The sequence below is a fragment of the Diospyros lotus genome, chromosome 3 (assembly GCF_014633365.1).
Source record: "Diospyros lotus cultivar Yz01 chromosome 3, ASM1463336v1, whole genome shotgun sequence".
NCBI lineage: Eukaryota > Viridiplantae > Streptophyta > Magnoliopsida > Ericales > Ebenaceae > Diospyros > Diospyros lotus.
The window spans coordinates 21,059,169-21,131,257 of record NC_068340.1 but is presented as its reverse complement, the minus strand read 5'-3'; the positions used below and the strand labels follow the sequence as shown (position 1 = coordinate 21,131,257).

At 36.6% G+C, this 72,089-nt stretch overlaps 2 protein-coding genes across 2 annotated transcripts in view; both read left to right on the top strand.

Annotated features, from left to right (window-relative positions):
• Nucleotides 1-4,026, top strand: part of LOC127797714 (protein SPIRAL1-like 1) — a 15,465-nt gene extending 11,439 nt beyond the window's left edge. The window contains exon 3 of the mRNA XM_052330836.1: nucleotides 3,703-4,026. Within this exon, the coding sequence (XP_052186796.1) occupies nucleotides 3,703-3,780 (78 nt within the window). The 3' untranslated portion in view covers nucleotides 3,781-4,026. The remainder of the gene's footprint in view (nucleotides 1-3,702) is intronic.
• Nucleotides 4,027-35,258: 31,232 nt separating this feature from the next.
• On the top strand, nucleotides 35,259-66,612 carry LOC127797700 (uncharacterized). Its single transcript, XM_052330808.1, has 5 exons — nucleotides 35,259-35,696; nucleotides 63,993-64,057; nucleotides 64,155-64,330; nucleotides 65,934-66,042; nucleotides 66,212-66,612. The coding sequence occupies exons 1-5, from the start codon at nucleotides 35,417-35,419 to the stop codon at nucleotides 66,509-66,511; spliced, it is 930 nt and encodes a 309-aa protein (XP_052186768.1). The 5' UTR covers nucleotides 35,259-35,416; the 3' UTR covers nucleotides 66,512-66,612.
• The last annotated feature ends 5,477 nt before the right edge of the window (nucleotides 66,613-72,089 follow it).

Below are 72,089 nucleotides of genomic sequence, written 5' to 3'. Positions count from 1 at the left end.
TAACAAACGCCTCCAATGATAACTCATGCAAATGGGCCTTCTCTGCTTCTTGTCTTATTGAAGTAGGTTACAACATTTTGGCCATTGGCCTTAGCTCATCACTCAATCCACTGAGGAAGCTAGACACATGTTGAGTTTTGCATTGAGTAATTTTTCTAGAAGGATAGAAGGAATCAGAAGAACTCGTGGTTGAAAGTGACAAAATAAACTAAGTTAGGGAGAGGCTATCTTATGTTGTACTTATGAGGGGTAGTTTAGACTTTGTGTAGTATATATTTAACCCTTTGTAATATCTGCCCAAATCCTCTATAAATAAAGGTTTAGGCGGGCAGTTGCACCCAATAGATTCATTCATTCACTGTAAACGAGTTCTATAAAGGAGAGGAAAGTCCAAATTATATAACATTTGTAATCTCGCAATTAAAGTGCTCATGTGAGAGGGAGTTCTTGTATTGATTCTTACATTGGATTTCTAGTGAATTGCTCTCGGACCAAGGCTGGATGTAGGATTGCTCACTACAATCTAAACCAGGATAAACTTCTTGTCTCTTGTGTGATTCAGTTGTCTCTTTTCCTAATTTTTTTATTGCTTTCAATTATGTTTTATATTTATGTTGTTGTGATTGAATCAGGTGAGAGTGTGTGTGTGTGTGTGTGTGAATTGGCTGAGAATTGAGTGATCCTAAGAACTCCTAATCCCTAACAACACAAAATAATGTTCATCTAGAGTTGGGTGAGCTTGTCTTATTATAGACCTAAGAGCCCCAAACCTTACCTGATATTCTTCCACTGTTCCTTCTTGCTTCAGCTTATTAAATTCTTCCACCACATCAGTTAGGTTTTGCTCCTCGAATCGAGCGCATAATTCCTCTACGAATTCAGGCCACCTCCATTCCGTTTTCTACTCGCTCCACCCTTGAAACCATGAATTTGCCACATCATTCAAATAGGCAGTTGTCGTGTTAACCTTGCTCCCTTTAGCTATTCGATAATGGTAAAAGAAACGTCCACCACTGGGGTTTATCCCCTTCAAACATCGGAATTTCTAGTCGTAGCGTCGGTGTATTATTTTGGTTAGCCAGGGATCCCTAAAGAGAGCCTTTAGCAGCGTACTCTGTTTGTTCATCCACTTCCTATTGTACCTTTGTTCCAGCAAAGATGGGTGTAGCTGTGGCTCGCGACGGAAAGTCCACTAGTAGGCTTGCGTTAGGTTGTCGGGAAAACATGGCGAGGGCGGCATTCAGTTGCTGGCTTAACCTTGAGAATTCTCTCGGAGGTCCCTCTCCATCGTAGCCACGTCCACTCGAATGTGGCTGACCTCTTCTTGGGTGTGTCGGATTCTTACCTCGACCATGTTGACCCTCTTGTCTACTTGCTCATGGTTCTGTCGGAGGCCCAATTCCAAGGCATCCAACCTCATCTCCAACTATTTTATCCTTGTGCCCTCCCTCGTCTCCAACTGTTTTATCCTTGTGCCCTCCCCCATACCTCACCACAAATCCTTCTAGCCCAATGTTCCTTAGGTTTGGATTCGACTTGTGGCTTCACAACCATTAGTTAACAAATTTGCTTAGCCTCTCGTCTACTTTCTCTAATTTTGCTCCAATCATGATCGCTACCGGGCGCGAACCTCTTGCCAATGACAGCCCAACTAGTGATGCTGATGCATCAACGCTTCCTTCCCCTAGTTCTGCCCAATCACCGACCGTAATTTGACAACGATCATGACACCCACCTCCTCGTCTTGCGATTGCCAGAAACCACTGCAACAATCGCGTTCACTTCGAAACTCACCGCACTAGTCATCTGCTCTAAACCGAAACTCCTGGTTGTTCGTGTCACCCTCCAGTGTGCTCGCTTTCCGAGCAAGGTGTCCAGCCACAGCAGCTCATGGTCGAATGTCTCACCAGTCTAGTCAGAATCACCTTTCGATCAAAGTGAGCAGCACACCGTCGAGCCCTAATTAGATTCACCTTCAAATCAAAGCCGCAACAGAAAACATAGTCGAGGATAGTTCAGCTCTGATACCAATTGTCACACCCTTAGGGTTGAACTAGGGGATGAAAGGGGATTTGGAAATTAAGGGAGAAATTTGGGAAGAAATCTGATGAGAGGGAGAGAAGATAATTGAGAGAGAGAGAAACAGCAGCAAGAATATGACAATAGAAGAGAGACAGGAGATCACAGAAGATAAGAGGTAATTACAGAAGTTTCATTAATTCCATATATCCTCCAACGAAGGCTGTGGCTTAATATATAAGCTCACAGCTGTAGCTACAAGACAAGGCATTGTAATTGCCTAAGTTACAAGACAAAAAGGGAAAAAGACAAGGAAAAAATATCCTAACAACCTCTAAGACAAATACTAACAGAAATAGAAATTAAAAAATAAATTACAGAAAAACCAAAATTATAAATAATACCCTTGGAATGTGACTGATGAGATGACAGAACTCAAGATTTTGTTGTCCAACCAAGAAGGTTCTCTTCTTGGGATCCAAATCATCACTGAGGAAGGAAAAAAAGAAAAGGAGAGGAGAGAACCTTTTATCAATTGTAGCAATTGGAAGTAGGGGAGAGAGAGAGAGAGAGCGGATTGCTTTCATATGTCATATGCTACAATTTGGACGGAGAGGAGAGGGGAGTAATGTGGAAGAAAGAACGGATCAGGCCAAATGGATATATATATATATATATATTTAAAGACAGTAATGTATGATTTTTTTTTTTTAAAGAATGGATTAGGTACCTGTTACTCACAAACCAGATATGAACTCTGGCACGGTTGTGAATTGATTTGGACTGTATCTGTACCTTGCTGGATATCTAACCATATCAATTCTGGATCACATCTGGCCCAGATCTGGACCGTTGACAAGGGTACCTTGGTATTAGTATCACCTTGCAGTTTATGCCAAGCAAGTTCCCTTTTTTTTTTTTTTTTTGGAGTTATTAATTCTGAGAGGTTGAGCTTTCTGTGACTTCTTCTTTCTGTGGTAGTTCCTAGCTTTTAAGATTATAGTTTCAAAATGTTCAAAGGGCCTACCATGGGTAGAAATCTTGCTTGACTATGTTAAAGACAATTTGGTTTGACATTAGCGTCAACTAAACCTTCATTCACTTTGTTTTGGGTTTTAAATCCTTAATCGTCCTCTTATGAGGATCACATCTACTTGGCTTTATGGAAACTTTAGCCTTTAATTCATGGATGTGGTTTTCATGTTTATTATCTGTAGTTGGGCAAGGAGAGGAAGCATACAGGTAAACTCATTATCAGTTTGTCATGTGATGTGATGCTGACATTAGATTAGATGCACTTGCCACATGAAAGTGAATCTTCTGGCCTGCCATATTCTGGGCTAGAAGAAGTCATTAAAGTGTGAAACGGGAAGAAAATTGTTAATGGACCTGGGAGTTGCACGACAAAACCATACCATTTAGTTGTCTTATTTAATTGTTTACATTTTCCCTGGCAATTTGCAATCCTTCTTTAGTATTAGGTGCTGAACTTTATTTTTTCATTGTATGGATGTACTATACTACGCTTGTTTTTTGTTTTGTTTTTTTTAATTTCTTTTTCAGTTTTCTGGCTTCAACATTTGGTCAGAAAAATGATTCATCTTCTCTAAAAGCTGTTTATTGAGTGTCTTTCTTATGTTGATAAAAAAATGATCTCACTTTTACTTCCTTACCTGGGTGCAGGATCGGCCCTCAACCAAGGTCCACGCTGCCCCTGGCGGCGGATCGTCTCTGGGTTACCTCTTTGGCGATGGCAAATGACGACACAGTCATCATGCCTTGTAATGCATCATGTTCTTCTCTGTGGAACTTGTGTGGGATGGCTTGTTTTTAGCTTTGGTGAACAGTGTTAAAACCTGATCTTTGTCATGTTCTATAGCGGTTGGATGGTGGTTTAAAACTCAGTTTCAGATGCGAAGTCGTCTGGAAGAAGCTTAATTACTGTGATTGTTAAAAGACCCATGTAATGTTGTGTTCCTATCAATTGACTTTTGAGATTGGTGCCTACTACTTCTTTCTAGGGAAAATTAGACAGACCTTTGTTATTTGGGCTATTTTTACATTCATCTTTTATAGTTTTCTTTTAGTTACCTAATGGACGGGTTTTGACAAAAAATTATTAAAAATACTCAAAATAACTATAGGGAGTGTTTATGAGCCACGAAGGCTGAAATTTATTCATTTTCTATATTAACACGGCTTGGGGGGGGGGGGGGGGGCCGCTTGCTTTCACTCATCTTGTATGAAGGCCTTCAACATGCACACAAGTGACTCAACATCCTTAGGCCACCAGATTCACAATTTGTGTTGACAAAGTGCACGATTCTTTTTGACTGATACTTGGGATGACGTCTACGTCCCCGTCATTGCATTTTTTTTAATGACAAGAAAGTAAATTCGGATATTATCTATTAGCGACTATGTTAAGAGAGAATTCGAATTTAGAGATCAGACTACCTCCATCTCCTTGACCGCTGAGGTCACCCATGGAGTTTTTTGACTGATGCTTCTCCTTGACCGCTGAGGTCACCCATGGAGTTTTTTGACTGATGCTTTGTTTGACTTGTTTTTTTGACTGATACTTTATTTGACTTAAGACTGTGTCCAAATCGGGCATGACTGATACTTTATTTGACTTAAGACTGTGTCCAAATCGGACATGCCCGTAAATGCATGGACTCACAGAATGAAGGTTTTAGCCTATTCGGTTCATAATCTTTGGTTTAACTCGAATTAAGGATTTTTATTTTTTTTTATGTATTCAATTTGTAAATTATTTTTTATTTATTTTGTGCATTCGTTTAATTTATTCAGTATAGGTTGCAAATTTTGATTGCAATCCCAACTCTCATCAAGTCTGAAAGTGTATGCCGTAAATATAAAAAGTATGCAACACCACCAAGCTGGTTGGTCCCTTCTGAGTTGCGGAATTAAATTTTAAACACGAAATTTAATTACGAGAGACTAAATAACTAGGTTGTGAAATTTGAGATTTATTGTTATCTATGTTAGTATAAGTAATTGGTTAGGGTGACAGATTCATCCTTTCGGCGATAATTATAATTTAAATTAAATATTTTTCATCTAATATACTCACTTTATCTTTCTCCGTAGCCGACTCAACTTAGACGAAAAAATTTGTTAAGACCATTTTAAGAGTATTAATTTTTTTTATAAAAAAATAAATAATAAATCTTTTTATGAAAAAAATTCTATCATTTCGTTAAATTAAAAAAAAATAAAAATTCAATTAATTACAAAACATGATAATCTATTAACAATAATGAATTTTTAATTAAAAAATAATGTATAGGAGATCAAAAAAATTTAAGCAATCTACTGCAATAAATAAAGAAAAAATAAAACTAATTTTTCTTGAAACTCTAAAGTCGGTGCAAGTCGAGCAAAAAATTATACATTCCTGATTCTCCTATAGAATAAAATGAAACAAAATATTAAACTGATAACATTAAAAAAATAAAATTTACCAATAATGAGTAAATTTTAGTTCCACAAACATATATTGAACTATGTTCAACTTTATGTAAAATTAATTTTTCTTACTTTTTAAGATACAAAAATTATTTATTAAATCTCTATAATCAAGTTTATTTAATAAATCATGTTCAATAGATGATATAGCTAATCCATTCAATCTTTCTTGTGACATAGTTGACTTCAAATATAATTTTATCAACTTCAATTTCGAAAAACTTCTTTCTGCAAAAACTATTGAAACTAGAATTGTGAACAATATTCTATAAATAATATATGCATTCATAAAATAATCACTATTTTGATGTATTGAAAATTTTCCATTGGACTATTTTTTTCCCCTTGAAAAGTTTTTCTCAACACTCTTAATTCTAAAAATATATCTAAACCATCTATATCAAAAAGTTCATCAAATTTAAAAATATTTTCAAGATTCAAACAATACTCTTTTAAAACATCTTCATCCATTAATTTTAATTTCTTGAAATTGCATAGAAATATATTTTTTTATATATATTCCAAATTGCTCAAACCTATTTTGAAGTGAAGAAATGACTTGATCAATCATGTATATAAAATAATCAACTCTAAAGATTTTTCAACAGATTGTGTTTTATCATCATCGATGTTTCATCAAATTATTTTTTTCTATGAATCACATGTTTTTCATGAAATATGAATTCTACTTCCATTTCATTTGCAAGTTTTTTGGTAGAAACCATAGTAGATTGAAATCCGTTTTTCCTATATAAGTTTCAAAAAAAAAAAAAAAACAAGAAAGAAGACATTTTAATTGATCCATAGCAACATCAATACGCATATATTCACTTTGAAAACTCTTACTAATTGAATTTACTATGTACAAAATACCATACCAAATAGTCATGCCCAACAAAAATTCAAAATTCTCCAATTCATACATTGCAAGACAAATGCTTCAATCTTTATTTTAGGATCATCAGTACTTTCTACTAATTCAAACAAAGCATCTTGTATTTTTTGAGCTTGAAATCTATTTGTTTTGACACTTTTAATATGACTTTTTCAATAAATTTGTGACAATGATTTGACAATTAAATTAGATATGTTATCCTTTAATATTTTTCATCTTCTGGGTGAAGAAGAGAATAATGAATATATGCGTTGTAGAACTCCAAAAAAAGATACAACTCTAACACAAGAGGCGACAACATTAGAAATTACTAAATTAAGACTATGACAACCACATTGTGTATATAATGCTCTATAATTTATCTCCAATAGTCTTTTTTCTGCACACTTTGTTGATTTCCCTTCATGTTAGACCCGTTATCATATTCTTACCCTCTTATATTATTGATATCGAGATTCAAATTTTCAATTTCTCTTATAAGTTCACTAAAGAGGTCGTTTCCAAAAGTGTCATCCACTTTTAAAAATCCTACAAAATATTTTTCAATTATTATTGAATCAGTTAAAATATCTATGCACCTTAATATGAGAGATATTTGTTCTTAGTGACTTAAATCTGGAGTATAATCAAGTATAATGGAAAAATATTGTCTCTTTAATTTTCTTCAAAATCATACTCTTTGACTTCATGTGCTAACATACATAACAATTCATTTTGAATATGATGTCCTAAATAATAATTATGAATTTTACCATTTTGAACACGTCGGACATGTTCTTATAATACTAAATCAAATTCAACTATCATCTAAGACTTAAAAAAAATTCATTATTCACATAATAGATCTTTTCATTAATTCCACAAAATGTCAAATTATTTTTAACTAGAGCTTTTACCACAACAATAATTCTTTTTAAAACATTTATCCAATGTTTTTTTCTTTACTAATTTTTACTTACACATCCCTGTCAATTTTTTTACTCTTAGAAAATCTCAATTCTAAATCAAACCAAGCATTCATGTTAAGTAATTATTCATTACATATTTCATGACTTTTCAATTTAGCACTAAGATTTTTTCAATCTTTAGTTCCTTCATTGTCAAATTGGCTCCCATTAGATTTTGTACTAAACAATTTGCAACAAAAGCAATAAACTTTATCAAAATCCTTTGAATATACCAGTTATTTTCTATCACGACTTTTCTCATTTGATAGCCTCCTCATATAATAAAAAGTAGAGAAATTCCTAAAAGTTTCATCTTTCGAAAAATCTAGATCTCTTTCTCTAATTGGATTTTTTTCGACTAACAAATCTCTTAATTTAATATCAATATTTTTTCATCTTCCCGGATCATAAATATTAATAGAAACATTACTCGGGTTATTGTTAATATCCTTATTTTTCACGTTAATTTCCTCTTATTCTTCTGTATTTTCTTAACATTCTCCACCAACCATATTATTATTACAGTTTTCATCATTATAATTCTCTATAATTTGATCTACAATCATCTCATTATATCTTATTTCATTTAAAGTTGTGTGTTTAGTTGTTTCATTATTTTGGTTATTTTGATCTCTCTTATTACTCGTAATAAATTTTTCAAGAACGCCTTTTTGAGATTGAATCAAACTATATATTTTCCTATTTTTCTTAAGTTTCTTATACCCTGATGCATATTTTCTATTGGACATATTAATTTATCAATAAAAATTAAGCAATTGAGTAAAAAGAAATGTATCATCTGAAAAGTTTTATAAGCTCCAAGTATTAGCAATCCTAGATTTTTTCAAAATTCAAATTAGAATCTTCAAATGATTTTACTCAATGATGATCAAATCAATTGAATTCTAATATGAACCAAAATAAATATTTACTTGTTAATTGAATGAAAATCAATTGAATCATAGAATTCAATTTTATAAAAGAATATAAATACAAATTAGAATTCAAAAAAAAAAAAATTACAATAGACAAAAAGAGTTGATGATACCATTACACTCTTTCAAAGTTTCTAAATTTAAATCACAATAGTATAATAGCCACTTTTTAACAAATATCAAATCCTAGATTTAAACCATAATAAACAGTCTTTTAAAATTAAACTTAAATAAGCGATTTAAATTTTAAATTATTTGATTTACACATAATAGACAGATCTTACCTGTAAGCTTTATATATATATATATATATATTTGCACACACATTTATATATATGACTATTTTAATCATTTGTTTTAGGGATGATGAGTGTCACACGCGGAGGATATCCTTCTATTATTTATGTTTGAATTATTTAAAAAATAATTGATTAAATAGTTTGAACCATTAGTTAAAAAAAATTATAACATCCAGCATCAAGTGATAAGAAAGATCAAAACAACTTATCCTGATGGGCCTACGCAAACTTCCCAAGAGATCACCTATTCTTGAGCTTCCCCAACTCAAGCACGCTTAAATCGGGAGTTTTTTGCCTACATTTAGTTTAAAAAGTATTCAACTGGTATTGTTTCCTTTCTTACTTGTCCTCGATATATACTATCATTCTCTGGGCTTTTGGGATATTACATTCTCCCCCTTTGAGCACATGACGTCCTCGTCATGTGACCTTATAACTGGTCTCAGCTCTCCTTTTTGAGGGTTGTCATTCTAGAAGCCTGTCAGAAACCGTTCCTTATACAGGCCCTGAGGCTGCGGCACTACTCCCCGCCCTCATCGGACCGCCTTCACCAAGGGTCGACTCTGATACCACTTATGTAAGCACTCCCGATCGGTTAGTTCAAGTGATTGGAATATTCGAGCGGAAGTAATTACAAAAATAGTTTAAGCCACTATTATTTAAAGATACTTCATATAATAATAACTTGAAATAAAAAAAAAAATACCACTATTACATCACTTTTTGATGATATTTGTCTAAGCATTCTGCACAAAATATCAGTTTCCTACTCGGTAGGGGCAAAAAAACCACAAATGTCAATGACTAAATTGAGCAGCAGAATCCAGTGCAAGAAGTAGTTGATAAATGCACAATTAAGTCCAAACTTTAGTGTTTATTTAGCATATATACATTATATATATATATATTCTCATTATAATGTCCCTTTGTTCCACCTCATTTTTATTTGCTTAGAGCTTGCCTCATTGAAAAAATATGCATAATTAATTGAAAGAAATTACATTTTAACCCCCCTTAAAAATTATATATGAATGGTCTTGAGAATAAAAAATATACAACATTAATTATATTATATATGCTTCTTCTTTTTTTATCATCCATAAGCAAACTTATTCAACTCTAATATCATATATAATGCTATATATTTTTGCCTTTAAATGCTAGATAATAATTACTTCCCAAATTTGCTACATAAAATGGCAATAAGTATGTAAAAGTATAAAGCAAAAATACTTAAAATTGGATAGCATCTAATCTAAATAGTAAACACCCAAAAGTCATCCATCCAAAACTTCTCATTTTTTTCTCAAAGCAGTTCTCACAAACAAAGTATAAGCATACACTAATAACTCAGAATCAGTAAATCACATGGCCAAAATGAAATACTGTTAATCACAAGTTCACAACAAATCAAAGCAAAAAAAACACCCACACAAGAACCACCAAAAAAGTCTCAAACACAACAAACCTAAAAACAAAAGTTAAAGTAAAAAAAAATCAAAATGCATACCGAACAAGCAATACAGATGCTGATTGTTGTTGCTAAAGGCTAAAGTGGTGAAGCTTGAAGGCTGAAGCGAGCGAAAAGAACAGAAGTGATCATTGACAGCCGATCCAACATTTACAGTAAATAAGAGAGAGAACGACAAAGACAAAAGGGCTGAGAGCAAGAAGAATAGAAGTTATAGACACTACAAGAGTTTCGATTTTTTCTAGCGGTTAAAAAATTGTTGGAAAAAGTAAAAAAATCACAGTTAAAAATTTTATCAGCGGTAATTATAACCGTCGAAAATACCTCCTTCGAAAAAGCTTTCCGGCGGTTTTAAACCGTCGAAAAAGCTTTCCAGCGGTTTTAAACTGCCGAAAAAAACTATTTACCGGCGGTTTTTAAAAACCCTCAATAAAGTCAAATAATTGCCGGCGATTTGTTTAAATAAATAGTCAGCAAAGTTTTTACTTTTCCGATAATTTAAAAACTGCCAGAAAAAATTAAAAAATTGCCGATAACAATGATATGGCACGTAACTCATTTACCTCCATGCATATTGGAACATATTCCTTATGAACTTTGTGAACAATGGCCTTGTTGCTAGTCTCAATACAATAAATAAATTAAAAAAAAACCATCTTTTGGCATTTTAATTTCTAACAGGTCAGCGGGGGGTAAAAAGACAAAAAATAAAATAAACTAAAACCAACAAACTGAAAATGCTAAAACCTCCTGCTTAGCTTAGCTTAGCTTGGCTACTTGATGACAGAATCTTATTGCTTGAAGTTAATGCTAATCGGGAATGAGACTGCACCATCCCCAATCACGATTGTATGCCTCCCGACTGGCAAAAGATGGTAAGCGTTCACCACAAACTTCACAGCCTCACTTCCTCCTGTTGCCACAAAAACTCTCTGGAAGGCAATCAGCTCCTTCGTAGGGGCCCCGACAACGCCTTTAATTCTGCGGGGACTTTGTATGTTCTTCCCGGGTAGCCTAAGCTACAAGAATGACAGGGCCTCTGGAGACGCTGGCAACTTGTTCGATCAGCTGGGTTTGGTAGCCTGGAAGCAGCAGATCAACTCTGTCTGAGCCCTCAGCCTCTACTGACAAGTCCAGCCCCACTACAATTACAGTAGCATCAGCTTTTTTGCAGCTCTCATGGCCGGGAATATTAAGCTCTCATTCTTGCATGCAATATCGGCACAACCCCTTTCATACTCCACTTTTCCAAATGCAGAGAAGCCATCAATTGGGGAGACATATCGACAAGGGACACCTGTACATATTTTGATTAAATAGAATCACTAAAAAAGTTCCCGTGTTTTTCCTCTGAAACAACATACGTACCTGCATGTACCCGTACATTGTAGTTCTCAAAGTTCAGTGACTAAGAAAAGAGCATATAAGAATTGGAGTGACGAGAAACCATGTTCTATTGGAATAATAAGAGGTTTTGAGTGATTTATGGGAACAAAATGATATTAGAATAGTTAGGCCTCATTTGGTTGTGCATTCTGTATTTTTGTCTATGATGAAATTGTTGTACCTTATTTCTTTATCCATATTGGCGCTTTTTAAGTCTTCAATTTCTCTGTTTTTACTAATTTCAATTTTGAAACTTCTGAAAAATTTTAAAACAACTTTATTTTCATACAGTTCCATTTTTTGTTTGACAACAATTTTTGGAGCAGTGAAAATAACTTGATAATCAAACCAAGAGTAGCTTTCAAAACCATAAGTAGACCAATGTTATTTACAGTTTTTCTACAAAATATTCTTTTATGTAACATGTTTGCAGTGCTAATTAAGAATAACAGTGAATTCCAATTGTTACACTACTACTTGTTGGTAACTAAAACAAGGGGACCTGCCTACTATATTCACGTTGATAGATAGATGCAGGTCAAAACAATATGCAACCAATTTTCATCTATTCATCAACATGACATCACAAGCCCTAACCCAACTTGGGCAGGATTGGCTACATGAATTCTAGCTATTCACTCAGCTCTATCCATGGCATATCTTCTATAAGTCCCTTATATCCCCTATCATGCCTAACGGTTTTTCACCAACTTTCTTTTAGCAGCTATTCAAAAGATTCGAGATAGGATTTGTCATGGTACTGATCAAAATTTCATCATCACACATAATTCATGGAACCAGTTAAGTAAGGAGAGTGACTTTCGAAAAAGCATATATATGCGTTGATATGGTATACGTCTATCCAATGCTACGTATGAAGGAAAAGGAAGGAAAAAGTATGGTATCTTATCATTTGATCTTCTGAAGATACGACACCTGGCAGCAGAAAATGGCTCAAAGTCATTGGTCTCAAGAGTTGAGGAATCGGGAAGTTTCAGCTCTCTTAGACGAAATTTGTCTTGAACAGCCTCTGGTTTTGGAGCAAATTTCTGGTGGAGAATAGCCCTACTGGAGTCCACATAACCAACACATTATCTGGGTTTGGGGCCCTGCACCAGAAAACAAACTATGAAGAGACATAGTACAGCAAAACAAGAATGGTCCCTATTATTTATTTATTCTTTTATTTTTTTAGGTTTCTAGATTGGACGAAACTTAGTGGGCCAGCAAGGACCAACCAATAAAAATTCCAGATATCTGTCCAAAGCACTTTAGCTATTTTTATCTCAAAACAAAAACATGTACTTAAAGAAACATCAAATGCATACCACTTTGAGATCCCACAAACATTTTCAAACACTACAAGAGGTTTGATTCTTAGGTTACTGCAGTACTTAGCATTAGTTATCAGACTTTGTACTCTAGTTGAAAAGTAAACAGTATCACACTAATTTAATTCTCCTACATTAGAATATTAATTTTCTTATTTGGAATATGCATTCACATCTATGTGCTAGCCTTATGACTTGGAATCCTCTAAAGTGGCTTTGTATGGGAACATTAGTTGGGGGAGGGGGGAGAAGAATAAGAAATATAGAGCTTATAGAGAAAGACTGAGGCAACATAGAGAGTAGAGTAGAGTAGAGATGTTTGGTAGAGAAGAAGAAAAGGGAAAAATTAGGAGAGAGAGAAATCAGTGGCCATTCTCCATTAATTTGCATTCAGTAATTAACATACTGGATTTGAATAATTCTTACTTGGGACATATTTATAGACTCACAAAATTCTACCAAACTACGAATCCTAAATTAAAGTTGAAAACAGATAAACCTAATCTGAACTAAACTTGGAGTTCAAATTAATGCAAGAAGAGAACTTAAAAATACCTGCTTCTCTGAAGTTCATAAAATAACTAAAATACCTACACAACTAGACTCACGAAACTTCTAAAATAATTATAACTATTGATCTCCCATCATCGCCAAAGCAGGTTAAGCAAACCTGTGTGTTGAATGGTTTATGTCTATGGAGCATTGCACAATCAACTTTAGAGGATAAATAAATAAATAGAACCTAATGAATACCTGGTTGTGGCCATTGCCACAGTTAATTATATGAAAATTAGGATTTGATAATCTGTGACAAGTATCGTCACAGATTAACAACATTGCAACAAAGTACCAGTGTACTAATTACTGTAGTTGTAATTTGTTTCTGATTTGTTGTTACTCTCAATTCCTTTATGTTAATATTATGATGCTACTATAGTTTTGTTATGATTCAACACCAGTGCCTTTGCTATGTTTGACACTGAATCCTTGTCATTCCACCACCTTCACCTGTTCTTTTCGTTTCACTCAAGCTGCTACTGTTCCTTCTACCCTGCCACCTCCACTGAGAAACTACTATCACAAAGGCCCATCTTCCTGTTGTCACATCTGTGGTTAGACCCTACTGCTTCCTTTTATGGGTGCATGCAAACTTTCAAAATTTACAACTTTCTCTGCATTCAGTCTATTTACCATTCATGAATCTAAATATATAATAAGACACAGTCTACTGAGAAATAATAACAATAATAATAATGATAAATACCCATTGGCCAAATGGTATGTTTTTTTCCCATGATTCCAACTCAACTGTTGGTCAAAACTATTAATATACGATCCTTTGACATCAACAAGACAAGTTTTGACATTAAGAATTTGAGAAAATTAACTCAATCAATACTATGGATATGCTCTAATATCAATTGAGAAATTGCCAGTTGTTTTTGGTTTAGTAATTATTTATTAGTGTAATCTTAACTACAATCACCACACTGTAAATGCAGAGAAAATAAAAAAATGTGGTGATTTCTGTGAAAACTTGAGAATCAAGAGTAAAACCAAGGTGATTCACAATTAGATTAAATAAGCTCTAATACAATTTTTAGACACATAAGTAAAATCTAGATGCTAGGATCCCCAACCTAAGATTGAAGTCTTCCATTTGCTAGAACCCATGATGAACTGCTACCCATAAACGTTGATCTCATGTTACTATTTGCTAGTATCCCTAGAACAGAAGCTGATAAAACCTTTATATCACTGCTAATGAGATAAAACCTCAATTCTTTTTTACCCTCAGCAATGATGTTTTCTTTTTCTAGTGGAATCCTCTTCACTCACAATGTGTAACCTCTGAATTTTGCCAACCTAACAGCTATGATATAGTCTTTAGAATGAGTCTGAATTGGTAAGCATATATTTTCATGCAGAAAAGGACTCATTTCTTTCTGAATTTTTATCAACAGTTCAAATGATGTGTAAGGGTGCTCCACAACTTGTTATTAGCCAAAAAAATCAACTCTCAAAATCTTGATCTTGTTCAAATGACCTGTAATAGGGAATTTGAACTAAGTTCATTCAAACTATCTCCTAGTTTGTTTGACACATTTTCAAACCCCTTTGTGCTGACTTAACCTCACTGTAGTAGAATCAAAGTTGAACTTTTTATGTTCAAGCTGAAGTTATTCTTCACAAATCATGCATGCACAATTTTTACAAAACAATATATGGCACTACTAAAACAGAAGTGTTGTTCATAAATTTGCCAACACTACAAATTTATAATAATCTCTCTCTTTTTCAATTCCTAAACAGCCACCAATTCTGAAAAGTTCACAGTTCGTTTCGAATACCGCTCTTATATCCATTGAAATCGTAATCAATTGAAACGATGATTGTCGAACAATAATGTAAAAGCAAAACTTGCAAGCAATTGTTCAAAATGAATCGGATTTAAACTGATAAACAGAATACCACGGCATATCCAAAGAGCAGAATAGCCATTGAACAGAGAGAAAGAGAATGAGAGAGAGAAATCACACATTTCTGGAATCCGGATGGCCAGTTGGAGAATGGACCTTGGCTTTGTTTCATAGGAACGATCTTATCGTTTCGCAAAATCTTTCGGATATAGAAAAAGGTTCATGAGCGTGAGCGATGACGAGAGCGACTGAGAGTGCGCGAGCGAGGCCGAGAGCTACTGAGCGTGCACGAGCGAGGCTGAGAGCGACTGAGAGTGATTGAGCGAGGCCGAGAGCGACTGAGAGTGAGCGATGGTGAGGGAGGTAGCGAATCAGCAGCGAGAGCGAGCGAGAGAGGGTTAGGGTTTGCAGGGGGAGATTTTGGAAGAGAAAGGGGTGAGGGAAGATTAATTTGGGCGTGGGCGGGGGTAGGGGTATATAAATCATATATCTCCGGCGGTTTTAAAACTGTCGGGGATGGGCCAACATTACCTGCGGCTTGGAAAATCGTCGGTAATATATCAACATCACCGGCGGTTTCTAAACCGTCGGGGATTATAGTGTTTTTTCCGACGATTGTTCAAATCGTCAGAAAAAGTTTGCCGGCAATACTCATTTTCCTTGTAGTGAGAATAGAGAATAAGAGATGTTGCTGAAAGTGCACAAGAGGGAGAGAAAAGGAAAGTGAAAAGTGAGTTTAATGAGATTATGAAAATTGGGAACTGTGATCAGCAACAGTACAAAATTGGGCATAGAATGGGGAAGGGGATATAAAAGGTTTAGTGTTTTGCATTTAATTTTTTTAATAAAATATTTATTATTAAAAAATTAATAAATAAATATATATATATTATAAATTTTTGAAATTGAGGGCTTAGGCAGTCATTTATCTTGCTTTACTGAGCTCAGTCTTTATCAAAAATAAAAATAGCGAAGCCATTCTCCCTACGTATCAATCTACAGGACTTATTCATCAGTCTCGTCTTCTTTAACTAGGAAAATGAATATTTTGCATAAGGAAAAATCAACTGTATTTCACCTCTTGAGTCTTGATACATCTTATATTTCAACAATAATAAAAAAAAATAGTATAGGCCTATTATGTTTTTATTACTTTTTCAATATTAGGATTGAATTCTTAATTTGTTTCAAATTTACACACACTTTGTCTTTCGTTAAAATTGTTTATTAGAAAGTTAATATTGGATGTTACGTGAATATATTAAATTCTTGATTGGTATAGCTAAAATATCTAATTTAGTCTATATATTGTGCTTAGTGGGTAAAAGGTATTTGAGTGATGTGACATTTTAAGGCATTTTATTTGATTAATTTATATTTTTTAAATTCACATGACAGGTAAAAATTTATGATTTATTTAAATAATAAAATGATAATAATAAATATTTAATATAAATTAAAAATCTATACCTAATATAGAATTGAACTTATTTTTGACAATTAACCATTTTTTTAAATCCAATTTTATACACAACTTAAAATCCAAATCATGATTTGTTTAAGCAGAGTACTCACTGAATTTAATATTATTTATTTATGTCGACTTTATTACTTTTCGTTAAATTGTTATAGAAAGTAATAGGTACGCTTATTATTTTATATATTATTATAAATAAATAAATATAATATATGACTGCTCATTCTGATTTTACATATAATATTAATTACATCTAAAAATGCTTCCTTCTATTAGGTGTCACATTAAAATAAAAATCTGGATAATAACTTATTATATTTTGGATTTAAGACTAAATTATGTAACTCATTATGTTTTAAGAGTCGGTGTTAAATTTGTCATTACATTTTTAATAATATATTACATTTAATATGTCATAATAATTAAAGTAATATTAAATTTAAAATATAATAATTTAATTTAAATTTCTATAAAATATAATAATTAATTTAACTCAAAATATAAAAATAAAATAACTTATGTAATCATTCTTATGTAAAATATATTTATAGAATCTATTTATATCTATATATATTAAGTCTGAATCTAACATCTTATTTTATGAGTATTTTATTTTTCTAATTTTTTGATGATTTTTAGGTTTTTAAAATTTTAAATTATTTATTTTATTAATTAATTAACTATTAACTATATATACATGTACATACATTCTTTGAATGTAGTTAGGTGCATAGAATCTATCTAATTTAATCTAATAATAATATTATTAAGTCTAATAATTTTTTATTTCACTTGAACTTTACATATCCAAGTAATATTTTGTATTTATAAATATTTATATATTACTATTAAAGTAAGTTACACATATATAATTATTTGAAAAATTGATAAAAAATATACCATTTAATTAATTACAATTTGCACACAGGAAGAAAATGAAGAGTTGTTTGAGTAAATATATATACATTCTTTGAATGTAACTAAATGCATACATTGAATCTATCTAATCTAATAATAATATTATTAAGCCTAATAATTTTTTATTCCACTTGAACTTTATACATCCAAGTAACACTTATTATTCATAAATATTTATTACTATTAAAGTAAGTTATATTTCTAATTTTGTGGTGATTTTTAGATTTTTAAAATTTAAAATTATTTATTTTATTAATTAATTATACGTGCATTCTTTGAATATAACTAGGTGTATACATTAAATCTATCTTATCTAATCTAATAATATTATTAAGCTTAATATTTTTTTATTCCACTTGAACTTTACATATCCAAGTAACATTTCGTATTCATAAATATTATTACTATTAGGGTGTGTTTGATAGCATTTAGGTAGAAAGGAAAGTGTTTTCTAACTTACATAGAAAACAAAAATCATCTCCCCCTAAATGGAATTTTTCATGGAAAATAGCCAAAAATAAGCTTTAATGGTTGTACTATGGAATTCAATTCTATGAAAAATGTAATGTGTCAAATACCAAAAATGGAATTCAATTCCTTTGATGAGACATTTTCCATGCTATCAAACACACTCTTAAAATAAGTTGCACCTATAAAACCATTTAAAAGATTGATACAAAATATAGCCTAATAATTTTTTATTCTACTTGAATTTTACACATCTAAGTAACATTTCATATTCAAAAATATTTATTACTATCAAAGTAAGTTGCACTTATATAACCATTTGAAATATTTATACAAAATATAGCCTAATAATTTTTTATTCCACTTGAACTTTACACGTTCAATTAACACTTCGTATTCATAAATATTTATTTATTATTATAAAAGTAAGTTGCACTTATATAACCAATAAAATAGATTAGATTTAACCAATAAATAATTTTGAGTGTAAGTGTGAGTGTGTGTCTCACATTAGTTGTGCAAAGAGATGATAGTAGGTATTTATAATCTTCTTTCTCACTTGGGTTTAGGCTATAAGGGGCACCCAGATTTTGTGAGCGGGCAAACCTCTAGACCCTCGCAACTTGCCGCCGCCACTCCGTCCGTTCGGGTTGGGTTGGGTTGGGTTGAGTCGAGTGCCAACATATATATATTTTTATATATGTTAGAATTGCGGTTACATTGGGATAAGTTCCTTAGTGATAAAGATAAATGTTATGAATTTGAATTTGAATTTGTTTCAAATTCATTAACATTTGAATTTTAACAATATAATGGGATAAGTAATTAGAATTTGAATTAAATTCAAATTCCTATAAAGCTATATCAATATATATCTTTGCGATACCTATAAATAGACATAGAGCCTAATGAAAAAATAACAACAATCAAAATCAGTTTTTGATCGCTTATATACTGTCTTCGACATCACCATTCGAGACTTGGGCGAACAAGGGGTGGACGTATAAGAAAACTTTTATAGTTCTCTTCCACGGAGGTTATTAGGCAAATCAGTATCGATTATTCCGCTACAATCTAGGTATTTGACCTTCCGCTTGCTATTTATTTAAAAGTTCTACAGTGGTATCAGAGCCATTGTTTATTTGTCTACACCGTTATGATTGACCAATTGTATTTGCGAGTTATATGTAACTTGTGATATTTTACACGTGAAAATATTTTTGTGTGAAATAAGTAACGCGTCATACTTTCTGTGTGAAATAATTTGGTCTCTCTGATTGCTACGTTCAGTCATGATTTTGTATGGAACTCATGATTAATTTTTGCGAAAAATTTTCTGCCCGTTGCCTGCGATTCAAATGTGACCGAGGCAGTTGCTAGCAGCCATGTTCATCATGGCCGTTGGGCTTGAAGCTCCTCGGTTAGCCTCACGATGGTTGAGGCACCGTCGAAGGCGGTCGTGTTTGTCACGACCGGTGGCCGAGACCAACCCCAGCGATTGCGTAAGTTGCGGCCAGTGAAGAACCATCGCTGAAGGTTGAAATCGGCCATTGCCGCAACCTTTCTCCTTCTGGCATGAACGGTTCGAGCGCCTTCTCCTTCACCACGCATCGTCGCCAATCAACGCCTCTTTCACAGTGGCCAACCGCTTAAGGCGTTTCTTCTCGCCGTGCCCGCCTTAGCCATGGCCGACGATTTGCCATGGTTGCGGCCTTTTCTTGCTATCAATAAGCAGCCTCTGTGGTTGCCATTAGAGACGGCGATGACGGGAGAAGAATGAGAAGAGGCGGCTGACAGCGATGAGAGGCGAAGAGGAGGGAGAGGCGGCTAACGGCGAAGCATGGCAGAGGAGAAGCTGGCGACGGCGACGCTGGTTCATGCCCAGCAAACCCTAAATCTTTGGGGAAGAAGAAGACCCAGTAAGTGTTGGGTCAGATTCGAATTTTTGGCCCGCTCCATTTATAAATCTGGTTAGTGGATTTGTTTCCATTGGATTGGGGCCTGGGCATAGACTTGGGTTATTATTTTAAAATTGGGCTTTGGGCTTGGGCCATTTGTTTTAATTAAATTGGGTCTATTTTTAATTTAATATTAGTTGGGCTTAATTTTGTATTGGGCCATATTGTTGGGTTTTTATTTAATTATTTGGATTATACTTTTGGGTCATTAATTAATTAGTTTAATTTTGTGCCTAAAATTATAAATTAAATAATAATCCATTTTGAGATTAAAAAAAATTAGAATTATTTTAGAGATATTTTATTCTGGAATATTAATTTTTGTAATTAATAAAATTGTTTTTCATGACTTTTATTATGTGTTTTAATATTGTCATGATATTTGTTTGATTTATTCCTTTAGACCATAAATTAATGAGTTTAATTTTGAGTCTAAAATTATAAATAGATGTGATGTAGTATTTTTGCTAACTTAATTAATTATCTATTGCCTGCAAATATTTAGTTTTATTTGCTTATTGATAATTAATTTCAGTTTAGTATCAATCTTGGGCCTTGTGTGGGTCCTAATATATTGTTGGATATTATGGATTAGTTCTACTACATAAACAATTGAATTATAACATATTAGTTCTGCATTAAGGGTGATGACTTTGAAGCCTGGCAATTTGTTGATCCCAAAGTGCATAGCTAAATGTTTGATTTAATTGTTTGCTTTGAACATGTGCATTGAATGTCTTTTGTTATCCCTGATTCAGTGATCAATGGCCACCAATTCAGTTACTGGAAGCATGACCAGGATAGACAACTTGGATGGGTCCAACTACTCCACATGGGATAAGCAGATTCAGTATCTACTTCAGATGGAGAAAGTATGGGACGTTTTGGAGACTTCACATCTTGTGCCGCAAGGGAAAAATGTTTCATTGGCGACACAGTGAGCCTATGATAAATGGCTTGAGAGAGACCGTTATGCTCGTCTTGCGATGCTTGTTAGCATGCGGGCCGATCTCATGGGCCAGTTTGAGTCTTGCTGGACTGCCATAGAAATGTGGCAAAAGTTGAAGATCACTTTTGGTCAGACATCTGCAACAAAGCTTCGTGCTTTGCAATTAAAATTTCAACAGTATGTCAAAGACCCGAGGCACAGTATGGCTCAGCATTTGAGAGTGATGGGTTCACTTATCAGAGATCTTCAGAATGCGGGAGTAGCACTTACTGATGAGCAGCAACTCCTAGGGGTGATCAGATCCTTGCCTGACCCTGAGTGGTCTCAGATGAAGCTCCTTATGACACACAGCGAAAATATCAAAACTTTTGATGATATTTCACGTCACTTGGAGCTTGAGGCAGAGCGTGTTGAAGCGAACCGTGCAACGGCTTTTATAGCCAAGGTCGACAGACGTGAGGGCTTCGGGCCCAAACGCAAGAGACAAGGATCGAAGGCATCAGGGCATGCACCTAATATTGGCAAGAATAAGAAGGCCAAAAAAAGGACACATGGAAAGAAAGACTTGTCCAGATTGAAATGCTATAATTGTAAGAAGAAGGGTCACTTCGCTCGGGATTGTCCAGAGCCGAAGAAGGTATATTTCTCTTCTTATTCCCCTTTGATTCATGTTTGCTCGCATGCATTAGTTGCATACTCACGTCCTGAGTGGATTGTGGATACAGGAGCAACATGACACATAAGTGTTGAGAAAGAAGGGTTTGTGGATTACCACCGGGTGCCAGGAAGAACTCAGTACGTCACGCTTGGGAATGACACACAAGAAGAAGTTCTTGGAGTTGGTTTGTTCTAGCTCAAGATGAAGAATGGCAAGATTCTACTTCTGAAGGACGTTATGTATGCTCCTGGAGTCCGGTGTAATCTATTATCAGTAGCATATTTATTAGGACAGGGTTATTCTTTTCTTTTCCGTGATATTGGCATGAACATCTATTTGGATGATACATTCATTGGAGGTGGTTTCTTAGTAGATGGTTTTTTCAAATTTAATTTGGATCATGTTTTTAATAACCATTCTATTGCTTTAGTTTCTTCCACTTCTTCTAACATAAATGTTGATTGTGATTTATGGCACAAGAGACTTGGCCATGTGGGTCAAGAAAGGATGGCAAGGCTGGCGAGAGAAGGTCTATTGGGATCTCTCAGTAAAGTGAGACTCACTGTGTGTGAGCCTTGCTTAGCCGGTAAGGCCAAGAGGAAACCTTTTGGTAAGGCTTCCCGTGCATCTTGTCCTTTGGAGTTAGTTCACTCTGACATATGCGGTCCTATGAATGTGAGGGCACATCATGGTGCATCATACTTTATTACCTTCATAGACGATTATTCACGTTTCGGTTACATGTATCTGATTTCTCATAAGTCAGAAGCTTTAGATTGCTTCAGACGCTTTGTGCATGAGGTTGAAAATCAGATGGATAAGAGCTTAAAAACTCTTCGAACCGATAGAGGCCGTGAATATCTTTCTGATAAGTTTAGAAGTCTATGTGAGGAAAAAGGTATAGTTCGACACCTAACCATTCCTGGCACTCCGCAACAAAATGGTGTTGCAGAACGCCGGAATAGGACTTTGTTGGAAATGGTTAGATCGATGTTGGCGCAGGAGAATCTTCCGATTAGTTTCTGGGGAGATGCGTTGTTGACTGCAGCCTACATTCTTAACCGTGTTCCAAGTTAGTCCGTGCCTTCTACCCCTTATGAGTTATGGACTGGTAGAAGTTCACACTTGGATCACTTGCGGCCTTGGGGATCAGCTGGATATGTTCATAGCACGTCCCACAAGTATGGAAAACTTGGACCAAGGGCTAGCAAGAAGGTGTTCATCCGGTATCCTGCAGGTTCAAAAAGATACGTCATGTATGGTGAACATCCTAGTGGGGGTTTGACTGAGACAGAATCTCGGGATGTAGAGTTTCTTGAGGATGAGTTCCCAAGAACTGGTGAGGTTGATAAGGACTCCCAATTGTATGAGTTACAAGAGGAAGTGCCTTTTGTTAGTAGGAGAATTCCTATAGTTAGTAGGAGTGAACCCATAGACAATATTTCGGAGACTCAAGTAATTCGACGCAACCAGCGTGGGCTTATCCCTCGTCGTCATTTCGATGACATTGAGGGAAGGGTACTTATGTGTGCCATGTCGAATGATAGTGAGCCGACTTCTTATGAAGAAATCTTAACCTCCCCAAATCGAGACCAATTGTTGATCACTATGAAAGATGAAATGGACTCGATGGATAAGAACAAGGTGTGAGAACTTGTTGATCTTCCACCAAATAGAAAAGTGATTGGTGACAAGTGGGTTTTGAAAATCAAACCCCAAGCTGATGGATCGATTGACAAGTATAAAGCCCGGTTAGTTGCGAAAGGCTGCACCCAAATGGAGGGTGTAGATTTCTTAGAGACATTTTCTCCAGTGGTGAGATTTGACTCTATTCGCGTGATTCTAGCCATCGTCGCTCATTTAGATCTTGAGCTACACCAAATGGATGTCAAGACAGCATTTCTCAATGGAGAACTAGACGAGGAGATATATATGGATCAACCCATCGATTTTGTTACTGAAGGGCAAAAGGGCAAAGTGTGCCATCTCAAACGATCCATATATCGTCTCAAGCAGTCGTCTAGACAATGGTATCTACGGTTTCATGAAGCCGTCACCTCTATTGGTTTGACCATGATGGAGGAAGACCATCGTGTGTATATCCAACGGACAAAAGATGGGTTCTTGATTTTGTCCTTATATGTAGATGACATCTTATTGGTTGAAAACAACTTAGAGATGATCAACACCATTAAGGAATGGCTATCATCTGTCTTTGAGATGAAAGATTTAGGGGAAGCGAGTTATATCCTCGGAGTTAAGATCTCGAGGGATCGCTCAAGGAGGCTTTTGAGTTTGTCTCAAGAGACTTACCTTCGTAAGATCCTTGAACGGTTTAATATGGAAAACTCAAAGCCTATTGATACTCCAGTTGATAAGGGTTGCACCTTGAGTACTAATCAGTTCCCTAAAACAGAGGAAGAAAGGAAACTAATGGAAAAGAAACCATACGCCAGTGCTGTTGGGAGTCTCATGTACCTTATGAAGTGTACTCGTCCTGATATCTGCTTCGTCTTTGGGCTAGTAAACAGATACCAAAGTAATCCTGGTGACATACATTGGAGAGTTGTAAAGAGAATCATGAGGTATCTACGTGGTACTTATGATTATGCTCTAGCTTTCCAAGGTGGAGATATGAAAGTATATGGTTACATTGATGTTGATTTTGGCGAAGATAAAGATGAAAGTGTCTCCACATCAGCATATGTTTTCACTCTTGGTGGAGGCTCAATTTCTTGGCGAAGCAAGAAGCAAGATTGTGTTGCTCAGTCAACCATGGAAGTAGAGTATGTGGCTAGCTTAGAAGCTGGAAGACATGCATCCTGGTTTAGTGCTTTCTTTCGAGAGCTCGGGGTAACAGCTCAGGCTAATGAACCTGTCTAAATTCGGATCGACAACACAGCTGCGATGAAGTTCGCACATAACTCCAAATTCCATTATAGAGGAAAGCACATAAGAAGAAGATATCACTACATTAGAGGATTGATCAGGGACAATGAAGTGATTTTAAGTTATATTCCTAACGCTGAAATGTTGGTTGACCCATTGACAAAGCCACTGAATGTATTTGAATCCCATGTGAGACGTATGAGATTACGTAGAATTTGAGTTCTACATTTGATTATTATTTACGACATTCATTTTGATTTATACTGATGGATATTTGTTATCTTATTTGATGGATATTTGTTATCTTCTTTCTGTTTTCATTATATGACATTATGTTGTTGATATGGAAAACATGAAAATAATTGCATATGTTCGTGAATGTCACCAGGCTTGGATCGATCCAATCACGTAGACGATCGCCCTGACACCTATGTGGTGTGCAGGATGAAACAACTTGCTCTTGGACTTATGTGGTCAGTGTAAGTGCCTTGATACATGAGGGGTATCCAAGGTTGTTATTGTCGCCTTAGTACGACTAAGATGAGACTTATTTGAAGAAGTCAAATATGGATATATTCTGAATTCCATATTAAGCCTAAGAAAAGCAGGATGTGAGTACTCGTAAGTTGAGTGACTCAGATTAGTGCCTATGTGGTGACTGGACCGACATCTGTACGATGTTTTGAGTGTGACATCCCTGATTAGTGGGAGCTCCACCGTAGCATGCACATCATACAGCATGCGCTTGTACGACCGCTATAGGGAAGTGACAAGATTATTCTCTCTCTGTCACTACGTGGGACCCTATTCACATATGCCTTCTGACCTAAAATTATTTCATGAAGTTGAGGTTCAATTACACTACTTTAGCATGTCACCCAATTGGCTAGCAAAAAGGTAGCTAGGCGGGCCATGTTTGGGCAAGTGGTTGAACCAAGAGATGGATTGTTTCGAATTTTGGGAAAGATAATTTATACCACATCATGTAAGTTTTGCAACTCATAGTCCGGACGATCATCTATGTGATAATCATGAGTGCAAGAACTTCGATTGATGATCAAATGCTGTTCAGAGTTACTCTTGAGAGATTGGAAGCATTTGATAGATATGTTATTTATTATCTAAGGCATAGATGGCATTGCCCTCATTTATTTCTTTCTGCAGCAGTACTATGTTGGCATTGGTGGTTGTTTGGTATAGTACTCTTATCGTTGTCATCAAGGTCGCACCCCTTGACGTCGTGTATGAGGAGATGAGTTAAGCATTATCCCATGTACCCGAGTGGGAGATTGTTAGAATTGCGGTTACATTGGGATAAGTTCCTTAGTGATAAAGATAAATGTTATGAATTTGAATTTGTTTCAAATTCATTAACATTTGAATTTTAACAATATAATGGGATAAGTAATTAGAATTTGAATTAGATTCAAATTCCTATAAAGCTATGTCTATCTATATCCTTGTGATACCTATAAATAGACATAGAGCCTAACGGAAAAATAACAACAATCAGAATCAGTTTCTGATCGCTCATATATTGTCTTCAGTATCACCATTCGAGCCTTGGGTGAACAAGAGGTGGACGTATAAGAAAACTTTTATAGTTTCCTTCCACGGAGGTTGTTAGGCAAATCAGTATCGATTATTCCGTTGCGATCTAGGTATTTGACATACCGCTTGCTATTTATTTAAAAGTTCTACAATATAACAAAAATTAAATAATAATTATTTATTATTTATTATTTTGTTTCTCCGATATTTCCCTTCATTGTCGGTCTCCGAGTTTGAGCGGAATCCTAAACAATCTTCATCTTAATGCTCCTTGTCGTTTTGATTGCTTCAAACAATGGACATTTATGCCGATGTTAAATAATGGCGTCAATTCAAGCGTCCCCGAAACCTTATATAAGGCGAGGTTCCTCCGTGTGTAGGCATCACAATTCCAATCGATTTTCCTATTGTCTGGTTTTGTCGTAGACAGCTAGTGCTCGAGAGTTTTGCCAAAGCCCTCTATCATGGTTGTTGTCGTTGGGTTGGTCATCGTATCCTGCAAAGTCAGACGTCGTAGCTTGTCATAACCAGTACAAAGCGCATTTGCTTTTAGGACAGCGCCTCCGGTGTGCTTCGACAGCTACCACCGTTTCCAGATCTATTGCTCCACGTGACTTAGTGGTTTGAATCCTCACCTTTATGTTTGTCATGTGAATTTCATTACGGTGATTGTGTATTCAGTCTTCTTGCTGTTACAAGATACGTATATAGATATTGTGTTACTTTTGTTGCTCTGAGTTATACACGAATATTATTGTGGGAAATTCCAAGATATACTGCTTTTGTTTGGTAATTTTTCTAATAAGTAATACTTCGTATTTATAAATATTTATTACTATTAAAGTAAGTTACACTTATATAACCATTTAAAATATCGATGCAAAGTATAGTTTAATAATTTTTTATTTCACTTGAACTTTATATGTCCAATTAACATTTCGTATTCATAAATATTTATTACTATTAAAGTAAGTTACACTTATATAACCAATAAAATAAATTAGATTTAAGTTTTATCATTTATTTAAAAAATTATTGTGCTTATCTTATCATCATATATTTAATTGTCTATTAGTCTAATGCAATGAACCTAACAACAAAATAGGGATGAAATACCTTGAACTTTACACATTCAAATAACACTTCATATTCATATTTATTACAACTAAAGTCAGATGCACTGATATATATATATATATATGAAGATTAATTGGGTGTTGTCATTCATTTGAAAGACTGAAACAAATAAGGGTCTTAGAATACTCTTTTTTTTTTTCTTTTTTCTCTTTGAATTTCATTTAACTTTCATCCAGTATATTATATGCTGCATAATTTTTGTCAAACACATTAGATTTTATGCTAATGTTTATTCTATCATTTGCAGTGGTGCAAAGAAACTTTAACAACAAAATATAAGTTAATTTAAGATGCAGACTCCATCATCCGGTAATTTCTTATTTCATTTTTTGTTCAAATGCTCATAAGCCAAACATAATTAACTTAATCTATGCTTTTCATTTTTCTAATTTTGCAGTGATCTTTATATTTTTTTAAACTTTTTAATTATTATCTTATTAATTTTTATCCAATACATCATACTTTATGCTAATGTTTATTCTATCATTTACGGTAATACAAATAAACTTTAACAACAAAACATAAGTTGCTTTAAGAGACACACTCCATCATCCGATGATTTCCTATTTCATTCTTTGTTCAAATGATCATAAGCCAAATATAATTAACTAAATCTATGCTTTTTATTTTTCTAATTTTGTGATGATTTCTAGGTTTTTAAATTTTTTAAATTATTTATTTTAATAATTAATTATATGTACATTATTTGAATATAGCTAGGTGTATACATTGAATTTATCTAATTTAATCTAATAATATTATTAAGTTTAATAATTTTTTATTCATTTAAACTTTACATATCCAAGTAACATTTCGTATTCATAAATATTTGTTACTATTAAAGTAAATTATACCTATATAATCATTTGAAATATTGATAAAAAAATATACTACCTACTTAATTAGTTATAAGTTGCATACAAGAAAAAAATAAAGAGCTATTTGAATAAATTTTCTTTTATGAGTATTTAACACATGCCAAAAAAAAGCATATGAAGCTATCATTGATTCAGTTTCTCATGAAAAGGGAAAATTGATATTTGTTCATAGACATGGTGGTTGTCTTGGGAAGACATATTTGTGGAAAGCAATTACAAAAGTCATATCGGAATTGAAAATTGTCTTGGCAATAACAACTTCAGGGATAACAGCTCTTTTGTTATCAAATGGTAGGATTGCACATTCACATTTTCATATACCTCTAGATATCATAGTTGAATCGTCATGTGACATATGCCATGGTAGTCAACTTGTAATATCCCAACATTAATAAAAGTGTAAATTAAGTTTAATTAAATAATTAATATGATATAATTTTGTGTGGTTGTGTGCAGGTGCGTGGAAGCTGTGGAATGGCCAGTGGCCATATTTTTCAAAGTGAGCAGAGAAGAGACAGGGGGAGGGGCAGAGAGTGAGCAGAGAGTGAGAGAATGAGATCGGGTGAGGGAGAGAGTTTAGCAGTGAGAGAGAGAAAGAGAGGGAGAAAGGGGGGGTGGCTGCCATGGGAGCTGGCTGAGAGCTCGGCCATGGCAGCCGAGCAAGCAACCAGCAGCGGCGGGGCAGAGCAGCAGCGTCGAGAGGCGTCCGGCGAGCCAGTGGGCGGCCACGGCAAGGCGGCCAGGGGCTTGGCCGATCGGCCATGGCCGCGGCTGAAGCAGGGGAGGCAGTAGCCGCGGGGAAGAAAAGAAAGGAAGAAGAAGAAGAAGAAGAAGAAGAAGAAAGAGAAGAAGAAGAAGGCGGCGCGCAGAGCAGTGCGCGGAAGAAGAAGAAGAAGAAGAAGAAAAGAAAAATAAGAAAAATAATAGGATTTTTGGGATTTTTGGGCATGGGAAGTAATCAGGTACGTGGGTAAAAATTAATAGGAGCATGTTATATTTTAATTATAAATTTTTCGCGATTAAAATTAATTAATTTGGGTCCCGATTGTGTTATTTGCTAGAAAATGATTTAATTTGCATCGGGAGCTCGAAAGAGACAGGAATCAGCTAGTTTCAGGCAAGTTCCTAATCCTTTCCTCGTGTTCTTTAATTCCCGTGAGAAACCCTGTGATTTCTCTTATTTTATACCCTCCCTTCGTCTGTTTCGACTCGTTTATTAATTATGGAATTTTAAGTCGTTGATTTAAATTTAATTTATTAAGCTGGCTTCGAGGATTTTATTAGCATGATTTAATTTAAAATAAATATGAGACTCATTGAGATTTTAATTGTGGTGCGCTTACGTGGGATTTTAGACGGCTAAATTAATTATATTACACGGTAGATTTATTTAATTAAAGCTGCGATTTTATTTATTGCCAGCAAACGTTTTACTTCGCAGCGGGTGCGTAAGAAAAGCAAGGAACGACCGTGTAAAGGCAAGTTCTTAACCCTCTCTTCCTGATCTTTAATTCCCGTGGAAGACCCCGTAATTTTCTGTATTTTATCACCTCCCTTACTTTAATTCGGCACCTTGCCTTATTGGTTGAACTATTATTCATTTGTTTTAATTTAAATTAAATCCGAGGCTTCTATAATTTTATTCGTTGTGAGCCTATGGGGGTTTGTACCGCCCCCACTCCTTTCGGGAATGATGCTGAACTAGTTTGGGGACTAGGTTCCTAGATGTGAGGGTTTAATTACGATTTTATTGGATTTACTTACAGTTTTTTTTCAAATTTATTTATGGTTCGGTTAGAGCTATCGAGCAGTGGGGCAGGGGTCAACCGTTTGGTGACGTTGGGGTAGACTATGATACGGCCCTGATGTGGACCGTCGGGTGGACACCCCTAGTCACTGACCGTTGACCGGTGCCGGGCATTGCTGACTAGCTCTGCCGGTATGTGATTTACTGCATGATTAGATACATTGTATTACTGTTCATGATTTGATATGCACATGGGTACGGGATGCATATTGGGATATCCATTTATTGAGAATGCTTGGACACGGACATTCTAGTTTGGTTAGGTTGCATCCAGCGCGAGCATATGCATGGCGTGTGGTTTACTATGTGGGCGGAGCATGGCCTGATGCCTGGATGTATGGGCGCCTTGTATCACGTTGATGCTCACTACGCCATTGCATTTCTATGTGCATTGCATGGATACTGGTAGTATTTAGTTCTCGGACGGGAGTACCGTTCCGAGGAAGCCTATGGCTCGGTTGTCGGGAGTACCGACGGATACAGGTGACGGGAGTACCGGCCTGGGACAGCGCGCGCAGGTTTGTGGAGACATTTGTTGCCTTTCAGGGCAGCGGCAGGTTGGTATGGGACTTGGGTGCCAAGTGTCTTATGTGGGCCCCCAAGGACCGGTATGTGCTTTTATTTTATTATGCTATTGAGCTGTTGTGTTGTAGCGTCTCATGGCTTGTGTGTACCTGGGGATTTATTCTGGGATGAGATTTCTGGTTTTGTGTAGCCTTCAGCCTTTTCTTCCTTATGCTTGCTGAGTCTCTCGACTCACCTTGCTTTCCATCATTCCAGGTAGTGGCGGCGTGGGCCATAGCAAGGGAGTGAGTCAGCTTTAACGGCAGAGTCGATGTGGTGTACAGGCAGTCTCGTCAATCCCTATCCACTCTGATGTCTAAGTAGAATTTACTCTATTATTTCGTACTGTGCCAGGTGTTTTCTCGAATCTTGTGTATGTCGGCACAGGAGTTTGTGTTTGTTTATTTGTCTTGTGACCGCTGTGTTAGCGGGGTACCCATAGTGCATGCATGTCTTGAGCTTTGCTTCCGCTGTTCTTATTTTCGTGTATGCATGCCGGGGTGGTCTTTGTCTCTGTGTTTATTACTTTTCTCCTCTCGTAGGCGCTCCTGTTCGGATAGATCGGGTGGTTGGGAATATCCGGGCGGGGGTGCTTACACAACTAGCTCAGCTAATATGCAAAACTTCTCTAATTATATGAGATGAAGCACCAATGGCAAATAGATTCTATTTTGAAGCACTTGATAAGAGCTTGTGAGACATTTTATAGGACAGATTTGAGGAAAGTTGTAATAAGCCTTTTGGGGGATAAACAATAGTTCTAGGAGAAGACTTTTGACAAATCTTGCCGGTCATTCCTAAAGGATGGAGAGTTTATATAGTGTATGCTTCGCTAAATTCTTCTTATTTGTGCCAATTTTTCACAATACTTGAGCTAAAGAAAAACATGCACCTAACAATGAACATGGATTCAAACTTGAATGGAATAACTACTTTTGATAAGTGGCTCTTACAAATTGGAGACATTTCATGTTATTCTAATGTTGAAAAAGAATTTATTGAAGTTCTTTCAGACATTGTTTTGGAACCTATCGTAGATCCAATTAAGTGCATTGTAGAGTGTGTTTATCGGGAACTTTATGTAAAATACAATGAACCAGAGTATTTGAAAGAAGGAGATATCCTAACCCCAAAGAATGAGTCAGTTCATCAATTGAATGACTTCATCATGCAACTATTGTCATGAGAACCAAGTGTTTTCCTAAGTTCAAACACCATTTGTAAAGCAACTAATGGTGTCATTGATGATGAAATGTTGTACACTACAGAGTATGAGTGAACAAAAGTTCGGGTAAACCAAACTAACCGAATCGAATTGACAAAAGAAGTGGTTTGGTTCGGTTATCTCTTTTCTTAAAAATTAGTTATTCGATTTGGTTATGTTATTTTGGTATAAATAACCAAAAAATTGAACTAAATCGTGTAGCCATAACCTAACCCCCCTAACCGAACTGAATTGTTCACCTTCACCCCACTCCATGCGGGCGCGACACCCCACGCAACACCCCAACCAAACCATGCACCCCTCCCACTTGGGCATGGCACCCCATGATGTTTGTTTTGAGTGTCTTCTCTTCGTCCTTCTCTCTCTTTCTCTCTCGCCATTTTGTCATCTTTGTAGATTAGGCATTGGCCGACAGCACTGCCTTATCTCTTCATCACTTCTCCCTCCCTCCACCATCCTTCGTCGTCGCCAATGGCAAAGATGAAGACGAAGGTCGGAGAAGAAGACGAAGACGAAGATGATGCTGATGGTTTTTGGGTAAGTTTTTTGGGTACTTCTATTTTACGTTGAAAGTTTAAAACCTATATCTACTAAAATTCAATCATTAGATGCTTTTGATTTTTGGGTATGTGGGTCACCATGGTTGGGAGAATCCGATGATCCATTCCAATCATCGGAATCAGCGATTGGCTAGGTGGCCTGCGATAACAGCAAGGATGAACTAATATTCGGTCTCTTGCTAATTTTGTGTTCTAGTTCAGCTATCACGATTTAGGTTTCGGTTAGTTCAGTTTGTTGGGGTTAGTCGGTTGGTTCGGTTTGGTTATTACATATGGTTCAATTCGATTCATGATTTTCGATTGATTCAGTTTAATTATAACTGATTGCACACCCCTACTAAAGAGTTCTTGAATGTGTTGACATTTACTGGAATTCCAAACCATGATCTATGTTTGAAAATTGGTGTCCTGTCATGCTTTTGAGAAATCTCAATTAAACATAGGGTTTATGCAATGGTACAAGCCTCATTATTACTCGATTAGGAAAATGGTCTGTTTGAAGCAAAACTTATTTCAGGCACAGATGTTGGACAAAAGGTTACCATTCCACGTATAGTTATGTCTCCAAATTAATCTCGATGGCCTTTCAAATTGAAAAGGAGACAACTTCCCCTTACTGTATGTTTTTGCCATGACCATGAATAAGCCAAGGACAGTCCCTCAACAGAGTTGGCATATTCTTACCTAAACAAGTCTTCACACATGGGCAATTGTATGTTGCAATGTCTCAAGTCACTACAAGAAAATGTTTAATGATTTTCAATGTTAGAGGCGGATACAGAAAATCCAATATTGCTAAAAAAACATAGTATACAAAGAAATCTTTGCAAATATAAAAGAAAACTACTCAGATCAAACACTTGGTATTACAAATTTATTTGTTTAATCAAAAACACAATTGTTTAAATAGTTTACTTTCACAATAGACACTATAGTATTTGACACAATCTGATTGCAAGTGGTATGTCTCATTGTATGATGCACATTAATCTTATATTTTTTTTTAGGTTAGTTTTGTGTAACAAAGAGTAATTTACAAAATATGACCTCCTAGTTTAGCATAGCACTATAAGGGATAGAGGATTGACTTGAAGGGTTTGAGGTCATTTTTTTCTTTATTTATTAAACTCAATTTTCTTAATGAAAAAAGTTACTTACAAAATTTTTAATTAAAAAAATTATAGGATTTTCAACAACATTTAGAAATTTTAAATATTTTAGAATAAAAAATGAAAGATAAAGTTGATCTAGATCTGAATGAAGACGAAGATGAACAACAAAATAAAAACAAAAAGAGAAAATTAATTTACTCGGATTTGATATATCACATAAGATAGAATATTATAACTTTTATGAAAAATATTTTGTAATTTACTTACATATGACTACAAATTTAGTTTAATTACAAGTTTTATTAAGTATTTTTAATAAACATACTGAACTACATACTCTCCTATTACAAATTATTATCTAAAATTTTTGTTAGTCATTATTACTTAAACTTTACTTTTATGACGAAAAGCCTATGTGTGATTAGGATACTGGATATATACCTTAGCAATGGCGGTTTGCAAATGGTTTGCAAATAGACCAGGCATTATAATAGTTGTATTATTTGTACGAATTCAAATGTATAAACATGTAACAGTTATATTCACAAGTTAAATATAAATACAATCTACATTTTTTTAAAAATTCTTACCTAAAATTAAAATTTTCAATTTAATTAGCAAATTACCTACAGTGTTAGGCTTTGTATATCATTTCTATTTTTTGTAATTACTTAAGTGCTTATAGTGAGTAATAAAAATATATCGTATCTTTTATTGTTTATGATATTTTTAATTTCTCATAATCCAAACATAATAAATTTTTAAAATTCAACCTTTATCAACAAAAGACATGTCAAATGTCACACCTTAATTATACACATCCACTTACTATAAAAAAAACATTAAATGATGCATAACTAAAACAACAATGGTATTATATTAAAAATTAATTATAAAACACACACACACACAACTATAATTGTATTAGATTCATTTTATATCTATTAAAGCCTTTTTCCAATTAAAAGTAACTATTTATTTTCACAAACCCTATACAAATCTTACAAAAAAAAAAATAAATAGATCATCCAACTACAGTATTAAATTTAAAAAATATATATTGTATAAAAAATATTAAACAACAAGAATAAAATAACAAAAAATATTTCACATTAATTTACAAAGCTAACAAAATTTATAATATATTTCAAGTAAAAATTTATTCCCAAAAAATTAAAAATTAATATTAACAATATTTATGAAAAATATAACTCAAATATTATTATTTTTTATTTTAAAAAAACTCATAAATTACGCAAGATAATGTCTAGTCTAATAGAAAGCAAAATATAGAGAGTTAATTTGAAATCCACTCTAGAGGGCTGTTTGTTGCAGCTTAAAAGTTATAACTTTTAGCTTTTAGTTTCAAAAAAGTTGGAATGTAGTGTTTGTTTTAATTTATAGAATTCTAACTTATAGCTTTTACTAGCTTTTATAAGGGGGTAGAAGTTGGCTTTTTCAAAGTTGGGGTACCCCAGCTTTTACAATTTCTGCTTAAATGATTATATTTTTGTAACAATTTTACCCTTATTTTTAACAAATAATTACTCTTTTGTCTATATAATCATGGGTTTTTCTTCTCCACCACCATCTCCATTTTCAAATCTCTTATTCTTTCTCGCCATCTTCCTCTCTCTCTATACTCTAATTAATTTTTTTATAACACTTGAAACTTATACATATACACTAATTAATTTTTAAATTATCATTCTATAACTACTAAGGATATTATGAACAATTATACAAAAATAAGTTATTTTACAACTTATGATATCAAACACCATAACTAATTAACTACAATTTCTAAGAAATTGCAGCAAACGAGTTCACAACTTATTTTAAGTTTTAAAAGCTGTAATCTAAAAAGCTAAAAATTATAATTTCTTTAACAAACTGTAACAACTTATTCCTGATGTTTTGAAGACCAAAAGCGGCGGCCTTAGAACCCTAAGCCGAACCGAGCGGTGGATTCCGGAGGAGAATAGACCAGTTGGCCATAACGACGGTCTCTAAAAGATTGAAAAAGAGAAGAGGATAGCGGCGGAGAATCGGAAAAGAAAGGAGACGACAATGAGAAGCCATAGCTGGTCCCCTAGTAGGATTCAAACTCTACTGCTACTATTACGGAACAGAACAACATGCAGACATCTTTCCTCAACCCACCACCACCATTATCATCAATCAAGAAGAATCTCTGATTACACTTGTCGTTCTGGTCATTCACTCGGCCATTTGGGCGCTACCCTTTCAAGACCCCCCTCGTCTTTTTGCGTCATGGCGCTCCAGTACTCGAGTACCACTACCGCCTCTCGAAATATTGGCGGCAATGAAGAAGCAAGCCCACTTCGGCGTAAGCCCCTTCCTTTAACCTCACAAATTACCCTCCTTTCCCTGTGTTTTACTAGTAAACATTTTTCTTGTTTATCTCCTATTTTTTTTTGGTATATGCAATGTGCCATTCAAATGTTTGATTGAATGTGGAAGTGACCTTGTTTGGGTTAGTATTTCCAGAACTGCTTGTGCAATAGTTTCTTGTCACGACCCTAGGGTTTGGCTAGGGTTTAGAAAGGAAATTGGAAGGATTCGGGAGAGAAATAGAGAAGAATTGGAGGGAGAGACAGAGCAAAAATAGAGAGAACGGAGGGAAAACAAGGGAGAGAGAGAGAGAGAAATATGAATTCAACTTATCATTTTCAACATACACTTCTCTATATAGTATAGCCTATTTATAGGCTGTTCAACTAAAAGTAGAATCTAGATGTGCCTTCAACAGAATTAATAGCATCTCCTAACAAACAATTGTAACTAATTACAGTATTGCCCCTCTAATTCCCCTTCGGTCGTGACATTTCTAAGAGAGGCTTGACTAACCTGTTATAACTACATGAATAGAATTTGTAGGATTTATTGTGATCCTTTTCCAGGATGAGTAGGGCTCCTAATATATTTGCGGTTTGGAGACTCTAGTGAGTTGTCATTCATTTCTGCTTTTTCCAGTGAAGTTTAAATGGAGGCTGAACTTGTAATCAATTTTGCCATTCGGTAGGATATTTACAATTGCTCATAGAAGTGGTGAGGAAGATTGTCTTAAGCCCCAGATTGACAAGAAAGCCATACCGGCATCTAGGAGTAATTTTTTATTGGATAATGAACTCGGTAATATCACAGCTGTAAAGTAAATCTGAAGTAGTCATGTTGATTGTGGAGTTTTTTTTTTCTTTTTCTTCCCCTATTTATTAAGGCATTGGTTTACCTGTTTTCCTGAATGATTCTTGTGATTTAAATTGTGATCTTATTTAAGAATTAATATTGCTTTGGTATCAATCGATTTTTTTTAAATGGCTAATTTAATGAATTGCCTTAACAATATTGACTAAAATGCACATATGAACAATATACTCAATATATCATAAGATCCATGCCATTCACTTTATGTGGAAAAATTCTAATGCCTATTACAATTGGGAGGACTATCGGTCCACTAAATCACCCAATAAACCAAGAAATATATTCACTCGTTCACTCTCTCTTCAATTAAACATGCAACAGAAACATAAATTAAAAGAATTGACAAAAGACAAACATAGAACAATCAAACCATATGAAAATACCGAGAGTTTATCCTGGTTCGAACCGGTTTTCACCGGTCCTACATCCAGCCTTCAGAGAGAGCAATCCACTATAATCTTGATGAAGAACAATACATTCAATCTGTCACAAGAAGGCCCTCTTTTCAGAGTTATTTTTAAATTTTCTTGTTGCCAATTATTGCTTATTACTGCTTGTTGTTATTTTCATTTCTGTACCCCTAAGTTAGTAGATTAGCTCTTCATTTTACTGTTGTAACTTCTAGAAGGCACGTAGTTATTGCCACATGCAGGGAAGTTAGAGATTCTTGAGTTTGTTAGGGGAGTAGGGCCCCCCTGGCATTATGAAAAATATTAGAATTCTCATGATCTCTCTTCCTATTCTCTTTGCTTCTCTTTGTTCTTCTCTTCATTCTCACTAATTCTTCCTTTTCTCTCTGTTCTATTATCTGTTTGGGGCGTAAAGTCCTCGTAATTCTTATTGGAATTAGGAGGAAGGGTATTGTCAGGCTTAAGCCGTCACAATCTTGGTATTAGGGCACCGATTCTTGGCCAAAGCTGATAGATTAGAGTAATGGCGGAAGGAACCCGTATGAAGAATTTTGAGACTTAGTTGCAGCAAGTCAGCTCAACTGTTTCAGAATTCTAAGGAAGGATTGACCAACTAGAAATTCGAGGAGAAAGGAACCATGAGGCGATCATGGCAATGGATCGCAAGCTCGAAGGTTCGCTGGAAGGAATGGAACAATGATTGGAGGGGTCCATGGCGAGGCTGTGTGGGGATTTGGGAGCGTAGATGTAGTAGTTCATGCTCATGTTTACTCGCCAAAATGCTGTAAGGATGGCTCTCGACTTTCCTCTGTGATAAAGGGATGCTCCCATATTGCTGGGAAATAGAATGACTAGGAGGGAAGGAATGATTGAGATCGAGGTAGAACCTGAGGAAGGATTAGAGGGACTTATGGGTAGAGAAGTAATGAGCAACCTCGTGGCCACCTCCTCAAGTTTCCCATGCCACGGATGGAGATACCAGCATTCGAAGGAGCTAATCCCCGATGGTGGCTAAAGAAGTGTGATAGGCTGATCAATTGGCACAATGTACCTAGGGGGCAAAGGGTGTTGTTGGCCATTGCTTACTTTAATGAAGCAGTGGATGCCTGGTTTCAAGGATGCCTTAATGTGAGGGAGAACTATACATGGGAGGAGTTCTTTGAAAAATTATGTGAGCGGCTTGGGGAGAGGAGTATGGTGGATACGATAGAGGAATTTAATAAGCTCAAGTAAACAAGGAGCGTTGAGTCTAATTTACAAAAGTTTGAAGAGTTGAGGTTGTACATGGTTTGCCACAACCCCCACCTACCAGAAGCTTACTTTGTGTCAAGCTTTATGAGTGGCTTGAGTGAGGAGTTACAACCAATGGTCAAAATGATGAAAACTAGGACGGTGGAACAAGCCTATGAAAGTGCTCAATTGCAAGAAATGTCCGTGGAGGCATTGATGAAGAAACAGAGGCACCAACAAAGGGGGGTAACTCTGGGAATAGGCCTTGTTTGGGGGAAGAGTTACCATCGAGACATAGCAAAAGGGAATCAAGGGGTGAGGAATGTAGGTGGGCCAAGCTCAGTTCCTTATGGGGAACAATTAAGGGAGCAAAGGAGGTTGGCTGGCCTCTGCTTTCGTTGTGGTGACAAGTACCATCCGGGACACACCTGCAAGAGACAGATCTTGCTGTTGGAAGGGGATGAAGGGGAGGATCTAGAGGTGGCAGAGGAAGGAGATAGTGGGGAGGATAGAGCATGGGACAATGGAGAGATCTCCATACACGCATTGAAGGGTAGCCAACAACAAAATCATTAAAGTGGAAGGACAATTTAAGGGGAGCGATTTGATGATCTTAGTAGGCAGTGGGAGTACCCATAGCTTTCTTGATGAAGGCATGACGAAGAAGCTGAAGTGTCCACTCACAGGGACCCCACCCTTGAGTGTGACAGTTGCAAGGAGAGATGTTTGAAACTGATCTGAGGCTCCTGCAGTTGGGGGGCTGTGATGTGGTTTTGGGGGTAGATTGGATGAAGGGGGTCACCCCATTAGTTTTGATTTCAATTGGATGGAAGTATCTTTTGAGAAAGAGGGAAGAAAGATGATGTTATCCGAAGGAAAGGAGACGGTAACATGCAAGTTGATATTGGGGAAGAGACTGCAGAGGGTGATTAAGGGAAAGTGGGGGCAGCTGACACAACTCTTCTCAATTATGGCAACGGAAGAGGTACATGGAAGTCTAGCATTGCAAGGGGGGAGATCCACCTAACTGTCAGTGCAACCCAAGGGCTGCCTGACTAGGTACATCACTTGAACCTTCTTAATGAATTGTTGGTTTGATACGAGGATCTTTTTGTTGAACCCCAATCACTTCTCCCTACCCGGATGCAAGACCACCCTATTAACCTTAAGCCACACTGTGAGCCTGTTAACATTAGAACTTACCGTTAGTCCCTAATCCAGAAGAATGAAATAGAGAAAATGGTGAGAGAAATGCTTCAACAATCCATCATTAGACCCAGCCAAAGCCCCCTTGTTTCCCCTGTCCTATTGGTTAAAAAGAAGGATGAAACTTGACGGTTTTGTGTGGATTACCGCCAACTAAATACTGTCACCATCAAGGATAAATTCCCTATTCCCTTGGTAGAAGATCTCTTGGATGAATTACACAATGCCCAATTCTTTTTTAAGTTGGACTTACGTTCGGGGTACTTTGAATTCTTGGTGATGCCATTTGGGCTCACCAATGCCCCAGCTACTTCTCAATCCCTCATGAATAGAATTTTTGAGCCCTATCTCTGAAAATTCATATTAGTATTCTTTGATGACATACTCATTTACAACCCCTCTTTCGAACAACATTTGTTTCACCTTAAAACTACCCTTGACACCCTCCAATTCCACCAGCTTTATATTAAGAAGTCTAAGTGTGCATTTGGTCAAGGGCAAGTGGAATACTTGGGACACATTATATCAAAGGGTGGAGTGAGTACCAACCCCCGAAAGGTGGAGGCCATGGTGTCCTGGCTAAGGCCAACTTCGGTGAGGGCCTTGAGGGGATTTTTGGGTTTAACATGATATTATCGCCGATTTGTGAAGAATTATAGGGTAATTAGTAAACCTTTAATCGAATTATTGAAGAAAGGGGGTTTTAGTTGGAGCCCAAGGGCCGAGAAGACATTCGAGAATTTAAAAGGGGCCATGAGTAGGGTACCAGTTCTGGGACTGCCAGATTTTGATAAAACTTTTATCCTGGAAACAAATGCAAGTGGAACAGGGGTAGGAGCAGTTCTGCTACAGGAGGGAAGGCCTCTAGCATTCTTAAATCAAGTGTTGAGTTCTAAACATTCAGGACTCAGAATATATGAGAAGGAGTTATTAGCAGTATTGGTGGTAGTAGACAAATGGAGGCATTACTTGGAAGGGGAAGATTTATAATCAAAACAGACCATGAGAGCTTGAAGTTTCTATTACAATAAAGGCTTCAAACATAGCTGCAAAAGAAGGGAATGGCCAAACTCATGGGTTTGGACTACATCATACAATATTGGAAGGGTAAGGAGAATGTAGCTGCAGATGCACTTTCAAGGTGCCATGAAGAAGGGAGTTTTGCAGCCATAACATAAGCAGTACCCCAGTGGTACCGGGAAGTAATTGATAATTATGAGGGAGACAAGAAATTGAAGCCATTGCTAGAAGAATTGGCGGTAGGGGCCCTGTGGGGAATGGTTATAAATTGAGCAGAGGAATGCTAAGATTCCAAGGAAGAATTGTGATTGGGAATAAGATGGACCTCAACAACAACAACAACAACAACATATCCAGCCTTTATGCCACTATGTGGGGTCGGCTACATGAATTCTAGACTTCCATGTATTTCTGTCTTTTGTCATATCCTCATTTAGATCCATATATTTCATATCAAATTTTAATGTCTCTCCCAAAGTCTTCTTGGGTCTACCTCTACCTCTTTTTGTGACTAATTATTCCATTTCATCAACTCTCCTCACAGGAGCGTCTCTTAGTCTCCTTCTCACATGACCAAACCATCTTAGGCTAGTCTTTCTCATCTTCTCCTCGATTGGCACTACTCCTACCTTATTACGAATAATTTCATTTCTAATTTTATCCTTTCTTGTATGTCCGCACATCCATCTTAACATCCTCATCTCCGCTACACTCGTCTTTTGCTCATGCTGGTATTTGACTGCCCAACATTCTGAGCCATACAACAAGACTGGTCTTATAGCTGTCCTATAAAATTTTCCTTTCTGAGCCATACAACAAGCTGGTCACCATCGTGAGGGTGGCAGTGTGCCCTTCTTCAAAGCACCTGGAAAGGGTATCAACAACCACATTCTCTCTTCCCTTCTTATATTGTATGCTGTAGTCCAAATCCATAAGTTTGGCCATCCCTTTCCGCTGAAGATGTGTCTGCAGTTTCTGTTGGAGAAGAAACTTAAGACTTTCATGGTCAATGCGTATAATGAACTGGCCTTCTTTTAAATAGTGTCTCCATCTTTCCACAGCCATCACTACTGCTAATAACTCCTCCTCATATATGCTTTGTCCTTCATGTTTAGAAGATAAGGACTGACTGAGATAAGCCAGAGGTCTTTCTTCTTGTATTAACACTGCCCCCATCCTTGTTCCGCAAGCATCCGTCTCAAGGATGAAAGGCTTATTGAAATCTGGTAATCCCAGCACCGGTGCCTTAGAAATGTCACCCTTCAACTGCCCAAATGCCCTCTCTGCCTCTGATCCCCACTTAAACCCATATTTCTTCAGAAGTTCTGTTAATGGCCAACTTATGAGGCCATAATTTTTGATAAAACGCCTGTAATAGCCTGTGAGTCCCAAGAAACCCCTCAAAGCCTTCAAGTTGGTAGGCTTTGGCCAATTCACCATGGTTTCTACCTTCTTGGGATCAGTACTCACCCCAGCCCTTAAATAACATGGCCCAAGTACTCCACCTGTTTCTGGCCAAAGGCGCATTTAGATCACTTAATATACAATTGGCTGGACTTGAGGATATCAAATGTAGTCCTAAGGTGTTGCAAATGTTGGGTGTTAGTTTGGCTGTAAATTAGGATGTCATCGAAGAAAACTAAGATGAATTTATGTAGGAAAGGCACAAAGACTTGGTTCATAAGTGATTGGAAGGTAGCGAGAGCATTGGTGAGCCTAAATGGCATCACCAAGAACTCATAGTGGCCATGATGGGTTCGAAAAGCGGTCTTGTGGATATCATCAGGTTTCATGCAGATCTGATGGTACCCTGAACGTAAATCCAGTTTGGAAAAAATTGTAGCATTCTTTAGTTCATCAAGTAAATCTTTGATGATAGGAATTGGAAACTTATCTTTGATGGTCAAGGCATTAAGTTGACGATAGTCAACACAGAAACACCATGCACTATCCTTTTTTTTGACGAGTAGGACAAGGGATGCGTATGGGCTTTGGCTTGGTCGAATTAAGGATTGCTGCAACATTTCCTTCACCATTTTTTCGATTTCGATTTTCTAGTGAGGGGGGTATCGATATGATTAGATGTTAACAGGTTTGGAGTTAGGTTTCAGGTTGATTGAGTGGTTGAAGGATCTTTGGGGTGGCAGGGAGTTAGGTTCTACAAAAAATTCCTCATATTCAGCCAAAAGTATATTAAGATAGTTTAGTTGCTGTACCTCTATTTGATTTTGATCTCGGCTGAGTGTTGTTAAGTAAGATTCTCCTTGCAACTCATTCCTTTCCTTTGCCTCCTCAATAGCTTGGATTGAGAACAATTGGGTCACTTGAGCCCACTTGCTTTTATGTAGCTTCTGCAGCTTCCATCCCGTGATCATCTTACAAGCCCCGATTTCCTTGCTGCTCGTGAGAGTCATCTTCTTGCCCCCCTTTTCAAAAGTCACTTCCATTTGGTTAAAATCAAAGCTAATAGGGCTCACCTGTTTCATCTAGTCCACTCCCAACACATCATAGCCCCCTAGCTTGAGTAGTCTCAAATCCGCCTCAAACAGTTCACCTTGCATTTCCCAACAAAACCTGATGCAAGCTGATTTGTTTAGCACCTTGTGACCATTGGCAACGGTCATTGACAATGGTTGGGTTCTTGTCATCCTGCAGTGGAGCTTCTTGGCAGTGCCCTCATCCAAGAAATTGTGGGTAGAGCCACTATCGATTAAAATCATTGGACTGTCGTTCGGTACCCTTCCACTTTGATAATCTTGTAATTGGTTAATGCCTTAAGTGTATGCAACGAAATTTCTCCGTTATCTTCCTCTTCTAACTCTTCTTCTTCCATTATCTCTTCTTTGTTTTCCACAGCTTCTTCTTCACCTTCTAACAAGAGTAATTGCCTCTTGCATTGGTGTCCTGGGTGATACTGCCTCCTTTGATCTACCACATTGCCACTCTGGCCTACCAATTGGCTACCAGGTGCAATCACTATCACCCCCCCTTGCCCCAGGTTCACCCTAACCAACTCCCTTCCATATCTTCTCATCATTGGCATCACGGGTCCCCCATTAGCTCCCTTGTTCTGCTGCCTCTGTTTCTTCATGATCGCTTCTACCATGATCTCCTGTAACCTTGCATTCTCTGTTGCCTCCTCGACGGTTTTTGGTCACAGCATCTTAACTATAGGTCGAAGCTCTTCGTTCAACCCGCTTAAGAAACTCGAGACAAAGTATGCCTCGAACAAATGGGGGTTCAGGATGACCATGATCGATCTCAGCTCTTCGAATCATGCTTGATAAACCTACACACTCCCTTCTTGTCTTAATTTATTGAATTCTTCTACTACATCCTTCCTATTTCTGTCTCCAAACCTTACACATAATTTGTCCCCGAATTCCCCCCACGAACACTCTCCCCTACTTTGTGACCAACCTTGGTACTAGGCATCCCTCGCATCATTGAGGTATGCGGATACCAAGGCTACCCTTTGTTCCCTTAGTATATTGTACCACTCAAACATCCTTTCATATCTTCTCACCCACCACTGTGGGTTACTCCCATCAAATATGGAAATCTCCATCTTAGGCATAGGGAACCCCGGTTGATTGTGGATAACCGGTCCCTCTTACCTAAATTCTACTTCTACATCCTCTTCTCCTCTTAGTGCTACCTCGATCTCAGTGGCCCCTGCATTCCCATTCCTTCCTCTGACACTGGTAAGGATCGGTTCCGTCCTTTCCCTTGGCGAAAAATCAGGTGATAAGCTTGCCTGATTCTGGCGTGTAAATATTACCATGAAGCTCTGCAACTGCTCGCGGATTTGGTTTCCCACTTCATCTCTGATCCCATCTAACCTCCTCTCCAAATTGCCAAGAGACGAATCCACCTTTCTGTCCATCGTTGTGATCGCTTCATGGTTGCGGTTGGATCCAATTTCCAGTAGTTCCACTCGAGCTTGCAGGTCGGTCACCGTCGCATGGAATTGTTGCACCTGTGACTCGAAATTCTTCATTCGAGTTCCCTCTGCCATCTACTTCTTCATCCCAGAACGAGCTCTGATACCAGATTTGTCAGACCTTAATGAATTTGACAATGAATTTCAGGAAATTCAGAGAATTCTCTAGAGTTAGGGAGATAGAATCACAAGAAAGAGAGGGAAGAGAGATCGGGGAGAGAGAGAGAGTTGAGAAAGAATTCAGAATGAGTTTGATTCAAAATTCAACATGCCTTCATATAGTTTGAGCATCCTTTATATAGAAAGGATTTCGCATGTCAATTCCCACCAAGGAGAGTTTTATTTGGAGAGTTTTAGTTACATTAGTGTCCCTTCTAGAATTAACTACATAACTGCCTACCCGTGTGCATGTAACACTATCCACTTGCATGACTTATTCCCCTGTTTGTGACTTATACCATGACAATAGCATGTGCTAAATCCGGCCTTTTACACACCATATAATACATAAGACTACCTATAGCACTAGAGTAGGGAATTTTCTTCATCTCTCTTATGCTCTCTTCATCACTCGTCAATTGACTGTGGGACAACTTAAAATGCTAAGCAAGGGGAACATTTACTTCCTTTGCGTCCAGCATATGAAACTTTCTAATGAGCTTACTGAGATAGGTTTTTTGAGAAAACTGGACTTTCCTAAGCTGTCTATTCCTAGCTATTTCAATACCTAAGATCTTTCTAACCTCTCCTAATTCTTTCATTTCAAAGACTGAATTCAATTTCATTTTTAAACTTTGGATTTCTTCGTGTGATTAGCTAGCAATCAACATGTCATTCACATAAAGGAGGAGATATATAGAAGTCTTAGAGGAAACATGTCTAAAATAAACACAGTTATCAAAGTTACTCCTCTTGAACCCTTGACACAACATGAATGTGTCAAATTTCTTGTACCGCTGTCTAGGGAATTGCTTAAGTCCATATAAGGACTTTTTCAACAAGCAAACTTGTTTTTTGTTTCCCCTAACTTCAAATCCTCTCGGCTGATCCATTAGAATATCTTCTTCTAATTCGCCATTGAGGAAAGCAGTGGTCACATCCATCTGCTCTAGGATAAGATCTAAATGAGCAGTTATAGCAAGTAAAATCCTTATAGAAGTGTGTCTTACCACAGGGGAGAACACTTCATTAAAATCCACTTGAGTGAATCCTCTTGCTACTAACCTAGCCTTATACCTAGGTTTTGATTCATTTCCTGCACCTTCTTTGATCTTATACAACCATTTGCAACCTACCACCCTTTTACCTAAGGGTTTATCGACAAGGGGCCAAGTTTTATTCTTTCTTAGAGAATCCATTTCAGATTCCATGGCTGCAAGCCATTTCTTTGAATCTTTGGATCTTATAGCTTCTTCATAAGAAGAAGGCTCATCCCCAGCTATCTCTAATGCACTTGAAAGTGCATATGCCACTAAGTCTGAGTATCCAAACCTTGATGGAGGTCTTACTACTCTCCTTTGTCAATCTCTAGCTACATTATACCTATCTAAACTAGGGCTGCTGTCTGATCTAGAAGAACCAGCACTGTCAGTGTGCTGGTTTCCATCATAACTAGAGGAATCATCAAAGTCTGATTGCTGAAAGTTATCTAAACTAGAGGATCTTAAATCAGCACTATGCTGACCTGCTGCTAAGTCCATAGGACTATCATAAGCAGCAGCATCCAAGTCTCGGCTGTGACTAGTAGCATCATGACTGCTGCTGGCAGTATCCTGGCTGCCACTTGTTGCCTCATAACCAACTCTTACAGCATCATGACTGTCACTAGTAACATTATAATCAAGCTGTTTCTGAACAGCTTCTTTTGCCTTTCCTTGCTCATCCTCTATCAGACCATTATCCAAGAAAGAATTTTCTTTAAAGACTACATCCCTACTAATAATAGTCTTTGGCATATCTTCTTCCAAACACCAAAGTTTGTATCCCTTCACCCCTATAGGATAACCTATAAATAGGCAACGTTTGGCCCTAGGTTCTAACTTGCCTTTCTTTACATGAGCATAGGCAATACATCCAAACACCTTTATGTGCTCAAGGCTTGGCTTATCTCATAGGGTGTTTTAAAACCTATAGTTGCCGAGGGGGACCTATTTATCAAATATGCAGCTGTAGTTATAGTTTCTCCTCAAAAAGATTTTGGTAATCTAGCATGTATCAGCATGCATCTTACCCTCTCTAAGAGAGTTCTATTGATCCTTTCGGCCAAGCCATTTTGCCTGGGATTTCCGAGGACTGTTAGGTGTCTCAGTATGCCATTTTCACTACACATATGGGAAAAATCTTTATTACAATATTCAAGCCCATTATTTGTCATATTTATTTTTATTTTCTTACCCATTTGATTTTCTATCATGATTTTCCAAATTTTAAACACTTCAAAAGTTTGATCTTTCGATTTTAAAACAAAAACCCAAACCATCATAGAGAAATCATCTATTATGGATAAGAAATATCTTGCTCCTCCATGTGTTAAGGATTGACTAGGGCCCCATAGATCCGAATGGATATAATCCAATGGGGCTTGAGATGAGTGGGTGGCTTTCTTAGGGAATTTGACTTTTATAGACTTTCCTAGAATGCAGGTTTCACATTTGTTTAATGCTGTAAATTTCTCAGCACTTAAAATTCCTTGATTAGATAGCTCCTTAAGGCCTTGATCACTTATATAAGCTAGACTGATCACTACAGTTGGCTTCTCCTAAGGCTTCATCACCACTCAGAGTGGATGCCTGCAGCACATAAATACCATTCTTAAGGACAACCTTCATACACACTAAGGACCCTCTCAATACCTTAAGGATTCCACTATCTCCCTTATAGGAGTAGCCATTCTTCTCTAATTCTCCAAGTGATATTAAGTTCCTTTTTAAATCAGGAACATACCTTACATTAGTTAAAATTTTAATTAATCCATCATGCATCCTAAGTCTAATATTTCCAATTCCCACTATTCCACACTCATGGTTGTTTCCTAGAAGTACTCTGCCTCCACCAATTTCCTTATAGTCTAGCAACCATTCTTTGTGAGGAGTCATATGAAATGAACACCCTGAATCAAGCACCCACACATCCTTCTCATCCTTACTAGACACTACTAATGCATCAGCACTATCATGGTCACAAATGGAGTTTGAAAATTCTGGACTGGACTTATTAGGGTAATCTTTCTTCCTATTGGGACAGTGCTTCTTTATATGCCCTTCCTTATGGCAATGGAAGCACTTGATCACTTTCTTGCCATTTCTAGACTTTGACTGAGACCTATTTTTTTGTCTTGTGTCTTTCTTCTCTGACCTACACTTCACTGCTAGTACATTACCAGTAGTCTTTTTAACATCTACTTTCTGTTGTAATTCCTTAGAATTCAAAGCCCCTATAACATCATCTAGAGCCAATTTGTCTCTACCATATTTCAAAATGTCAACAAAAGTCTCATATGATTTTGGCAATGAGTGCAATAAGACCAATGCCTTATCCTCATCATCATATTTAATATCAACATTTTCAAGATCTAAACATAGTTTATTAAAACTATCAATGTGATCTTGTAACTTATTGACTCTCAATCATCTTGAATGAAAAGAACTTTGTTTTCAAATATAATCGGGTAGAAAGAGTTTTGGTCATATAGAGTGTCTCTAGCCTATTCCAAATATCTTTTGTGGTTGTCATTTTTGACACCTCCTGTAATACATTGTCTCCAAGGCTAAGTATTAAGGTGTTAAATGCTTTCTTGTTGATTTCCTTTCTCTTTTCATAGATTTCTCTTTTATGTTCTTCAGAGAGAGACTCAGTATCTTTTTTTCAGCCTCTAGGGCTTCATCTAGACCTAGGTTTCCCAATAAGGCCCTCATCTTCATCTTCCATAGGCCAAAATCGTTTTGACCATGAAATTTCTCAACATCATGTCGTGCGGCAGAGGCTGTAGAAGCCATTCTTGCGGGTATGTGTCAAATTCTAACGAATCTTGAAGGTTCTTGATGAGAGACCCGGCTCTGATATCAATTTGTTACAATTGGGAGCACTGTCGGTCCACTAAATCACCTAATAAACCAAGACATATATTCACTCGTTCACTCTCTCACCGATTAAACATACAACAGAAGCAGAAATTAAATGAATTGACAAAAGACAAACATAGAACAATCAAACCACATGAAAACACCGAGAGTTTATCTTGGTTCAAACCGGTTTTCACCAATCCTACATCCAGCCTTCAGAGAGAGCGATCCACTATAATCTTGATGAAGAATAGTACATTCAATCACTCTTGCACATCCCCACAACCCTCACTGATACTCTCGAGAACCCTCACTGCAGATTACAAAGCTTTCTCTCACTTTTCTCATACAGTACATCACTCAAGACTTAATGAGGATAATCAGAATTCAGGTACTTGACATATTGCCTATCGCCTCTTATTTATAGACATAAGGGGCATTAGCTACAAGAGAGAAAATAATCGGTATGCAATTCCCTTACTACCCCTCACTTAAATGCACACAAATTAGCCCTTTTATTCCTAATTTGCCATTGCCGAGATTATAACCTAATATGCTCGAGTTCTTCTAGAATGTCCAGCCACTCAATGCAAAACTTGAATAACAATGCTAAAATCCAAAGGAGGTAGAGAGGTCAAATCTTTTGTAGTGATCAACCAAATGGTGCACTATACTTTCGAGCAATTAACAAATACAAATTAAAACCCATATGGAAGCCTGATGAATCCATGCCTATTGCCTTGTGTATGAATTGGCAACTGACCTTTCTCCCATGCACGTTCCCTCATATGAATTCCACAGTATGAACTATTGGCATCTTACAATCAACAAAACCATGTGACAAGTCTCGAATCTGAGACTTATACAATTCTGGAATTTTAGTAGCCGTAGGAATTTGAATTGGGAGAGAGAGAGAGAGTAGGAGGGAGAATTGAGAGAGAATAGGAGGGAAAGAATTATGTTCTATTTCATTTCATAATTCCCATCCTCATACATCAGCCTCTTTTATAGGCAGTCTTTCAGTTATAACCGAGAATGTACAAGTGGTTATAACGCTAACTACTTGAGTACTACTGCCCTTTATTGGTTGGTCTAAGCTAATTACAAGCTTACCCCTGTTACCCCATTGGGTTTGTGACATTTTCCCTCCCCTTAAGATCTTTCTTATCCCCAAGAAATGACAATAGATGAGCTGCTTATGGGAACTGCCTCAATAGATCCGGTAGGTACTCCTAGGTAGCATGGTCTAGATGTAGGTGACTCTACTAGACCAACACTTGTAAGTGGCAGTGTCTCTTTGTAGATAACTCTTCGGTCTACTATGGCCTTGAGCTCTACTATTACTTAAATGTCTTCATCTATTGTAGGGAGATATGGGCTAACAGTGGCTTCAGGTTCTACTGCCCTTTTTAACAGACACACATGGAACACCGGGTGAGTAGGTATTGCCTCTGGAAATTGCAGCTTGTAGGCTACCTTACCCACCTTAGCAAGTATAGCGAACGACCCAAAGTACTTAGGGCTCGGCTTGGAGGCTGGAGTGGTTGAAAAGGAGTGCTGGAGGAACCTCTTGACTTTGAGGTATACCTTATCTCCCACGTTAAAGTTTCTCTCACTTCTCTTCCTATCAACCGCCTGCTCCATTCTATTATGAGTTGTAGTTAACTATTTCTTCAGCAATTGTAACATCTTCCGGTGCTGTTGAAGATAGTCCTCCACTGCATCTATTGTGGTGGGGGCATTCATCAGAGTTGGTAAGATAGGGGCCTTAAATCCGAATAATGCCTCGAAAGGGGACTTTTTGAGAGCATTATGGTAGCTTGTATTGTACCACCACTGTGCCATAGATAGCCACATGTTCCAACTTTTATGTTTGGCAAAGCACATACATTGTAAATAAGCCTCCAAACATTGGTTTACCCTATCTGTTTGCCCATCCGTATAGGGATGATAGGTTGTAAACATGTGTAAACCCACTCCCAATCCTTTAAATAGTTCTTGCCATAAATTGCTGGTGAAAATCTTATCCCTATTAGACACTATCGACTTTGGGACCCCATGTACCTTGGCTACTGAATCCATAAACTGTCTAGCAATCTCCTGGGCTGTGTAGGGGTGAGTAAGACTTACAAAGTTGGCAAATTTGGTTAAGCGATCCACAATCACCAAAATCAAATCCCTGCCCTCTGATTTGGGTAGCCCTTCTATAAAATCCATTGATATTCCCTCCCTAGCTTGCTCAGGGTTGGCAAAGGGTTGGAGTAACCCCGGAAGTGCCACATGCTCATGTTTGCACCTTTGGTAGGTAGGACAAGCCAACACAAAAGACCCCACTTCTTTCTTTAGCCTTGGCCAAAAGAAAAGTTGACTCACCTTGTAGTAAGTGGCTTGAATTCCCGAATGCCCCCCCAATGGGGAGTCATGTAAGGACTGCAAGATTCTCTCCTTTAATCTCTGGCCATTGCCCACCACTATATTGCCTTTGTAACGTATCAACTCAGTGGAAAGTGAATACCCTCTGTTTCCAGTAGGCTCTATAGTGAATTGCCCTTGTAATTCCCTGATCCATTTAATCTGCCCATAACTTTCTATGATCTCCTTCACCCAATCCGACACTATAGCTGTGATTACACTGCAACAGACTTCCCCTCCTCTTCTAGAAAGTGCATCAACCACTTTGTTTTCCTTTCCTTGTCTGTAATGAATTGTGTAGTCCAATCCAAGTAGTTTGGATACCCCCAATTGGGTGTGCACTCTTTGTTGTAACAAGTACCTCAAGCTCTCGTGATTAGTCTTGATAATAAAGGGGTTGCTCTCCAAATTGTTCCTCCGCTTATCCACAACCACCAACATTGGTAAGAGTTCTTTCTCATACACACATAGTCTCAAGTGTCTCTAGGGGCTAAGGCTTGGCTAATGTATGCCAGTGGTCTTCCTTCGTACATGAGCATTGTACTTACACCCACTTCACAAGCATCTGTTTCTACTACAAATATCTTTGAAAAATCTGGTAAGGCAAGGAATGGGATTCTTGTCATGGCCTCCTTAAGGGTGGTAGAGGCCACTTTTGCTTCTGAATTCAATTGGAATTTATCGTTCTTCAGTAGCCCTATCAAGGGTTTGCTGATAATTCCATAATGGGGAACAAATATATTCTATAATACCTAGTTAATCTAAAGAAGCCCCTTAACTCCCTCACTATTGTGGACCTTGGCCATTCTGTCATGGCTGAGATTTTCTTTGCATCTGTGCTAACCCCCCTCTCCAGTTATCATGTTCCCCAAATACTCCACTTCCTTCTTAGCAAATAAACACTTGGACATTTTGATATACAATTGATTGGATTTAAGGATCTCAAAAGCTATCCTCAGGTGAGTTAGGTGTGCTTTCAGGTTCGAGCTATAGATGAGTACGTCATCAAAAAATACTAGGATGAACTTTCTTAGGTAGGGTGCAAATAATTGGTTCATCAGGGCTTAGAAGGTGGTAGGGGCATTAGTCAACCTGAAAGGCATGACAAGGAATTCATATAGGCCTTGATGGATACGAAAGGTTGTTTTGTGAACGTCATTAGGGTGCATTCTAATCTGATGGTACCTTGATCTCAAGTCAAGCTTGAAAAAGATAGTGGCTCCATGTAGTTCATCTATCAAATCCTCTATGATCGGAATTGGAAATTTCTTTTTGATTGTGAGGGTGTTTAACTGGTGGTAGTCTATACAGAACCTTTAGGTACCATCCTTTTTCTTGATCAAAAGTACTAGTGAGGCAAAGGGACTTTCGCTGGGCTATATAATAGAAGAGGCTAGCATCTGTTTGACTTGTCTTTCAATTTCAGACTTTTGTGTTGGTGGGTATCAGTAGGGCCGGATATTTATTGGTTCAAAGTTTGGTTCGAGGGGAATGAAGTGGTCCAAGGCTCAGATAGGTGGTGATGAAGCAGGCTCAACAAACAAATCCTTAAATTCAATCAAGAATAAATTTAGGGTGTTTAGATTAGTTACCTCATTGTGGGGCAATTTTGCTTTTGTCTCCTCCTCCCCTGCTTCTTCCCCTTCCGTGCACTCTTCTTTTTCCACCTCCATTGCTTGGATGGAGAATAGTTGGGAGATCTGTATTTTCCTCTTCTTTAACATTTTCTATAGCTTTTTTCCTAAGATGAGCTTGCATTCCCCTGCCTCTAGGCTCCCCACTAATGTTAGCTTCCTCCTTGCAATATCAATTGTCACCTCCCAACTTATTAAAATCGAATGTTAGAGGACTAACCGTCCTCATCCAATCAACCCCCAATACGATGTCACATCCCCTAGTTCTAAGACCCTTAGGTCTATTGAAAATTCTTTCCCCTGCATAAGCCATTTGAAATTAGCACATTTATAATGGTTGTACATACGATTTCATTTGCCACTGTAACTACTAAGGGTGTTGTGGCTGTCAACTTACACTTTAGATCAATGGCAGTGGCTTCATTCAAGAAGCTATGGGTGCTGCCACTGTCTATTAAAACCATTAATCTCCTCTTCCTTGACTGCCCCTTTACCTTGATGATCTTTCCTGCAGGCCCCCCTTTAATGCATGGAAGGAGATCTCCCCTCCCTCGTCTTTAACCTCTACTATGGGATCAATTACTTCCTCCACAACCTCTTCTTCCTCCCTTTCTTTCTCTTCTTCCATTCCTTCCATCTTAGCAACTGTCTCTTGCATTGATGACCGGGGCTGTAATGATCACCACATCTATAACAGAGTCCTAACTGCCTTCGTTGCTCCATTGTGGTCCCTTTAGCCACATTAGTATTGGTCTTAGGAGGCCCTAACGTAACCCCCATACTAGTCCTCTTCAAGTTCATCCCCATAGTCGGTTGGGAGTTGGGATTTGGGATTTGACTTAGGCTACGGCTTATTCTTCCCAAATATAGCCTCCAATGTTAACTCCTTTAATCTGGCCTTCTCTGCGGCGTGCCTTATCGTGGTAGGCATCATCATCTTTACCATTGACTTGAGTTCACCCCTTAAGCCACTCACAAAATTTGACACAAAATACTACTTAGTCAAGGATGGCTAAGCATTCCACATCAGTGCTCTCAATTCTTCAAACCAGTGTTATTAAAGGCGTGCCTAGGCGCAAGGCGCACCTTGGGCGCCTGAAAGCATTCTAGGCGGGCGCAGACCAAAAGGCGTGGCAAGGTGCGCCTCAACCCAAGGCGCCTTAAGCTATGGTGCGCCTTGGGCTGTTTTTCAAGGTTTTATTTCACTATTTGTTACTTTTTTTAATTTTTTACTATTTAGGGTTTAAATTTATCGCTTCAACTACAAATTTGACAATAAGTGAAAAGGCTATTACTTCAAATGCTCCAATTGAATTTGAACTAGATGAAGATGGATAGGGAGAATTGAACAAATTCAAGGCATGCAATAACAAAATGCAACATTAAGTCACCAAAACAACACTTCCATACTTGCAACCATCTTTCTTAGGCTTTTATATATCACTGATGATCTCCAGATGCAAGAAGTGGACAAAAAGGGAAAAAGAAAATTATATTTTCATAGGCCCAAGTTAAATAGCGGCTTTTCCTTAGTTTCCCATCTTCCTTGATTGTGTTTCATTTACTTCAACATTGTTTTGTTAAAACATTTCAAGTCTCGATTTTCTTAAGATTATATTATTCCAATAATAAAAATTCAAACTATACTTAATATTCAATTATCAACATTCTATTGGCGTGATCAATATTTATAGACACCATAGAGGCTAAGTTTTCATTATACAAAGAAAGATGAAAATTCAAATCTAGTATATTACCTACCAAAAAAATGTATGAAACTATCATCACACTTCTAAACCATAGAAATCATCCAACAAGAGGAGTAGATGATGTGGAAGAAGATATTAGAGATGATGCTTCTAATGATGAAAATATAGAAATGTTTGATCTTGATGATGAGGATGATTTTTAGATTATTTAAAATACATAATTAGTTAATCTTGATTAAGATTTAAGACCTATAATTTTTTTAAAGATTTAATTTAAGTTGACTTAAAAACTTTTAGATTACATCTTTTGGCATTTTTTATTGTTCGTTTTCATTAGTTTACAACAACATATCCAGCATTTATCCTACTATGTGAAGTCTGCTACATGAATTCTAGACTTTCATGTATTTCTGTCTTTTGTCATATCTTCATTTAGGCCCATACACTTCATATCAAATTTTAATGTTTCTCCCAAAGTCTTTTTGAGTTTGCCTCTACCTTTTTTTTTTTTTTTGACTAATTGTTCCATTTCATCAACTCACCTCACAGAAGCGTTTCTGGGTCTCCTTCTCACGTGACCAAACCATTTTCGTATAGTCTCTCTCATCTTCTCTTCGATTGGCACTACTCCTATCTTATTATGAATAACCTCATTTCTAATTTTATCTTTTCTTGTATGGCCGCATATCCATCTTGGCATCCTCATTTCCGTTACGCTTGTCTTTTGCTCATACTGGTATTTGACTGTCCAACATTTTGAGCCATATAACAAGATTGGTCTTATAGCTGTCATATAGAATTTTCCTTTCAGTTTTAATAGGATTTTACCATCATATAACACTCCTGATGCATTTCTCCATTTTAGCCAACCTGCGTTAATTCTATGCGTGACATCCTCGTGAATTTCTCCTTTTTTTTGAATCACTAATCCCAAATATCAAAAATAGTCTTTTCTTTGTAAGATTTGGTCTTTTAATTTTATTATAACATCCTCCACTCTTGCATTCTTACTAAATTTACATTCCATATATTTTGTTTTCCTTCTACTTAATTTAAATCTCTTAGATTCTAAATTGTGTCTCCACAACTCAAGTTTAGTGTTCACTCCCTCTTTTGTTTCATCTACCAATACTATGTCATCTGCAAATAGCATACCCCATGGCACTTTTGTCTGAATGTGTTTAGTGAGTTCATCCATTACTAAAGCAAATAAGTATGGACTTAGTGCAAAACCTTGGTGCAATCCCATTGTAATTTTAAATGGTTCAGTATCCCCTCCGTATGTTTTGACCCTTGTCTCTGCACCATGATACATGTTCTTAAGGGTTTGTATATAGGCTATTTAGACTATTTTCTTTTCTAAAACCCTCTATAATACTTCTCTAGGGACCCTGTTATAGGGTGTTTCTAGATCTATAAACACCATATGCATGTCCTTCTGCTGATCTCGATACCTTTCCATTAGGCGCCTCAGTAGGTATATAGCTTCCATTGTTGACCTATCAAGCATAAAACCAAACTGATTTTTATAGACTTCTGTTTCTTTTCTGAGCCTCTGCTCTATTACTTTCTCCCAAAGTTTCATGGTATGACTCATTAACTTAATTCTTCTGTAATTTTCACAGTTTGGAACATCTCCTTTGTTCTTGTATATAGGAACTAAAGTAGTCTTCCTCCACTCATCTAGCATTTTTTTTGATATAATGATTGCGTTAAATAATTTTGTTAGCCAAGAGATGCCCTCTTCTCCCATGCATTTCCATGCTTCTATTGGTATATTATCCGGTTCCACTGCCTTATGATTTTTTATCTTTTTTAATGCTTGTCTTATTTCATTTGAACTTATCCGTCGATAAAATGTATAGCTCACATTCCCTTCGGAGTTACTAAGATGTCCCAACCTAACACTTATGTCCAAACCATCATTGAATAATTTTGTGAACTACTCGTTCCATCTCTCCTTAATCGCTCCCTCATTCACTAATTTATTTTGGTTTTCATCTTTTATGCATTTTACTTGGTTTAGATCTCTTGTTTTTCTTTCTCTTGCTTTAGCTAATTTATATATATCCCTTTCTCCATCTTTTGTATCAAGTCATTTATATAGATTCTCATATGCTTTTGACCTTGCTTCACTAACAGCTATTTTTGCTGACTTTTTTGCTTCTTTGTAATTTTTTAGGTTTTCTTCATTATTGCACTGATATATAGCTTTATAGCAAGTTTTCTTATTTCTAATTTTCAATTGTAATTTTTCATTCCACCACCAAGACTCCTTAAGGTTTGGGGCTCTACCATTTGTCTCTCCAAGGACTACCTTTGCCGTGTTTCTTAGGGCAGTTGCCATTTCCCTCCACATTTGGTTTGCCTGTCCTCCATTCCATTTTATTCTATCCCTTAATTTTTCTTTGAAGATTAGTTGTTTCTCCCCTTTTAAATCTCACCACCTAATTCTTGGATTTTGTTTTATGTAATTTTTTCTCTTCTAATTTCTTACTTGGATGTCAAGTACCAAAAGCTTATGTTGAGTAGTCAAACACTCCCCCCGGTATCACCTTACAATCCCTACAACATTACCGATCCTCTTGTCTCATGAGGAAGTAATCTATTTGGGTGGTTGATGTGACATTTTTATATGTGATTAAGTGTTTGTCCCCTTTTTTGAACCTAGTATTGGTTATGATGAGCCCATATGCCATAGCAAAATCTAGAATAGACTTACTCTTATTATTAATTTCCCCGAATCCATACCCTCCATGTACCTCTCTATAGCTGTTTTCGTCTCTACCCACTTGACCATTTAAGTCACCTCCTATAATCACTTTCTCTCTTCTTGGTATCATTTGTATGAGTCCCTCTAGGTCCTCTCAGAATTTTGCTTTTATCTCCTCACCTAACCCCACTTGTGGTGCATATGTACTAAAGATATTTATAGTCATTCTTCCTAGACCAACCTTCACCATAATAATCCTATCCCCTATTCTCTTTACATCCACTACCTCATCTACTAAGCTTTTATCCATAATAATCTCCACTCTATTTTTCGCTCGATCATTTCCTGTGTACCATATTTTATATCCAATTTCTGATAAAATTTTTATTTTTTTCCCTACACATCTCGTCTCTTGAAGGCACATAATTTTAATCTTTCTCCTAATAATCATATCTACCACTTCCATAGATTTGTCTGTTAATGTTTCTATGTTCCATGACTCAATCCTTAATCTATGATTTTGGTTTTGGCATTGATTTTGAATTTGATTTTGTTTTTTATTTTGATTTTGGTTTTAGACTAGCTTCTTTGCCCACATCTGTCCAAGCAAATGCGGGGACCCTTGCTCATTTGTTACTACATCCAGGCGCCGATGCAGCAGCCCTAGCTCACTTGACACTACACGCAAGTAATGTAGCGCGTCGCTATGAAGGTTTACACCCCAACGATTTTTCATAGTTTGTCTAGAGTTCATGTTTTGGATTCATCTAGGTTTTATGTTGGCTATTGACTACCTAACACAACCCTCCTCCTTATTCGGGTTTGGGACCGGCAGTGGATAACATCCTCAGGCGGAGTTTCGTTTTCATTAGTATATTTTGAATTTTTTAATTTCCTTGATAATATACTTGTAAATATGTCATTAGGAGTTAAGATTTATTTTATACCTTATTTTTCAAGTAGGATATATATATATATATATTTTTTTTTCCTAGTAAGTATGCGCCTAGTTCTATTAGGCGCGTACCTCGCCTTGCATTGCGCGCCTCAAGCTCCAACACCCTTTTGCACCTTAGTGTGTCTTGAGCCTTTAATAACACTGTTTCAAACTTATCTAAGTATTCAATCACTGTTCCCACTTGTTTTAGCATTTTGAATTCTTCAATCACATCATATGTGTTCTTCTCCCCGAATCTTTCACACAATTCCTCCGTGAACTCACTCCACCCTACCTCCATCTCCTTAGTCTTAATCCACCCTTGGTACCAGGAATCAGTCGTATCATTGAGATAGGCCGCTGCCATGGTTACTTTCTGCCCTTCCATAACATTGTATAGTTGAAAAAATCGCTCACACCTGCAGATCCACCACCTAGGCTTGGATCCATCGAACAAGGGGATCTCCAATTGTGGCATCAGGGTATGACTATTAGTATGGGAAGTAATTCCTCTTACCTAAACTCCTATGTCCTCCTTTGATGGTTTAGCTGGCTCCTCCATCCCTGGGGTCGTGGAAGGATTCTGTGGCCAAAATGGCTAGGACTCGTGAATGATCGGGGTGGAAATGCAAGCAACAACTTGAATTGAGGTAAAGAGGACAACATGTTGAACATGTTATTGATCCTTTGTTCGTATTGCTCCATTGTCTCTCGGTGTTTCTCCAATTCACGTTGCATCCCTTCTTGTGAAGCAATTTGTTCTTCTCTTCCATGAGCAATCACCTCGTGTGTCTGATTCATTGCAAACTCCAGCACCTCCATTCGTGTCCCCAACTTCTTCAAACGAGTACCTTCTGCCTTTGCTTCTACACCGCTAGATCACCTTAATTGCTCGATCCAATCACTACTCTCGTCGCCGAGGATGATCGGCTTTGATACCAAATGATAAGTCTCGAATCTAAGACTTATACAATTTTGGAATTATAGTAGCCGTAGGAATTTGAATTGGGAGCGATAGAGCGAAACTGAAAGTAGGAGGGAGAATTGAGAGAGAATAGGAGGGAAAGAATTATGATCTATTTCATTTCATAATTCCCATTCTCATACATCGACCTCTTTTAATAGGCAGTCTTTCAATTATAATCGAGAATGTACAAGTGGTTACAATGCTAACTACTTGAGTACTACTGCCCTTTATTGGCTGGTCTAAGCTAATTACAAGCTTACCCCTGTTACCCCATTGGGGGCGTGACACCATGTACCAAATCCATGATATGCAGTTAACATTCAAGATCCAATAAGATTTCCTACACTAGCTCCTTTAAGCTCTATGTATTGTTGTGGAATCCACCAAGACTCTTTTCTAATTCTTGAAAATCCACTGCACAGACATTCTTTAAAGGATTTGAAGATTAATATTAGCTAAAACTGAAGATGAAAGTTTTCTCCCAGGTTTCCTCCCATTGGAAAATGTGAAAATCAGTCCAAATTCTCTTTAAATATTTATTCATATATAAAAAGAGTTAAAAATCCAAGAAATCAGGCTTTAAAATTATCATAATATCAAGCTCCATTGAAACATTCAGTGACTATCCCATGATGGCACTGGAATTTTTGTAACTGTTTGAATTTTATCCATCACTTGAACCATAGCCTTCACTATCAATTCTTGGGGACAAGAATTGTTTGAAGGGTTGGGATTGTCACAACCCCAGGGGTATGTTTGTAATTAGGGAAATTAGTTTAGGTATAAGCTGTTAGGAGGGCTAACGGAAAAGGTTTAAGGGGTTTGGCGAGAAAATAGAATAACTAACTTGTACAACAGCTAGCATGGTTGTTAGGTTAGGTAGAGGATTGATAACAGCTATAGGGTGTATAATAGAGACCTTCGACAAAATGGAAGGGGATGGAATGAATAATCCTGGTCATAATTCTCTCTTCCTCGTTCCTTCTTCCTATCTCTCTCTTTTCTCTCTCTCTCCCTCATTCTTTGTAATTACTGAAATTGCCAGTCCAAATTCAAGGGCTTGACAAAGTGGTATCAGAACCGGACGAACTAGCTGTGGAGTAACCGGCGGAAGCCATCACAACGAGGTAGGTTCGACGACAAAGATGCTTAAGCAAAGTCAGACGATCTTGGGTGCAAAATTGAACGAACCCACAGGTGGCGATTCAAGAAGTAGTGCATTATGGCGATTACAAAAAGTACGGAGCCAGTGATTGTAGTTGAGGTCGGTGATTTGGTGTATTCCAACGATGGCAATTGAGACTGGGTGATCTTGAAGGAGCAATTCCGAAGCAAGAATCGTTTTCGATTGAAGCGTGATATAGGTCTGGGGTGAGGCGATTATGTTCCAAGCAATCTTGATCCCAATTATTGTAATTGCATCGAATTAAGGGGTATCAAATTCAGGAAGGTCATGGCTTGGGGAGGCGATCACGGGCAATGACTCTCAGTCAAGTCTTGAAGGTTTCGTAAATTTCTGGTTCACAATTGTAATCCCAGCAAGTAAGGGAAGCCCGAAGCAGACACATTCCAAGAAGCGGCAAGGATGGTGTTGGAAGAAGCAAGTAACTGTTGTTCTGGTGTGAAAGGGAAGAACCAACAATCGTGGGGCCTAGTGCGATCGAGGAGCAAGAAGCGATGGTTGAAGGAACATGCTTGAGGCAACTGGAGGTGAGGTTGGAAACCATGGAGTTTAGCATGAATCATACCCAAGAGGCCATGTGCCAAACGAGGGAAGAATTAGCTGAGTGGAAGGAAGTCATGCAAGCGGCAACAGAAAAGCATCAAGAAACAATCGAAAGATGCCAAGAATCGGTCCAGAGGTGCCAAGAAATTGTGGAACAACAAGGGAAGAGGATCAACAATATGTTAAATATGTTGGCCTCTCTGCCCCAATTTCGGTTGCCACCAGAATTTTCGCCAAGGCAAGTGTCGGAGCCAATCTTGCCGCATTAGGGCAATCAATCGAGGTCGGAAGGAGTTTTGGAGGAGGTGGAGCAGCAATTAGTTTGAGAAAATCTGGGAAGGAGTGTGCAACCGGTGGTGCATAGCCATGCACTCATGCCAAAGCTGGAGATACCCCTGTTCAAGGGAAAAAGCCCAAGGTGGTGGCTAAGGCGGTGTGAGTGATTCTTTCAACTCTACCAGACTCCTGAGGATCAAAAAGTGGCTCTATCGGCAGCCTATTTGAACGAAGTAGTAGATTCTTGGTAGGGTCCAAGACGGAGGTCTGCAAGGGAGTTGGAGAGCTTTCTCGGATGGCCTCTGTGAATGCTTCAGGGAGAAGAAGATGACGAATGTTATTGAAGAATTTAGTAAGCTAAAGCAAGAAGGTATTGTAATGGAGTACCTTACTCGTTTCGAAGAATTGAGATCATTGGTACGTACAATTCAGCCCGGACTTACTAAACAGTATGTGGTATCAATTTTTGTGAGTGGGTTGAAGGAGTTACAGCCCATGGTCAAGATGATGACACCCACGACGGTAGGGAAGGCTGTCGAAAAAGCGAGGCTACAAGAAATGACCTTAGAGGCCATTTTTAAGATGCATAATGTGCCCTATGAGTCAAGTCTGTTAGCCGGACAGTATGGCGGAGGGAGTTCAGGGCCTTTCTTACAGGACCTAATCAACCAGCAGCCAAGACGAGCAAATAATAATGGCGGTAAAGGAGATTGGATGGAACAAAGAAGACAATTGGGGTTATGTTTCAAGTGTCAAGACAAATATAGCCTTGGTCATCAGTGCAAAAGACAGCTGATGAATATGGAAGGTTATGATGGGGAAAAGGAAGAAGAAGAAGATGTTTCCCATGCGGAAATAGGGGAGTGCAGGGTGATCATCGGAGAGGAATCACAGCTACATTCTATACAGGTTGAAGTGTTTGAAGGAAAGGTTGAAGTAGCAGCGGAACAACCAGAGGCGGATGCTGCTACACTTCTACTACTCAAAGGGGAAGAGCAAAACAGTAAGAAGAAGAGACGAAGGCAACGAGTATTGAAGGTAGGGATTGGTTGAACCATAGCCTTTGCTGTCAATTCTTGGGGACAAGAATTGTTTGAAGGGGTGGGGATTGTCACGACTCTAGGAGTATGTTTGTAATTGGGGAAATTAGTTTAGGTATAAGCTGTTAGGAGGGCTAACGGAAAAGGTTTAAGAGGTTAGGCCGGAAAAGAGAATAACTAACTTGTACAACAGCTAGCATGGCTGTTAGGTTAGTTAGAGGATTGATAACAGCTAGAGAGTCTATAATAGAGACCTTCGACAAGATGGAAGGGGATGGAATGAATAATACTAGTCATAATTCTCTCTTTCACGTTCCCTCTTCCTATCTTTCTCTTTTCTCTCTGTTTCTATCTCTCTCCCTCATTCTTACATTCTGTAATTACTGAAATTGACAGCCCTATAATTCAAGGGCTTGACAAAAATCAGTCCAAATTCTCTTTAAATATTTATTCATATATAAAAAGAGTTAAAATCCAAGAAATCAGGCTTTAAAATTATCATAATATCAAGCTCCATTGAAACATTCAATGACTATCCCATGATGGCACTGGAATTTTTGTAACTCTGTGAATTTTATCCATCTCTTGAATAATTATGCAACAGTGAGTTCGAGTGTGGAAACAATCTCTTTGCAAAGCAAGGGTAAGCCTCAACTGGTAATGCCCCTTCTTTTTATTGGAATAGTCATGCAAGGACTAACGTATGCTAGAATTTTTTCACGTACTTAGGCTACTAGGCCTTTACAAAATAAAAGGGAATTAGCATAGCTGGATGAATGTTCCAGTAGTTCAAGTTGTACAAGAGTAGTAGAGGTTGGTAACTGTTTTGGCACCAATCTGTAGCTGAGGGCAGTATAAGAGGAACTGAACCAGCCATTTCAAACTATGACAATAATATAGAAGCAATTCAAATTCCCCCCTCAATTCTCTCTCTCTCTCTCTCTCGAATTTCCCCCCTCAATTCTCTAATTCTAACCCCTTCCCTCTCATTTTCGCCACCTAATTCCCTTCTCAAATAGTTGAGAATTCTCCTGTCAGATCTAGGATTTGACAAATTTCTTGGGGTTGACGTTCTAGTTAGTGTCTGAATAGCTATTCTACAGCATTGGATGGTGCTTTCTGGGGTGCCAAAAAGTTATCTTTTTGTTCATGGCTCGAATTGTAATCTCATAGGCATGGTACCTCCTGGAATCTAACTCTACTCTGCTAAAGGTTTCCTTAGCCTATACAACATTGAAGCTCAAACTAGTGCAATTTAACTCCTAAATATATTAAATTCAAATTACAGAGAGAGTATACAAAATTACGTTAAAGTGTTGTGTTCATGGAATTTGGCAAGCTTAGGCCTAATAATACCAATTCTTGAAGTGTTGTGTTTATTATATAGGGAGGTGGCTTTTGATAAATTCAACCCCAGTGGTGCTTGATTTCCTACTAATGCACACATTTGTGAAAGCATATCAGGCTTCTTATTGTATCTTTAATGTTATGTTGCTATGTTGTGTCGCTGCTACTATTGTTTTTATTGTAGTTAGGCGGTTATAAGGTGCCTTCAATAAGACAGCTGCTATATAAATAGCAGTGTCTCTTCTTTTGAGTTCGATTATTGTATTCATTCTTTGTTCTCTGATTTAGTAAAATTCCTGAGAGGTATTTCTTCTTCCTCGTGTTCTCTGTTTGTGCCCTAGGGTTTTGTTACAACATCAAGAATTGCTAAGCAGTTTTGCTTCCTGATTCTTGATTCTCATCCCCAACATATGTAATATTTCTCTTTGTCCCTAGGATTTAAATTGTTTAACCTTTTCTTTCTTTACTTTTTCTTTTGGAAGGTGGAGTAGAAGAGTTTAAAATTGTTCTTGTCATTTGTTAGGTAAAGCAAAATTAGCCCCTAGATTTTTGTTGCTTCTGCAATATTAGACTGAAAGCTAAGTGGCAATCTTGAAATTCTAATGAACTGATTAGATGTTGACCTCAGTGTATCTAAATTCCTCGTATACAGATAGCTTTTTGGGGGATGTTTAAATTTTTGACAAATGAGAGTATGGTTGTGAAATTAATGGTTTCGGAATTGTTGCAAGCAGTCTGATGTAAACTTAGATGTTTGCTTCTCCTGAAATATGTTTGAGATTTTCAGATGAAATGAATGAAGATGTAGAACCCATTGATTCATGGGAAGAAGAGGATGATGCTGAGCCCGAGGTATATTGCTTTTGAACGGTTATCGTGGCTGCTTAATTTGAACTTTAGATGTATGCGTTACATTTTAGTTGATCTTAGTTATTTGATAAAAGTCCAGATCGGTGATGGAGGCGATGGTGGTGGGGTGGTTCTGCAAAACTGTCCTTGGGGTGAACAGGCTCTGTCAATAGCCCATGAGGTCTTGCTGCACTTTGGTGATGACATGAAACTCTACGCTTTTAAGACTAGTCCTCGGGGATATATTTATGTGAGAATAGACAAACTTTCAAATGAGTAAGCTTTTCTACGCTGCCAAAGAGCTTCTGATTATTGTTGCAATTACAGTCTTATACTGAACATATACATTACTTGTTGAGGCTCCATAGAATATTCAGTTTGTACATTGAAAAGTCTCAAAGCTTCTTTTTTTTCTTTCTTTCTTTTTTTCTGCTTATTGTTTACTGACTTCTTACAATATTAATGTCTTTCCTTTTGTGAGTCAACTTTACTTTCTGTTTTACCTTTTGAGTCCTCTCATGTAGCCCACAAATGAAAAGGGTCCTGATTCCTCTCATGAGGCCTTTTTCATTATTTTTTTAAAACTTTTTCAGGACTTTACTTAATTTTCATTGATATGGTGATGATTGTGGGTCTATCCGTTGATTCTTTTGATCAATTGCTGTGGATAATCGCATTTGTGTGGTTTGCAACACAGCAGAAAATGTGGGACTATCATCTGACAAGTCCAATATCTTCTTCAGGCATGTGCGTAACTTTTCTGTGGAAAGCTTTTTTGTCTATCTGATGATGGAAACATCAATCCGTACGTTCTGTATCTTGATCTATTAAATAATGTGGGAGCCTTATTGCTTGGTGTTATTGACTGGGAAGACCTTTTTTTATTGGATATTAACAGGGCCCGTGCAGCCAGTATGATTGTAATGCAAATAATGCTTACACTGCATTATAAGAATTTGATGTATTTCCTTTCCCTCCTCCATGGGCCAAGGGGGAAAAGAAGAAAAAAAAGGCTTTTTGTTGCAACAGATTTTATTTCCATCAATTTCTTGTTAATGGATAGAGGTGATTGATGTGCTAGAATCCATGTGGCCAATCCCACTAGTAGGATTAAGGTCATATATTGTTTTGATTTTCTGTTAATAATAATTTTTGTAATATTTCAATAGCTAAATAAGCAAGAATTGCTATTCAACACTACCATCTTTTCTTAGTTGTGTTTCCTATAATAAATAACATATCAAGTCTTAATCCTACCATGTGAGGTCTGCTATATGAAATTTAGCTCACTAGTCATTGATATCTATGGACTTATCTTTTGTGAAGTCCTTATATCTCATATCATACCTAAGTGTCTTCTACCAAGTTTCTCTTAATCTTCATCTACCTTTTTTGCTAAATGCTTTTTTCATTTATGGGAGCTTCTATTGGACTTTTTCTTACATGACCAAACCTTTTTAATCATGTCATCTTATGTTCAACATGAACCACTCCAGCCTTGTTATGAATAACTTCATTTGTAATTTTATCATTTCATGTGCGGTTGTACATCCATCCTCATCTCCATCATGCATTTCCAATAATAATCTTAATATTTTTTTCTGAATAATAGTCTATGATTTTAAGTATTCATTCTCATTTCTTGAAAGCCCCACCTAGTGGGATTAAGGCTTGTGATTGTTGTGGTGGTGGTTATGCTTTCATTTCTTGAAGCATTATAGTAGCCTAAAAGCATGCATTTACAATGCTGTATTCTTTCTGGTTTTATTTATTGAAACGCTATTATTTCAAAGTATTATGTTAGTAATTTATGTGTTGCTGGATTTTTTTCCGAATTTCATTAATTAAAAGATTGAAACACCACTTTGCCTTTGATCAGATTTGGATGCCCCAGTATGGAGGAGATTGAGAGCTACAACCACCAATTTAAGAAAAGATTAGATGAAGTTGGAGAACTGGGAGAAATACCTGATGATTTGGCTCTAGAGGTAACTTCTTGTTTGGTCCTTGCAGATGCTTTGCTATTGCGGGGGATATGTTCAAGTTCCAATTGTTACAAGTGACCTGAGGAGATATTCCATGAAGCTGAAAGAGCTCAGCTATTGAAAAAAATGAGAAAAAAAAAAAAGCGCTTATTCAACTTATATTTTTGTGAAGGTATCATCTCCTGGTGCAGAGCGGCTATTGAAAGTACCAGATGATTTATATCGGTTCAAAGACATGCCTATGAGAGTAAGCTATGTAGAAGATCTAGAGAGTAAATGCCCAGAAAAGAATGGAGTATTTTTCCTGGACGCCATTAAAACCGAAGTTGGGAGCTGTTATTGGAGGCTGGCAGATGTAAAGGAGAACAGAGATCCATCAGCAAAAGGTAGACCATTGAGCCGTAAACAGAAGGATTGGAGATTAGAATTGCCATATGCTCTTGTTAGAAGGGTAACTTTGTATCTTGATTAATGATTTATCACAAATTTCTTTTATACCATGTGGTTCATGTTTGTTTTTGGCTGAGATTGCATTATGATTCCTAATGGTTATTAATATCCTTGAGCAAAATACATTCAAATCTTGTTAGGAACTGAAAGGCTTAAATTAAAATTGATAGATGAGTTGTTGGGGCAAGCCTTTTTCTATATCCTACTTGGTCTTTCTTTGAATGAGCGACACAGAAGTAACTACTGTTTTTCTTTTTCTATTTTTTTTGGGTAATCAAATGTTCTTTTCATGACTTAATTTTTTATTTTTCCAGTTTTTATTTTTGACTGCAGTACTAACTACAAAAATTTATCCTCAAGGCCACCTCCGTTATTGTCCTTTTTACTTCGGGGAATTCAAAGGGTTGGATCTGCCACATTTCAGCCATTTATTTAATTCTCAACAGAAAAATTGCTTTGACAGTCGGTTATTAGGAGTGTCATTTTTGGCTATGCAGGCCCTGGAGGTGATATTTGTACAGCTTTAATCATAATTATATATCTTGAAATGTTGTCTGGTTTCAGGTCAAGGATCTTGTAATAAGATGGCAAGGTTGATTTTATTGTTTGTTATTGTGTTCAATAATACTACATATAATTCCATGATGCCTTGCAAGTTATGATGCAGAATGATTTAAATTTTTTTTTTCATTATCTTCTATTGTTACTGTGACATTGTCTTTTTGTGGCGCATCTTAGTAAACACAGCTTTTAAAGCTTGTAGAAAGAGAGTAGATTCCCTGCATACTTGGTGTCTTCCGTTTTTAGGCAAGCTATCCCATTCTATGGTAAAATAATGCAGGTACTTTGTCGGGCATTGTCTCCCCTTGCAATTTTTCTCGTCTCTTTTGTCTTTTCAGTTTCTTGGTTTTTTATATTGAGTAGTACGCCCGCATCTAACTTTACTGGTCATGGGTTTATTCTTGACCAAAAACAGTTGACTTAGACAATTTGACTCAACATCTGACTTCTGAGGCCCAGCCTTGCAACTCCTCTGGTAGTGTGTTTTTGGGGTCTACATAATGAGGTTAGATGTGGATTACGTAGAAAAAAGTGGCAACTCCTCTCGGGATGGAACATGGTGAGGAAGACTTTTTCTTCATGTCGAATAGGGTTGAGTGGAAACCTTCTATTGAGTATTGGCATCCAGTACAAAGCTTCTTTAACATGGAAGGTACACAGAGAAGCCCGTGGTCCATTACGGTGATGATGGGGACCTTGGCAATCTATTAACACACAATGCTCCTGCCTTTTATTTGTCTTATTGAATGTTTGGGTTCTAGTGTTGTCTGCATTGGTTCGTTGCATTGCTGATGTGGGGCTATCAAATTTACGTGCATGAACCTCCCTGATCTGCATGGCCTCTACTTTCTTTTGCCCCTCAGCCTGATAAGTAGTATCTTCATTATGCTGCCTTCTATTGGCAGCCGAAATGCTCACTTGTTTTTGCATTTGTTGTGCATTACCTGTACAACATCCTACCAGAAAGCAGCATCTATCAGAAATTAATCCGTCTCAAAAAACAGTAGATTTAAGTTTATTGATTACTCAACGTTGTGTCTGTCCAATGGTATAGAGATTATTGATTTGATGATGATCTGGAAGAATAGAGTATATGAATAATCAGAACTTACCCTTATCTGTTTGACATTATATATTTATGGTCTCTCTTGGTTGTGGTTGACCATTGCCAATGATTTTCTCACAAAGTATTAATGTTCTAAACTCAGAAAACAAAGGTCCAATTTGGTAGCAATCGCATCATTAGTTCTTTAGTATGAGGCACGCCCTTTTGACACCTGAGCTTGTTGGCTCTTAATTTGACTGTTTCACACCCACCCACGACGGTATATCTAGTCTTGTGTGTGCATTTGAAATTGAAGGGTCAGTTGGGATTTGGGAACATTGTAGCTTGGTACGTTTGCAGTGATATGTGAACTTGTAAAGGCATTTGACAATTTCAGAATTGTGTCAGTGGGTATATCTGAGGGCAAAGTTGGTTGTCTTTTTTAGCTGTTGACAAATTGATTGTGACTTTTTGGCTCTTGCAATTGTCAATAAAAGCACACATTTTCGGCCATGACATGTAGAAGTTTGGCGTGTCACTTGGGGTGGGAAGCCTAATTGATAGAGGTGGGTCGCCCTTACTAGCTTGTATTGAAATTTAGAAGACAAGTCACTAAAATTACGATTGCTCTTTTGTAATCTTTTTGTAAAACTGTATAAAAATATTTTTTCTTTGATTCTCTCAAAAAAAGAAAAAAAAAATAGTCAACCAATGAGTTTGAGTTTGAGTTTGCATTAATCAACTACTTTTTTTTTTTAATCAAATTATAAGTTCCAATATTAGAATATATATATTTTTTAATTTGAAAGAGTATAATAGAATTACACAGACATGATCAGCTACTTACGCTGCCCGCTCGCTTTAGGCAAATATTATGTTATCTAACGCGATAATAACATTTCTTTAAAATTAGAATAACTTGTAAAATGAAAAAGATAATAAAAACAAAATTAGTATCTAATTAGTACATTAAAGTGGCTTTTAGCATATGTTTAGCAAGAAAGGAGTATGACGAGTCAAGAATAATTGACATGTCCCCTCCCCTCTTTAATGGTGGATAGTGACCAGAAGTTGTACACATTTATGAATTATGATATATATAACCTACCAGATTAGAACTATCATTGATTAGCCAAAATGGGGCCCTTCTAATGTTAATGCTTAAATGGCTTCTTCACCTTAACAAGGAGGATGATTATATTTATAATACAAAAATTTTACACAGATTAATACGACAGTGATATATTTTTATATAATATATATGAATTCTAAAAATAAAAATAAAAAAGAACCCAACCCAAGTAAGTCTCGATAGAAAGAGAAATGTCCACATTCCTCACCAATTGGACGGTTTTGTTAGAGATAAAATTGGAGTGACAAGAGAATGGGCATATTATTTTGCCATTCTATCTATCTATCTATCTATCATATGATTTAGACATTTGTTGCAGTGCTAATTGACAAGAGGGAATTAGCCAATTATAGCACCAAAAATTTGTTGGCATCCAAAGGAAAATTACGTCTGGGAAGTTGGACATGTTGATTCAGTTGTTCATGAAGCAGCAACCCAAGATTCGAAGAAATTGGACCACAAAAAACTAAGCTATGTACCAACAAATATCTTTGCCACCCACCAAGTTTTGGATACTCACAGAAAATGAAAATAGAAATAGAAATGGCGTATTTATTATTTTGTGTTGGTTTGGTTATGTTATGTGGAGGGAGGGAGGAAGAGATTGTTTGGAAGAGACAAAATAGCTTTTATTTTCTTGTTTTCTGCCACAAATCCAGGACCCAATCAAGGAGTAATGGTTTAAAACAAAACTTGGAAACACCAAACAGCTGTGGACCATTTCCACTATGTAGAAAGAAAAGGGTATTGTGTGAAAGAACAGGCAAAGTGAAGTACAGTGATTAATGGCAAACTAAGAAGACCAAAGCAACAATAAAGCAAAAGGTTAGGGAACAACACAGCTTGATGCTTGTTCTAGTTACAACACTGTTACTGCAAGAGAGAGAGAAAAGGAGGAGAAACCTGCAAGCAATGAATCTCCTAATGGATATTCTCTTATCTATTTTTTTTTTTGTTAATTAAGATATAAATAAAAAAAATATAAAAAATATTATAGACTTTTGTTCTTTTTAATGTATTTATTAAACTTATCTACGATATTTGAAAAAGAAGTCACGTAACTTCTTATTTGACATTTTTTATATATGTTTATTTCTCTCTCATCTCTTCTTAAGATAAACGTATTTTGAACCTTATAAGTAAGAAAAAAATTATAAATATTCTTTTAATGTATTTCAAAAATTTTAATAAATATTAAAATATTTTCTAAGCTATATTTCATATTTTGGTTCAGAAAACATTCTAACTTTATCTTACTCATTTTAACAAGTACTCCCTAAACAGAAATGGTATAATATATAATTATATATGTAAGGTAAGTAGTTGAGTTGGGTTAACTACACTTTGCTTAAATTATCAAGAAAAGAAGAAGAAGAAGAAGAAGCAAACACAACTATATACACTTTTGTTTAAAATTCATAATATTCATTTATTCTTACTAGTTTTATCTTATTTGTTAATGTCAATTATTTAGAGCAACACTTCTTTGTTCAAATTTGGAATTTGCCTCAACTAAAAGGAATATAGATTACTAATTAAGAGACTTAAACTTCATATCCAACAATAAGTTTGTGCTATATGCCATTCTATTTGCAATTCAGGGTGATGTGACATTTGCATTTGTTTTGTAAAAATATTCACATTATTATTAAAACTATTAGAGCATAGGGAGTTAGAGTATTAAATTAGCATAATTAAGGTCTTAAATTTAACCCTAATACAAAAATGCAAGGATACAAAATTAGTTTACCCTCAGAGTAAATTACATTATATATATGTATATAGTTTTCAAAACTAATTTGTCAACCGTATTCTCTAAAATTTATCTAATTTCAGAGCTAAAAAAATATTTTTATAAAAAAAATAAACTCCCACTACCAATTGTGTATTTAACATTAGATTATCATTTTTATAAAATTATATAACACTGTTTTAATGAATGTGAATGAAAAAAAATGTGAATTTATTTTGCTATAATTTTTTATGATTTAAGGGATTTAATTTTATAAAAAGAAAAAAAAGAAAGAAAGAAATTGAAGGGAAGGATGCCTTGGTTAGCAACTTCAACAAAGCTAAAAGCTTTAGTTAGGTCCTGAAAGGACATTGTTTGGTATGATCATTACTTTCATCAAACCCTCTGGACATCATGAGCTACTTTCTTCTCTACTTTTAAGATTTCTTTTTTTTTTTTTCTAGTTTTATTAGTAATAACTGCTATGCTCTGTTCCTCACAAAATAAAAGGCAATCATAATGATCCCCTCTGACAATTGTCAACTTCAAATTAATATTTTTTTACTTTAATTCTGCTCTTCCTCTTTGGGCTAAGATTTAAGACTATAACCAAGAAAATAACACTCATTGATGAAAGAAAAAAAAAGATCGGAAATTAAAGTTGGAACTTAGAATAAGTTTTGCCCAAAGATGAATTAGCTTTTAGCATGAGGTGGGGCCCCTGTTAATGTCTTTAACATTCATTGCATATTTGGTTTGAAGCACTAGAAGAATAACAGTGGAAGGGAGGGTTAGTTTATTCCTTTTATTCTATACCCTTTTATTTTAAGGTAAAAGAAGAAGAATTGCTTTCAAAATCTTTTCCTCCCCACTACTAGTGAGTTTGTTATGTAGGGGTGACCCAAAGTCACTCAGGTCACATATTTTTTTTTTTTGTAATTTTTTTTAAAAATAATATTTGTTAAAATAAATAAAATAAGATTATATCAAGATAAAATTATAATATTTTTTAAATTAAAATATAAAATAATTAAAATAAACTTAAAAAATATTTTAAAATTTTTATCAAATTATTTTTTAAATTCTTTAAAATATACTTAAAAAAATATATGTATTATTTTTTCTTATTT

Coding starts and splice junctions, on each gene's coding strand:
- LOC127797700 (XM_052330808.1), top strand. CDS start 35,417: ATGAGAAGCCATAGCTGGTCCCCTAGTAGGATTCAAACTCTACTGCTA. Junction 35,697..63,992: donor AGAAGCAAGCCCACTTCGGC/GTAAGCCCCTTC, acceptor TGAGATTTTCAG/ATGAAATGAATGAAGATGTA. Junction 64,331..65,933: donor ATAGACAAACTTTCAAATGA/GTAAGCTTTTCT, acceptor GCCTTTGATCAG/ATTTGGATGCCCCAGTATGG.